The sequence below is a fragment of the Anolis sagrei genome, chromosome 4 (assembly GCF_037176765.1).
Source record: "Anolis sagrei isolate rAnoSag1 chromosome 4, rAnoSag1.mat, whole genome shotgun sequence".
NCBI lineage: Eukaryota > Metazoa > Chordata > Lepidosauria > Squamata > Dactyloidae > Anolis > Anolis sagrei.
Window position 1 is genome coordinate 101,196,931 of NC_090024.1, and position 60,948 is coordinate 101,257,878.

The 60,948-nt window shown below is 40.9% G+C and overlaps 1 protein-coding gene across 1 annotated transcript; it reads left to right on the plus strand.

The window, feature by feature from the left end:
- Nucleotides 1-30,216: 30,216 nt before the first annotated feature.
- OTULIN (OTU deubiquitinase with linear linkage specificity) lies at nt 30,217-60,383 on the plus strand. Its single transcript, XM_060774669.2, has 9 exons — nt 30,217-30,331; nt 35,030-35,237; nt 39,984-40,313; nt 43,657-43,733; nt 46,403-46,506; nt 48,917-49,060; nt 52,647-52,772; nt 53,303-53,572; nt 60,133-60,383. Exons 2-9 carry the CDS (start codon nt 35,032-35,034, stop codon nt 60,325-60,327), a joined length of 1,452 nt encoding a protein of 483 aa, XP_060630652.2. The 5' UTR covers nt 30,217-30,331; nt 35,030-35,031; the 3' UTR covers nt 60,328-60,383.
- Nucleotides 60,384-60,948: the final 565 nt, after the last annotated feature.

A 60,948-nucleotide genomic window follows, 5' to 3' on the forward strand; every position in this document is an offset into this window, starting at 1 on the left:
GGATAGCTCCAGGTCGATTGCTCTTCCTTCTCTGGGAAGTGGAGAAGCCTCCTTAAAATGCCTTGGAATGTTGTGTGCTGCAGGGAGAGAGCACCATGTACATGCCTGTCTCCTCTAGAGTAGAAACAGCATTAAACCCAGTCTCCTCTACAGACAGAAGAGAAAGGATCGCAAACTCTGATGCTTTTAATTCAGGTGTTAATGAAGGATATAAAGACAAACAATGCCTAAAATGACAGGAAGAGGATCCTGGGAAGTCCTTTATAATTTTTTTAAGATTTGAAAGGTATAACTATTATATAAATAAAAATGTAGTGTTCATTTCTGGGATTAACATAACTCAAAAACCACTGGATGAACTGACACCAAATTTGGACAGAATACACCTATCTGGCCAATGAGTGACCATCACTCATAAAAACACTGAAAAACACAGCGGAAGAGAATTAAAAAGCAAAAAAAAAAAACCACATTACAACACATGCGCAAAACCATATATATACAAGTATATGTAAATATATATATACACACAAAACACATTTGCATAGACTGGGCCACAACAACGTGTGGCAGGGGATGGCTAGTATCTATATAAATAAAAATGTAATGTTTGTTTGTGGGATTAATATAACTCAAAAACCACTGGACAAATTGATCCCAAATTTGGCCATAAGACACTACTAACCCAAGGAGTGACTATTGCTAAAAAAAAAAAAAATGTGTTTGTCATTTGGGAGTTGTAGTTGCTGGGATTTATAATTCATCTACAATCAAAGAGCATTCTGAACTCCACCAATGATGGAATTGTACCAAACGTGGCACACAGGACTCCCTTGACCAACAGAAAATACTAGAAGGGTTTGGTTAGCATTGACCTTGAGTTTTGGAGTTGTAGTTCACCTACATCCAGAGAGCACTATGGACTCAAACAATGATGGATCTGGACCAAACTTGGCATGAATATTCCATATGCTCAACTAGGAACACAGAGGGAGTTTGGGAGAAATAGACCTTGACATTTGGGAGTTGTAGTTACTGAGATTTATAGTTCGCCTACAATCAAAGAGCATTCTGAACCCCACGAACAATAGAATTGGGGCAAACTTCTCACACAGAACCCCTATGACTGATAGAAAATGATAGGTCATCCACTCCAACTCCCTTCACCAGGACTAGAAAATGTAATCGAATGCTGTTTACCCACAAGCATAAAGAAATTACATATATTAGTAACTAATACTTTTTCATTACTTTATTTTCCAGATCACCAGACTGGGCCACAGCAACGCATGGCAGGGGACGGCTAGTCACAGCATAGAGACTGAACAACACATTCTAAAACCTGATGCTCTGAAATGTATTTATATCTTTCCTTTTTCACTTCAAGCAAGGAAGAGAGAGCAAGCTGTGCCTTAACATCTGGATTATGAACTCTTACAACAAGATCCATAATTAATGCCATTTTAGTGGGAAACTGAAAAATCTTAATAATAAGTGAAGTGGAGCAGTTGGGTGTTCTCAGTACTTGACATATGAAATGGCTTTTCAGTGATAAGGCTTTTTTTCCTTCTAGAGGAAATACCTGAATAGTCCAGCTGAACTGACAGACACGCACAACAGAGCTGGAAAGAATTCAGTTACAAGAAACATTGCTACCTGTAATGCAAGGGTGAACAGAAACTGCAACTCCCTTTGTCCACATTGGCTAGGAATGCTAAGAACTGCAGTCTAACACCTAACACTTTGGCCCCATCTACACTGCCATATACCATAATCCAATTTATGAATCCAATGTATCTTCTTTGAACTGGATTATATTGCAGTCTAGACTCATATAACCCACTTTGAAATAGATTAGATGGATCCAGTAAATAGATTGTATGGCGGTGTAGATCCAGCCTTGGTCAACACTTGCTCTAACCAGTTAGAGGAGAGATGCACATATAAAAGGATGCATCTAGATTAGTATAATCAACTTATTTACCATATATACTTGAGTATAAGCTGGCCCAAATATAAGCCAAGGCACATCATTTTACCACAAAAAACTGTGAAAACATATTAACTCGAGTATAAGTTGAGGATTAGTGTAGCGAATTTGTTGATCTATGTTAAATTTTTGATGTATAGCTCTATGTTGCAATATGGCAGAATTGGCAGAAATAGGGTAGCAACAGTAGAGGCAAGATTAATTTGTATACGTGCAGCCGATTGGTCGTATGCAGATGAGTGTAGGCCAGGATTTGAAAGGGCCACTGAGCCAGAATGGCAGTTGGGGAGAAGAGAGCTGAACATTCCAAAGGGGCGGAGTTAAGTTTAAAAATAGGCAGTTAGAGAGTCAAAGAGTTTCAGTTAGGGATTCCTGTTTGTGAAGGACAGTTAGGAACTTCTGAGAGAGAAAAGCAGTTAGGAAAATGGAGCTTAAGTTTTAAGGAAAATAAAGAAGTGCCAATGTGGTTTAATGCGGAAAATAGTCCTGTCAAGAGTGTATGAAAAAGTAACATATTTGTTGATGTGAAACAGTTGAAGTTGGATAAGAAAAGTTAACTAAGTGAAAGATATTGAATGTAAGACTCAAGATTGTAACAGAACACACAAATGTAACCATAAGCGCTGGAGCTAGAAGCTATAAATAAACTTTGTTACTTTGCTTACTACAAGAGTGTCTCAAGCCTGTAATATAAAAGCTTCAAGGAAAAATCTCACAAGAAAGCTCCAGCCAATTTAAAAAGGGGGAAATACATCAATACAAGGCAGTAAAAAGATTTAAAAGAAAATATCCCCCCCCCCCCCCACATCGTTACACATAAAAAGATACCTGTAAAAGGACATGAAGTAGTGAAATGTCGGCCCAGTTAGAAAAGCAGCAGCTACTGGTAAATTTCAAAATAAAAATAGATACCAATACAATTACATTAGTTGAGGCATCAGAAGGTTAAATATTTTTGAATATTTACATAAAACTGTAATTTAAGATAAGACTGTCCAACTCTGATTAAACCATTATTCTAACCTTCAGTGTAAATGTGCTTACGTATCCTTCCAATAATAAAAAAGAGAGTAAAATAATCAGTGTAATAAAATAATAATAGAGTAAAATAATGGAAATGTAATAACAACAATACTAATAGAGTAAAACAATAAATGCAATAATTATAATAATTATGGAGTAAAATAATATATGGAATAATAACAATAATAAATAGAGAAAAATAATAAATGTAACAATAATAAATAGAGCAAAATTATAAATGTAATAATAGCAATAATAAAGAAAGAAAAATAATACATGTAATAATAAGAATCAATAGAGTAAAATTATAAATGCAATAAAAATAATAATTATAACAGAGAAAAATAATAAATAACTTTGACTCGAGTATAAGCCAAGGGGGGCTTTTCCAGCCTAAAAAAGGGTTGAAAAACTTAGATTATACTCGAGTATCTACGGTAAGAGGAAATCACATACAATTATGGGCTCAAATACTAATTTAGGCCCCATCTACATTGATCATTTAATGCAGTTTTGCTGTACTGATTATTACTAGGGAAATCCTGGAATCAGTAGGGGATTTCTTTTCCATGCTCTTGTAGGTGTTTCTTGTTTGGCTAGCTTGCATTAAATGGTCAGTGTAGATGGGGCCTCAGCCCTACATTCAATAATATGCTGATTACACTCAGGTTGCCCACTACATGCCCAGTGTGGAACACATCTCACCACGCTAAAACAGTGGATGTAGCTCTTAATGAGACATGCCGCATTATCACGGGGTGTCTGCATCCTACACCACTGGAGAAATTACACTATCTAGCCGGTATTGCACCACCTGACATCCGCCAGGAAGTAGCAGCCAATAGTGAAAGGGCCAAGGCAGTGACATCTCCAGCTCATCCCTTGTTTGGATATCAGCCAGCATGTCAACGATTTAAATCAAGAAATAGTTTTCTAAGATCTACAGAGACACTTGCTGGAACACCCCAGCAAGCGAGAGTCCAAAAGTGGCAGGCTCAAACCCAGAACCTCAATCAATGGCTGATACCAAATGAAAGACTCCCCCCTGGGCACACAGAAAACTGGGTGACTTGGAAGGCGCTGAACAGACTGTGCTCTGGCACCACGAGATGCAGAGCCAATCTTAAGAAATGGGGCTACAAAGTGGAATCCACGACATGCAAGTGTGGAGAAGAGCAAACCACGGTCCACCTGCTGCAATGCAACCTGAGCCCTGCCACATACACAATGGAGGACCTCCTTGTGGCAACACCAGAGGCACTCCAAGTGGCCAGATAATGGTCAAAGGACATTTAATCAACTACCAAGCTTGCAAACTTTGTGTTTTGTCGGTTTGTTTGTTTTGTTAAAATGTAATACAAATGTCTGGTTGCTCCTGACACAATAAATAAATAAATAAATAAACACTCAGGTTTTTGCTGTCGCTTCCTTGATTAAGGGAATTTCAGAATGTTTCCTTTGATGCTTTAACAGCTCTTCAGCCAGAGGCTTTATTAGATTTTGTTTCATGTTTCAAGAAAGTCAAGGCAGAATCTGAAGTATAGATTCCTATGTGTCATAAGCACATGAAAGGCCATCAGTGAACTAAGGAATGGAAAGAAATGAAGATATATATACCTGTTTGTAAATATTTATAGTTAATACTGTACAACATTTACAGAATAAATGTGATGGGTATGAAGTGTGTAAAAGCCAATGTCCACACTCAATTTCACAGACATTTTTCCCGTACACATTTTGTTTAAATTAACGACATCTGGAAGACATCTGCAATTAAAATCTTCCCCCTTTCGATGAATATAAGAGGCCAAGCATGTAGTCTATAGTTCCTAACAAAATAGCTAATACTTCTTTAAGAGGAGGGCCCTGCCCAAGGGATATGTTCATACAATGGAGCAATTTTCCAAAATAAAGGTCAAGTGTAATTTTGGAATAAATCCAATGCTGCCTGATTTTAGCAATGAGAATAGCAGAAGGCTGAAACTAAAACACATTGCTTAGAGAAGGATTGCACTTTACAACAAGAGCTCAAACAAGGATGCCATTTAGAAGTACCAGATTTCAGGGCCAGGACTGGAGTTTTCAGAGCCAAATCTTCTTATCCAATCCTCAGGTCAAAGGGAAGCGAGTCTCAGGGCAAGATCAGTCTCTTTAAATGTGTTGACATATATCCACTAGGCCTGTTTGATCAAGAAAAAATTTGTTTCTAAAATCGATTTGTAATTGGGGTGTTTTTTTGTTTCGATATTTAAAATATTTACAAAACTTTCCAAAAAAATGTTTTGTTATTTACGAAATTTCGTAAATATTTACAAAACATTTTGTAAGTGTGAATGTTGCAGTAATGGTCACCTTGATTAGCATTGAATGGCTTTCATTTCTCCCACCCTGGACATTCCATAGATAAACTGAAACTCCATTTGCCTAGTTTCCAACAGACCTCTGAGGATGCCTGCCATAGATGTGGGCAAAATGTCAGGAGAGAATGCTTCTGGAACATGGTCATACATACAGCCCTGAAAACTCACAGCAAAAGAGCCTGAAAACTCACAGCAAGAGCGCCATCCAATCGGCTCCGGCTCCTGCGCCCTCCTCCTCCTCCTCCTCCTCCCAGCTGTGTTGCAGGAAGTGCCAGGAGGAGGAGGAGGGCGCAGGAGCCGCGCCATCCAATCGGCTCCGGCTCCTGCGCCCTCCTCCTCCTCCTCCTCCTCCCAGCTGTGTTGCTCGCGCCGCCCCTTCGCCCCGCCCGCCCCATTTACTGCTGGGGTGCTTGGGAGCGCCGGATTGGCTCCCAGGCACCAGCAGCACTCAGCAGCCTCCATCCCATTAACGACACGAGCTGAAGCTCGTAAAATATATGGGGCTGCTGTTTCGATATTTTTAAACCCTTCCGGGTTTAAAAAAGTGTTTTGATATCGCGTCGGATATGGTAAAAATAACGAATTAATAACGAAATAACGAAATAACGAACGAAACCGCACAGGCCTAATATCCACATATCAAATATCCATATTATTCAGAGTTATTGAAACTGATATGGACTACCTTGGAGTGACTGCTATAGATTCTACAAAAGGGCCAGGTTTATGCCCCGAAATTTCAGGGCCTGTGATACTTCTGACCTGGCAGCCCTTTGGAGATTGATTGCATAAAAAGAGCTTTTCTTTGTGTATTTATGACTTCTATTCTTTATTTGTAAATCGATGTTTTAAATAGTTTTAATTCTGTTTTAATTGTATATTTACTTTATGCATGTTCTTTCTGTATTGTAAGCTATCTTGAGTTCTAGCTTTGGGAAGTAGACAAGGTATAAATAAAGTAATAGATAGAGGGTATATTCATCGAAATTAAAGAAGATATAACCGACTATCTTGACCTGGTTGCAGGCCCGTAGCCAGAATTTTGTTTCGGGGGGAGCTGAGTTCGATTTTGGGGGGGGGGGCTGGGTCTGAGTGAAAGAGGGTCTACCCTAGCAAACCTTTTGTATCGTTACCCCAATACCCCCGTGTATATGGGATATATTGAACATGGTGATCAGATCATGATATGAATAAACATAACAGTTTAAATAATGTACCAGTAAGGCCTTCTCGCGGACCACCATGAGGATTTCGTGGGGGGCGGGGGGGGGGTGTTTGGTTTTTCAAAAATTATGATTTCAAATGTCATCCTTTCCCCAAAAAAACTATCTCTGAAAATTCTTACTGAAGAAAACCCTATGAAATTGTTGAAGGCTTTCATGGCTGGAATCACTGGGTTGCTGTAGGTTTTTTTTTACTATATGGTCATGTTCTAGAAGCATTTTCTACTGACGTTTCACCTGCACCTCTGAGGATGCTTGCCATAGATGCAGGCGAAACGTCAGGAGAGAATGCTTCTAGAATATGACCATTTCGCCCAAAAAACCTACAAGAACCTTATGAAATTATTGTGGCTGCCATAAGTGAACAGCATGCAAACACATAAAACTCCACCAGTAGATGAATGCATGTAGTAGGAGGGAGGGTGGAATAAAGTCTGCCTGCTGCATGTTTGTGAGAGAGTTGTAGAAAATAGCTCTAAGTATCTTTTTTTTTTTGCAATGTTTAGGTGAAATCTCCTTCCCTGTATTTTGAACCAGTTGATCCTTATCTCAGTCTCTAGAGCAGAATAAAACAAGCTAGCTCCCTACTCAATATGACATCCTTTCAAATATTTAAACATGCCTATAATTGTTAAATTGTTGTTGGCTTTTTGCTCTGTTCTAATGGATAAACTCACTTGTTTTTACAGAATGAATTTCAAATGCTCTGCTATGGACAAAGAAGGCAACTTTAGGAAAAACCCAGTTAATCATGGCCACTGGTTGCCTACTGAAGCAGAAAAGATTAGCCAATGTTAGCTTCCAAAGAAATGATCTCTGTGACCTCTCGATGACTTCAGGAAACGGGGCCATCCGTTCAGATTTGTCTCAAATTATAAAATGGATAGGATTATTGCCTTCTATTAACATTGTAAGGATATTAACTTTTAATTGTGGTAAGCTAGGAGTCTAGACTGACTGAGCAATGCACCCTTGGCCCTTGGAAATTGTCTTATAAACAGCAATTTCCTTCAGCAAATCAGTGCTACTGATTATAATGCAGGTGTTTTTCCTACACATTATAACTGAAAATATAGGAGCAGAAATAAATAGTAATGTGTCAGAATGCTAAGCAGCAGTCTTGCGGCACATGATTAATGAACGGGAAAGAACTGCCAGGTTGGTTGTTTTCTGAAACAGAAAACAAATTGATCTACATACATTATTAAAAACTATAATGCTGAAAAGCCAAAACACCTAACTGGTCTGAATTGTTGCTATTGTATCTCCTGAAATGTTGTATGAATTTCTGATTTATGGCAACCCTATGGCAAACTGATCGTAGCAGTTTCTCGACAAGATTTTTTCAAAGAGCGCTTGTCATTGTCTGAGTGTGAGAAAGATTGTCCAAGGTCACTGAGTATTTGAACCCTGTTGTCCCAGTGTCCTATTCCAAAATTCGTATCACTACACGGACAATCTAACAATCAAGATACAATTTACAGTATTATTCAAGCAATCAAAGTCACCGTGCAATGTAGCAAACTAGTAATTTCATGCATATTGTCCACAGATGATGATGATGATGATGACTTGGCACACTGGGTGCAGTACCTAAAGACCTTGGCCTGCACTTAAACACAATTGGTGCTGACAAAATTACCATCTGACAGCTGCAGAAGGCCACCTTACTGGGATCTGTACCCATTATTCACCGATATATAACATAGTCCTAGACCCTTGGGAAGTGTCCGACATGTGATCCAATACAACAACCAGCAGAGTGGTCTTGTTTACTATGGACTCATCTTGTTTGCTGTGTACTCATCTTCTTGTGTTTCAAATAATAGTAATAATAATAATAATAATAATAATAATAATAATAATAATATACTTTATATTCCGCTGTACCTCCTCGAGGAGACTCAGGGCAGACAGAGGTGGCCCTAGGTAATTTTCAATGGTAAGCAAACAGTATTTTGCCCCCCCCCCCCCAACCATATCACTGATATATATTTTCTGTTCGTCGTGGGAGTTCTGTGTGCCATATTTGGTTCAATTCCATCATTGGTGGAGTTCAGAATGCTCTTTGATTGTAAGTGGACTATACATCCCAGTAACTACAACTCACATATGTCAAGGTCTATTTTCCCCCCAGAGCACCTCAAGAGCGCCCCTGGGCAAAATCAACTATATTGCAATCGCTTACTTTGCGTAATGGTTGAGCCGCCCCTGAGGGCAGATTACATATACAACGAACATGCAATGCCGTTATACAATTAACAAGGACAGACAATACATAAACAGAGGTATATAGGCTTTCCCATCTTTTTTCATCTCCAGCATCTGGAGGCTATGCTCAACTCTGGCCATGGGGGAGGGGGGGTGTTGTTGTTCCATCTTCCATGCCGAAGAGCTTTGTTGTTTCGTAGATGTCCTACCAATCAAAGCGCTGGCATGTCCTTATGGGTGTCTTTTATTACCTCCCCGCTTAAAGCGGTACCTATTTATCTGTCCAAATTGCTGTTTTCAATCTTCTAGGTGAGCAGAAACTGGGCTGACAGTGGGAGCTCACCCCGACCCGGGTTTGAACTGGTAACCTTTCAATCGGCAAGATTTTCTACAGCTGTGCTAAAGCCCGGCCCAGATGGATTTGTGATCATCAGAGTCTAGTCTTAACATCTACAAATAGCTTCCAAATCATGTCTTACAAATGAATACATTGAAATGCCACCATTCTGACAGTTTGTAATTAAAAAAAAATCAATATTCTTGAGTGACTTCAAAGACATGAATCCAGTCGTGCTGCATATGTCTGGGGACAAAATGAAGTTTCATCAAGTGATGGGGAAAATATGCAGAATTCTTGTCGTCACAGTTCTTCCAATGAGATAAAAGTTTTTGTGTGTTTAAAAAGTCATCAAGAGACTTTTGAATTGCCTTTGCTGATTTGAAATGCAGGCCCCATTTATTTATTTATTTATTTACGCCTTTCTCAACTATATGATGACTCAAGGTGGGTTACAGATTGGCATAATTTGATGTCAGGTATTCATAAAAGTGCCATTAAAAACAATCAACATTACAATATAAAACATAAATAAAAACCGTTAAAGCATATAATCATTGGTGTCATCTTGTTAAAAACGTTATCCAGAAACATCTTCTGGTCATTCCATGGCAAACATTCATAGCGCTGTGTTATCTATTCCGCTACATTCTCAAAAGCTTGCTCAATGAGCCAGGTCTTTACTTTTTTCAGAAAGTCAGGAGGGAGGGCGCCGATCTAATATCCCTGGGAAGGGAATTCCATAGCTGGCTGCCACCACTGAGAAGGCCCTATCCTTTGTCTCTATATTGAGCATTTAATGCAGTTCGAAGATAGCTTCTAACTTCAGTGACCAGACAACAAATGCTCACAAAAGCTCTTAAAAGAAAGCCCTTAATGCACATCAATGCTCCATGGTTTGTGTATTCACCATCTAGGCCTCAAACTGGTTTCAAGATTTCCTATGTAATTATCCGCATGGTGAAATCACTGGCTTAAAATTGCATTAAGCAGTGCAGATGTGAGAAAATAATTTTTCCTGACAATAGTTTCCAGAATTTCATGTTGGATTTTTTTTGGGGGGGGGGGTGGTCAGGTATTTAGTCCCCAAAGTAATTTTTCCATGTTGTGCTTGAATGTTACATTTAGCTAAACCAGATTGTTTCAGAACAAAAGAGTTATTTCATTAGCTATAGTATGCTATTGTTTTTGTTATACCATTCCTCACTTTAATTTCTGTTTAACATGGACTGCTCTTTTGCTGCTTTCAAAAATGGGGATTGAATGGTCCTTGGGTAGCTCATTGCCATAATTCTACACCATATAAATTCATTTGAAGAGAAACTCAAGTGCAAATAAAGGCATGTGATTAAATATGTGGTTCCAGGCTGGGTGTTTATTGGCACGTGGAGTGTGTTTATAACCTCATACAGTCTCTGCTAATTATCACAAAAATATTGCTCTGGGTCTAAGTATCATGGAAGTGATCACACAGTTCCTTGATAGCAATAGCCTGGCAAGTCCTCTTTTTCCACCCAGATGGAAACAAAACTAAAAACTAGCTTTCAACAAAAAACATTTGTTCCAGTTTAGTACTAACCATTGATTAAAATGCCTTGTTTCTTGGCAAGCGGTGGAACAATTAATCTCCCTTGTTCATCATCTTAGGGCCAGGTCACAAAATCCAATTTCCCCTTGGTTCATGCAAGGATTTCCCATCATTGTGCAATGAATGTGAGACTGGGTGACCTTTCGTTAGTGGATGAAGACAATGCTCAGTTCCCGTTGAGCTGCTCAACCAGCAGCTGTGCTCTTTTATTTCAAGTTAGTTCAGCAAATTCTTAAAATCCATCACATTCTTTTCACATCTGATTATTATGCCTAAGGTACACACTACCTCTTTTGAATGCTGAAAGTCACTTCTGCGATTCTGGTCATTTCTGGAGTGAGAGAATCAGCTGTCTATGAAGACGTTGCCCAGAGGATGCCCGGATGTCTTCGAAATAGTTTTCTAAGATCTACAGAGACACTCGCTGGAACACCCCAGCAAGCAAGAGTCCAAAAGTGGCAGGCTCAAACCCAGAACCTGAATCAATGGCTGATACCAAATGAGAGACTCCCCCCTGGGCACACAGGAAATTGGGTGACTTGGAAGGCGCTGAACAGACTGCGCACTGGCACCACGAGATGCAGAGCCAGTCTTAAGAAATGGGGCTACAAAGTGGAATCTACGACATGCAAGTGTGGAGAAGAGCAAACCACTGACCACCTGCTGCAATGCAACCTGAGCCCTGTTACATGCACAATGGGGGACCTCCTTGCGGCAACACCAGAGGCACTCCAAGTGGCCAGATACTGGTCAAAGGACATTTAATCAACTACCAAGCTTGCAAACTGTGTTTTGTCTGTTTGTGTTTTGCAACCCCGAAGGGGACTCAGGACGGAACACAACATATAGACGGCAAACATTCAATGCCAAAACATATTAGACCATGCATATACAAAAGCATTAAAATCACATATCTCGACCTTAAAATCCACTAGTTAAAACTGTCTCAACAACCATATTGAATTTGGTTGGCATACTAAGGGTTCCTATCACTACCTCATTGCACAGTCCCAAAGGCTCAGTCCCACAGCCATGTTTTTATCATCCTTCTAAAGACAAGAGGGTGGGGGCTGACCTAATCTTATTAAGAAGGGAGTTCCATAACTGAGGTGCAATTACTGAGAAGGCTCGGTCTCTCATCCATGCCAAACGCACCTGTGATGGTGGTGGGATCAAGAGCAGGGCCTCCCCAGAAGATCTTAATCTCCACGGTGGTTCATAAGGGTAGATGCGTTTGGACAGGTAAATTGGGCCGGGGCCGTTTAGGGCTTTATAGGCCAAAGCCAGCACTTTGAATTGTGCCCGGTAGCAAACTGGCAGCCAATGGAGCTGGCGTAACATGGGAGTTGTGTGCTCCCTGTACACTGCTCCCTGTACACTAACCTGGCTGCCTCTCGCTGGACTATTTGATGCTTCCGAGCAGTCTTCAAAGGCAACCCCATGTAGAGGGTGTTACAGTAATCTAACCTAGATGTATATGCCTTCCAATTGCCTGTCAACTTATGGTGATCCCATAAATTTCAGAGTTAAGGGAAGAGAAAGGAAGCACAGAATCCTGTCCTTCCCTGTAGACCATTGGTTCCCAACCTTTGGTCGCCCAGGTGTTTTGGACTTCAACGCCCAGAAATACCAGCCATTTTACCAGCTGCTAGGAATTGTGGGAGCTGAAGTCCAAAACACCTGGAGGACAAAAGGTTGGGAACCACTGCCGTTGACTCTGACAAAAGAATACTGTTACAGCTTCTCTTAACTTTTCTGTTCTTTTTCATTAATCATTTTTCCCATCTTGACCATACACTGATGTTGCCTAACTATACATGTCCCACTTTTCACCCATGAAATGTTGGAGGGTATGGTGTCATGGTTATTAAACAAAACAGTTTTATGAGTCTTCACCTCCCTAGAACTTCACAGATGGAGATAAATGCATGTATGTTTTTGAGAATAAAGGAACAAGTCTGTCCAAATAAATACCCTACAGCAGTTGTTCTCAACATGTGGGTCCTCAAGTGTTTTGGCCCACAACTCCCAGAAATCCCAGTAGGATTTCTAGGAGTTGAAGGCCAAAACATCTGTGGACACACAGGTTGAGAACCACAGATACCAGATCCCACTTGATCTTGGAAGCTAATCAGGTTCAGCCCTGGTTGTGCTTGGATGGGAGACCAAGAAATATGACATGCAGGCTTTATTTCAGAGGAAAGAAATGGCAAAACCACCTCTGAGTACTCCTTGGATAAGAAAACACTATGAAGCGTATAGGGGGCAGCATAAATCTGCATGGTGAGTATTCTGTCATAGCTCAATAGTGGCCCCTAGAGGGTTTGGTACATTTAACAACTGGCCTGTGTGATGAATAGGTCAGTTCTTTAGGTCAGCTCTTTTCTTTTCTTCGCCAATACATATCCAAAATGTAATTTCTTTTGCATTAGGCAGAAAGGAACAGGTCAGCTCTAATTCAAATGTAGGGTATTTATGACGATGACTCCAATGGCTTAGTGTTGAAATCGGAAAGTGAAGATAATGTACTTGGACAAGGCAATAGTCAGTCTTTGAAAATGGGCCAGAATTTCCTGAACTCTCTCCCATGAGAGATCTTTGAAGGTCTTCCTATTTAATTCAAGAACAGGATGTTCGTTCTGTCTTTTAGATCATTCTTTGTGCAAGTAAATTGTCATATGCTGCGGAGCCCAAATGTCTACTGAAACATGTAACATGTAATTTGCTAGGTTAGAGTGAGTATACTTATTTTATTTGGAACTAGCCATCCCCTGCTATGCATTGTTGTGGCCCAATCTGTGTATATGTGTTTTGTGTATGTATATGTATGTGTATATGTGTATACATGTGGTTATGTGCATGCATTGTAATGTTTTTTTGCTTTTTAAGTCTCTTCTGTTGTGTTTTCCAGTGTTTTTATGAGTGGTGGTCGCTCGTTGGCCTGATAGGTGTATTGTGTCCAAATTTGGTGTCAATTCGCCCAGTGGTTTTTGAGTTATGTTAATCCCACAAACGAACATTACATTTTTATTTATATAGATTTGGTTTGTGTGGCTGTTACCATACCGGATTTTCTCCCATCCGAACTCTCCAAATTAGCTCCAGTTTTGATTTTAGGACCTTTGCTTGCATTCTTTCAAAACAAATTCCAGTACTGAAAAATTGTGTGCATGAGCACACGCCTTCAAGTTGCCTGTCGACTCATAGTGACTCCATGAGTTATATAAATTATATTGCATTTTCATGGAAATACTCAGATATTTTTGACAGTTTCTTCCTCTGAAGTATAACTCACAGCACTGGTATTCCTTAGCAGCCATCTACTTGGAGTACTAACTAAGGCTGACACTGCTTAGCTTTCAAGCTCAGATCTCCCTTTTATCTTCTGTGGGATGAAACACTTTTGTCCTTGAACAACACTTTGAAACATCCTTGCATTTTCCTATTATCTTAGTCTGTGTGTTCTTTCTCTGTCTGACTGTTAATTTACTTAGAAGCCATATTCCACAAGGTTTCCAGAATTGCTTCAAATCCCAATATCCATTGGCACCAGTCTATAGAAATCCCCTCCATTTTCAATCCTAAACCTCTATTACTTATCTTTTTCAGTGATTAAATATTTAATAACTTAGCTCTTGCCCTCTGGCAACTTCTTACCTGGCAGTGAGCATACTGGCCAGCTCTATCTTCCACATCATGACTGCAGATACCTTGGTAGACTTCTGTAAACCATGCCACAAATGACCAAGTCCTGTTTCAACTGAGCCCAGAGGAAGTTGTAGCCTCCTATAAATCTCCATCCCCATGGAGACTAGATTCCCATTGTGACATAACAGGCAGCATCTTCAGGAGCTCTATGGAGATGTGGCATCATCATCTCAGTCAAAAGGGAAGGAAGAAATGAGAAGAGAGAATCTGTGTGGCCATGGAGAACTCTGAGTTTTTGAGATCTCATGGTTGCCTAGTTACACCCATTATGGATTTCCATGCCTTGACTTGATAGTGGCACAAAGAAAAACAGAGTGAAACATAAATAGAGACATGCAGAAAGCACTCTCATTGGTCTAATTCCTCAAAGGAAGCAGGGGTGTGAAGATACACTCAGGTCATCATATCCATGGGTTCTGTATTCCAAAAGGCGACCCTTGATTTTACTATAACATTGTATGGGACTTGAACATCCACCGATTTTGGTATCTTGGGGTTGCTACCAAGGACTCACTGCAATGCTTGAGTAGGGGCCTCCAGCACTGGCCTGTTGCATAAAGATATGATCAAATTGAGAGAGAAAGGGAAATTTTCTGAGGCAATAGATAGCATTTTGAGATGGGCCTTAGAAGCCTACTTTAGGATCTAAATGACTATATACACTCATGTACAAATCAATCCCGTGTATAAGTCAAGGGCAGGTATTGGGGCCAAAAGTATGGATGACCCATGGATAAGCTGAGGGTCATTCCATGAAGAGGCCATAGATGCAGGTGAAATGTCAGGATAGAATACTACTAGAACATGGCCATACAGCCCAAAAAACTCTCAGCAACCAAATTTGCTGCTTCTTCTAGCACTTTAAAAATAATAATAATAAGAATATTGTCTTTACGAAACTGAGGTTGAAAAGCCTGAGCAGGGCTATCAATGGCTGATGAACTTGGAGATCTCTCATTCATAGTTTTACTGTAACTTGACATTGAATTGATTACAAATAGCAGTCAAAGCCATGGTATTCCCTGTAGTAACCTACAGATGTGAGAGCTGGACCTTAGGGAAAGCTGAGCGAAGGAAGATCGATGCTTTTGAGCTGTGGTGTTGGAGGAAAGTTCTGAGAGTGCCTTGGACTGCAAGAAGATCCAACCAGTCCATCCTCCAGGAAATAAAGCCCGACTGCTCACTGGAGGGAAGGATACTAGAGATAAAGTTGAAATACTTTGGCCACATCATGAGGAGACAGCAAAGCCTAGAGAAGTCAATTATGCTGGGGAAAGTGGAAGGTAAAAGGAAGAGGGGCCGACTAAGGGCAAGATGGATGGATGGCATCCTTGAAGTGACTGGACTGACCTTGAAGGAGCTGGGGGTGGTGACTGCCGACAGGGAGCTCTGGTGTGGGCTGGTCCATGAGGTCACGAAGAGTCGGAGACGACTGAACGAATGAACAACAAAGCAGCAGTTACTCATTACTTAAAAAGGGACTTGTTAATAATTGTGAGAATGGGCTTTCTAATTATCTGGTCAACACAGCTGAAGAGGTATAGTCTCATACAGGATTAAGGATGTGCTGCTTTGCAGGTTACAATTATTATTATTATTATTATTATTATTAATAATAATAATAATAATAATAATGTGACCTTCTCCCCTTGGGGACTCAGAGCGGATTACAATATAAACAGATACCGGCAAATATTCAATGCCTTGTTACAATACGATGAGACACACAAACAAAGGCAAAGGCTTCTCCTTTCATTTCTGGCTTTGGAGGCGGTGCTCATCTCTGGCTCTGGGGGAGGTGCTGTTCTCAATTTCCAAGCTGAGGAGCCTGCATTGTCACCTCCTGCTCATGTGACTGGGATGACTGCTTAGAGTACCTTATGACTTTCCCACCAAAGTGGTATCTATTTATCTACTCACATTTACATGTTTTTGAACTGCTAGTTTGGCAGGAGGTCAGCATCAATTAGTAGCAAGAAAGATCAGGAGACACAACTGCCCAGGATATTTCAAGAAACAGACTGTATGCAAACCCATGAATGTGCAGGTAGAAATAATAATAATAATAATAATAATAATAATAATAATAATGGAAAAGTCTCAATACTTCTTGAAATTCTTTTAATGGCTATCTGAAAGTATCCTTAATGTCCCATTTAAAGCAAAAAGCAACAATCATAATGTTATTTTCTAAAGATGTCTTTTTATAGCCTTATTATCCCAAAAGTTAATTGGTTAACAAGTTAGGGTGTTACACATAATGCAACTTCCAAGTCAAAGAATATAGTATTTGTTGTAGCCACACCTGAAATACCCAGTAATGTCTATAATCATATTCTGGAGCATAAATCCATTATATTTTTTGTAAGCAATGGGATCGGTATGTTTGGCATCCATCTAGTTATTTATACCTATTCTTTATTGTGCTGATATGTAATAGTTCCCTGTGAATAATTGCTTGTGATTGGAAACATGCACAGGGGAGTTGAGAGCTCCAAGCCTGGATCATTGTTTCTCTCTCTTGGGATTGTTGGAAGGATTCTTTGGATAGGGATATTCTACTACTTGCCTGTGGTTTTAGGTGGTCAATAAGCAATAAATGCATCATATTATGACTAATCTATAGCATTTGTGCCATTGCTTTCTGAACCAAACTACCCTAATGGTTATTGCTGTTGCTGCTGCTGCTAGATAAACCAGTCAATCTCTCAGCTTCTCATACAGAACAATGAATAGGAAGTTAACCATAGCAATAATTTCTTTCAGATGTTATTTAACAAAATTGGCTTTTTGTCCTGACAGATGTTAACATCCCTGGAATGACTGAAATAGTAAATCTATCTGTAAACTCAATTTGGTGCATTTTGCCAAATGCCCCCCACCCAACGTACATATAGTAATTGCTGGGTTTACTAAAAGGGGGAGGACAGGGGAAGAGAAAAATAGCTAAATAGTAACTGGATCCCAGACTCAACAACTAACAAGTTTTTTTTTATAAATGGAAAAATTACATCCACTAATGTATGTACGAAAAACAAAAGACTAAAATGAAAGCATACAACATAAACACCAAAAAGAGAGAGAGAGGAGGAGGAGGAGAAGGAAAAACCAAAATTGCTGAGATTCCTGCCAAGTTGATCAAGATGTTGTAAACAATGTAAGCACCAACACCAGTTAATATGCGGGTTTGCCACGGTGAGCAAACCATGTGCCTAAAAACAGGAATCCAGACCACAAGGGGGATAAAGTACAGCTCCATGATATTGCATACAAATATTACGCACTGAGCTTTGGGCCACAAGATTCTCAAACAATGCATTTCCATTGTCCTCCAAGTGGAAGGTAGTCTGAACATTTTTGGTCATCTTAGGACAAGGCTCCTAAGGCAAATGCATTCCAAAATCTTCATGGCCAAATGATTCCTTTTTTTAGACGTCTTGAGCCAACAAAATGGAATCTAGTAGTCGTGGACTACTTACTCTATCATATACTTCTCCGTTTTCTCCCCACAATTTTGTATTGTTTTCCTCACAGTCCCCCGTCCCCCCCCGCCCCACTTCCTTGAGTCGAATTTCATGTTAGTGGAGTAATGAATCTATTTTGACTTTTAGCCTGAACTTTAAAGGAACTGAGCACATAATGCATTTGGAGGTAGGGTTCAGGACCTTGAATAGCCTCTTTAGAGTCTGAACCAAAACCTCAAATGAATTCATTGCCAACTGTTGTGAAAAGCTATGACTATCTCCCTTTCTTTGAAGCTCAGACAGAGACATTAATTCATTTATCAGCCGGTATTACACACCTGATATCCGTCGGGAATTAGCAGCCATCAATTAAAGGACCAAGACTTTGACATCTCCAGCCCATCCTCTGTTAGGATATCAGCGAGCATGCCAATGACTTAAATCAAGAAGCAGCCTCCTAAGATCTACAGAGATACTCGCAGGAACACCTCGGCAAGCAAGAGTCCAAAGTGGCAGGTAAAAACCCATAACAGCAATCAGTGGCTGAGAACAGATGAGAATCTCCCTCCTGGGCACACAGAAGGCTGGGCGACTTGGAAGGCGCTGAACAGACCGTGCTCCGGCACCAGGAGATACAGAGCCAATCTTAAGAAGTGGGGCTATAAAGTGGAGTCCGTAACATGCGAGTTTGGAGAAAAGCAAATCACAGACCACTTACTACAATGCAGTCTGAGCCCTGCACAATGGAGGACCTTCTCACAGCGACACCAGAGGCACTCAAAGTGGCCAGCATCTGGTCAAAGGACATTTAGCATACTGCCAAGTTTTTAACTTTGTGGCTTTTTAAATACATTATAACTGTATTCTCAATTTGCTTCTTACGTGATAAATAAAGAAATAAATTTGTCCCATTGTGTTCGAAATATCAATACAAGCATAAATGACCATATCCGAGGCTTGGTGCAAGATGAAATATCCCAGATAGATAAAACAACAAGTTTGAGGTACTATCTATTAAACACATATAGGGTCAGTGTAAACATCCAAAATCATGCATTGTTCTCCAGGAAGCTTTCCCATCCTTATGGTATGTCATCTAAAACCCCAAAATGTGTTGTTTTGTTGTGTTTTTTTTTGGGGGGGGGGGAGCAGAATTAGAACCACAGAATGCTAAAATGTGGTGGAACTGGAAAAAAGCCATAGCTGCAGATCCAGAAGTATCTAGTGGAAATAATAAATATGATAACCTATAATAAAAAAAATTAAAACTTTATTTATCTACCTCTCTATCTCCCTGAGGGGGACTTACAGCCGTTTCCAAGCAACATCACCAAAACATACAGAGTCAACAAGATAACATAAAATTAACAAAACAACATAAGCATAAAAGTATCACAATAACAACCATATATTAAAAATAATACTGCTTGTTCAGACCAATTAAAAGGCCGGGCCGAGGCTAGTGCATACTCAAAAGGGGGACTGGGAATTAAGTACAGTACTATAACAGGCTGGAGCCCCCATTGGCACAGTGGGTTAGACCCCTGTGCAGGCAGGACTGAAGACCGACAGGTCGCAGGTTCGAATCCGAGGAGAGGCAGATGAGCGCCCTCTATCAGCTCCAGCCCCTCATGCGGGGACATGAGAGAAGCCTCCCACAAGGATGATAAAAACATCAAAAAAAATCATCCGGGCGTCCCCTGGGCAACGTCTTTGCAGACGGCCAATTCTCTCACACCAGAAGCGACTTGTAGCTTCTCAAGTTGCTCCTGACACGACAAAAAAATAGTAACAGGCTAACAGCAATAGCACTAATATTAGCCTATTTTGCTAACTTGTTTGACATTATTGATATGAATTAAGCTAGGAGTGAGGTTTATGTGTGACCCTAATGTTGGTTTGGGCTGATGGAAGCTACAGTTCTATAGTACCTGGAAGGTCACAAATTCTCCACTTTGATCCAAGAGAACAACTATGATCACAGTTATTTAAAGACTGAAGGTTGGAATTATGGGAGTTGTAGTTTGTGATACACCAGCACTGTTTAGCAAAGATGGGTAAAGACTTCATAAAACTGCAACTCCCCTGATTCTATAGCATTGACCCATGACAATTAAAGTGGTGTCAAACTGCATCAATTCTACAGCAAAAATGCAGCCTACATCGTTGTCCAAACCGATGCGTTCTGAAATTGAACACAGTCACTTTAAAAAAATGCATCTATTTGATGGGCATTATCATGAAATGTTAAAGAAACAAAACTATGTGTGAACAAGGTAAAGTGAAATGTGTTACATTGGGGGAGGCCTCTCATAGGAAACATAGGGTCATAGCCAGAATTTTTTGGCAACAAAACTAAGGAGACTATTAATTATAACTTGCTTTTCCTGGAGGAAATTGCTAAAAAATTAAGATAGATGTTTGCTTTGAAAGGCTCTGAGGAATGGAGCTGACTACACATAAGGCCGATCTAAATATAGGCTTCAAAAGAGCAAAAAAGAACAGAAAACTATTTTCAATCGCAGTGAGACAAGGCTGTTAAATATTAGAAGATTAGACCATGAAACGGGAAATAAGTGTAAGATGCTAACTCATGGCATACATTCAAATAACAAGCAGAAATGATATGCCTGCGTAGATGGGCACTCTGCCCATGTAACTACAGCACAATGGTGCACATCATTACAGCACCACAACTCCACATGAGATGCTTTGCAATGCCTTCACCGCCTACAAAGCTCCAAGAACAATGAGTATGACGTGAATATTTTCTGTGAATCGTGCCTATCTTGCATCATGCTACCTCTTACCTTAACGAAAGAATATTATAGGTGTTGTTGTTGTTCATTCGTTCAGTTGTTTTTTACTCTTTGTGACCTCATGGACCAGCCCAAGCCAGAGCTCCCTGTCAACCGTCACCACCTCCAGCTCCTTCAAGATCAGTCCAGTCACTTCAAGGATGCCTGCCATCCATCTTGCCCTTGGTCGGCCCCTCTTCCTTTTTCCTTCCATTTTCACCAGTACCATTGTCTTCTCTAAGCTTTCCTTTCTTCACATGATGTGGCCAAAGTATTTCAACTTGGTCTCTACTATCCTTCCCTCCAATGAGCAGTCGGGCTTTATTTCCTGGAGGATGGACTGGTTGGGTCTTCTTGCAGTCCAAGGCACTCTCAGAACTTTCCTCCAGCACCACAGTTCAAAAGCATATATCTTGCTCAGCCTTCCCTATGGTCCAGCTCTCACATCCGTAGGTGACTACGGGGAATACCACTGTTTTGACTATGCAGATCTTTGTTGCCAGTGTGATGTCTCTTCACTATTTTAACAAGATTGGACATTGCTCTCCTACCAAGAAGTAAGTGGTTAGTTACATTCACAGACTATTCAAAGAGCAAATGGAATAGCTGCACAATGTCTAGATTGGTAGACCTGGGATTTCTTCAACTGAAACTAGCCCCCATGAATGTTACCGTCTGGTTCTCTAAAGGGCTTTTTAAGATACATCTTACTAAGACCAGAATTGAGTTGAAAACACTTTCTGTTTAACAGAAGCCCTGTTTTGGGTGTAAAATTGTTGTTGTTGTTGTTGTTGTTATTGTTGTTGTTGTTGTATGCCTTCATGTCGTTATCAACCTATGGTGACCATAAGGCAAATCTATCACAGGGTTTTCTTAGGCTGAGAGAATCTGAGTTGCACAAGTTAACCCAGTGGGTTTCCATGGCTGAGTGGGGGAATTAGACCTTCAACTCCAGAACCATATTCCAATGCTCAAACTACTACACCATGGTGGCTCTCAATATGGTTGAAGGAGAGCAGAAAATGTAATTGAATTGCCGACATGCATCCCTTAGGAGTCATCTAGAAAACCAAAAGAAAATGTATTTTTTAAGGTGGGAGTTGGGGTGGTATTTAAGATGGGGGAGCTTCATTTTACATATTATATAGTGTTATTGAAATACCAGAATCCCCAAACAAGCTCTTGTCATCTGCAAGCCAAATCAACAATTGGGCCACACAGTTTACAGAAAACCTACGGACACAGATAGATACCTACATAAAAACTCCAACCATCATCCAGGTCAAAAAAAGAAGCATAATTAAAGCCTTGGCAGACTGTGCAAACAGGATCTGCAAAACCCACCTCCTCCAAGGTGAACTGGACGATCTAAATGTGCTCTAAAGGCTAACAGTATTCTACGACAGTTGTTGTATGTCAGCCTATTTAGCCTGTGATTGTGTCTAATGATCAGGTTGCTTTGAATGATGGGAATGACAATGTTGTTCATGTTCAAGTTGACTCCTCTGATGGGAATGGGGATGCTTCCATGAAGATGTTCCTCAAGGGAATGGAGATGGTGGTATGTTTCTTAAGCTTGGTTTTAGAGATGTGGGGCCTGAATGCAGTTCAGATGATGGGTCAGAGAGGCCTGCATTGCTGTAAGAGGATTCTCAAGGTCTTGAGCCTGGGAAAGTCTCTGCGCCACAGCCCCCTGGCCAGTTATTTCCAGGTGCAGATTTTAATGAAGCCTTGAACAGAAGAAGTGCTTTTTAGCCCGCAAAGACAAACAAAGTAGCAATTATGGAGCTCAGCCACATTACAGCAGAAGTTAGAAGTGAAACCTAAGTTAAGGAAAAATCAATTTCTAGCTGTTTGGGAAATAGGGCAGGGATATAAGTGCCAAGTACAGAATATAGCTTCAGATGAAGCAATGTTGGATTCATGTTAAGTTCTTTATGCAAAGTTATCAGATTCTTGTTTTTGTTTGATTCCTGGTTTAAGTTCCTTTGCTGTTATTTGCCTTTGAATTAAGTATCTAGTCTCATGGACTTGGGACTATTTCTCTTTGGACTAATTGCTCCTTTTCCCCCCTAATCATTTGGATTTACCTTTTTACTGTGGATTACTTTTTATTCCTTTGGCTTTTATTATCTTCAATAAACTGCTTGCTATTTTAACCCAACCGTGTGGTTTTTAAAGTCTTGCTCTGGAGTGCAACAACAGACATTAGGACAGCTGCAAGACCAAGAAGCAGCCATGAGAGTAAAGATAAAGATCCACCTAGAGAAGTGGTTCCCAACCTTTTTTTCAGCAGGGGCCACTTGAGCAGGGACCACTTTAATCAAGGACTGCTCTCCGACATTAGAACCAAAAGGGTTACAAATCAGTTTTTGGTCAACTTTAGATTCGATTTGGTTATTTAAGGTGCTGATTCAGAAAATTGCATAGGACAGACCACATCAGCTTTAGTTTCTGATACAGAACATATGTCACCCAGTAGTCACCATCTGCTTGCCCACAGAAAACCATATTTAATCAGTTTCAGCACTATAAGAGGGTCTCCCGGGACCAGTTGCTCTCGTTGCAATGGTGTAGTAATGGTGAGGCCGTGGACCATATTTTTGTTCTTGGGACCACTGTGGTCCACGGACCACAGGTTGGGAATCACTGACCTAGAGGAAAAGTTATCAGATGCAGGCAAAACATTAGGAGATAATGCTGCTGGAACATAGCCATACAGCCCAAAAAACTCACAGCAATTCAGTGATTCCGACCATGAAAGCCTTTGAGAAGATTTCTGACTCCCTAACAATCATAATTGACATGAATTTGCTTTACATTTTTTAGATATACACTTAAAACACAGTATGCAATGAAGCCCTCAAAATGTATCAGTAAATTATAATTTCCTCAAGACTGTTTGTCTTGAAGTCTGGCTTAAAATATTAATTCTGCAGTCCCAAGAGATCCCTATAATACTGAACCCGTATAGATAAGGATTTTGTCCAACAGTGAGACCACACTTGCAAAACTGATCTTAGTTATGTGACGACGTTTTCCTTCATTTTCATTCCTTTCTTCCCCAGAGATCTATTGGGTATGACTCTAGATTAGCCTATGTGTTTCAAATAGCTTACAATGAAAAAAAGAAAAGAAAGGAATATAAGGACTTTTGTTTGGAATTTTCCCAAAAGAAATAGCTCAGCCTATTAAAATTTTATTTCTAATATTCCCTGCAGGAATGTACGGTGCCTGCACAAACATTTGGCAAAATGACACTGGAGTGAAGTTTTTACTTTCAAGCAATCAGCATCCTGGAGTTTGGACTTTCAAAAACATTTTTTAAACATTCTGTTTTGAACAGTTTTAATGCAGGTCATGAACTGATATTATTAGGAGAACATTCCAAGATGATAGATAACATGGGAAAATATTACGTGTGAGAGAAAGACAAAAAAAACTATTCTGGTGTCCGAACAAAGAAACGTATAGAAGGTCTATTGTCCTTCTTCGGCTCCAACTTTTTTTCTGTCATGTGCAAAATGGGAATTCATACTAGTGGTTTAATTACCGTATCCTCCTATGTTTAGAGATGCAAACAGGGACACATCAAGAATGTGGTCAAGGTGACAAAATTATTAATGAGGTGAGACACGCAGAGTAGGAAACACTGCAGCAGTTTACTTTTGTCTAAATCTTCAGGGAAAGCAGAATCTTTTCTCTTTTCTTCTTCCCATGGCTGAATTAACTGAGTGTCGACTTTTTTTTTGTAATTTGAACTCAGGGTGCATCTACTCTGTTGAATTAATGCAGTTTGACACCACTTTAACTGCCACGGCTCCATGCTGTTTGTAGTTTGGCGAGGCACCAGCATTCCATGTCAGAGACGGCTACAGACCATATAAAACTACCAGTCCTAGGATTCCATAGCAGTTAAAGTGGTGTCAAACTGCATTAAATCTACAGTGTGGATCCACTCTTATAACCAAAGCAACCTTATAGGTGCATCACAAACAGGCTTAAATTCAAAAGCAGAGCTTGGGAATCACTTTTGATCCAGAGTGCAGAAGGCAGAACAGAAAAAAGAACACATATTTCCTTAAGCAATTCAATTTTAGCTAATCTTTCCTTTATAACATGAACACTCTTTCTACATTTCATAAATCAACTCCAGTTAAAACATTTTTTTGAAAATGGTCAGTGACATCTTGTGGTAAACTCTGGGAATTAAACTTCTTTTGGTGTTTCATTTCCTTCTGTTAAATAAGAGTAGATTTTTCATGTATTGCATGTGTGCCTTCAGGTCCTTGCTTATTTGTGGCAACTCCATTAATGTCATAGGGTTTTCTTAGTCAAAGAATCCTTGGAGATGATTTTCTTCTGAAATAAAGCCTAGAACACCCGGTAAGATTGGTGGTTTCCCATCCAAGGATTGACCCTGCTTAGCTTCCAGGTTCAGAGAGGATGTAGTCCCCTAAGGATGTTTAGGCCCCTTCCTGTGGCTAGTGTTTACTAGACAACTTCTGCCAATTTAGGCTAAAAATTAAAAAAAAATGTATACAAGGGGCTGCTGATAAGTCTTTGGCTTTACCCAGAAAGACATGAGATAGGAGGATGAAACTTTACATTTATTCCTCATGTTCTCCACTTTTTTTTTGTCATGTCAGGAGCAACCGCTCCTGTTGTGAGAGAATTGGCCATCTGCAAGGACGTTGCCCAGGGGACGCCCGGATGATTTCTGATGTTTTATCATCCTTGTGGGAGGCTTCTCTCATGTCCCCGCATGAGGAGCTGGAGCCGATAGAGGGAGCTCATCCACCTCTCCCGGGATTCGAACCTGCGACCTGTCGGTCTTCAGTCCTGCCAGCACAGGCTTTAACCCACTGTGCCACCGGGGGCTCTCCACTGATATCAACACACTTCTTACATCGGTATTCCAAGTTCCGTAAGCCTTGCAAAAAGAAGGATCTTAGTTGTGCCTCAAACCGGTCATCTATAACAGCTATGGCATCAGAAATTATGTGAAATTTGGTACCCTTGAGGTATTTCTTCAGGTTTGGAAACAGATGATGTTGGAGAGAACTAGATCTGGTGAATAAGGTGGGTGGTCAACCAGTTGGAAGCCTAGCTCTGCCAGTTTTGGCATTGTTTGCATGTGCAGTGTATGTGGAGGCATTGTCTTGCAGGAACAAGATTCCTTTGGACAGCTTGCAGTGCCTTTTGGCCTTCAGAGTTGCCTTCAATTGGTCCAAAAGTTCAATGTAATACCTTGCATTGATGGTGGAACCATTTTGAAGGTAGTCCACTAGCAACACACCCTCCTTATCCCAGAACACAGACACCATCACTTTAGTGGCTGATTTTGGTACCCTGAGCTTCTTTGGACCCACTTTGCAGATAGCTTCTTCACATTCAAATGTTTGTGGATAATGACACAAAAAATGTTCACAAGAAATCCCCATGATGTCTGCTATTCCTTTAGCTGAAATTCACCAATTTTCCTGTATGAGGTTGTGCACAGCATCGACAATCTCTGGAACAAGAACCACTTTCGGTCGTCCAGGATGTTCCTCATCATTGGTGCTGAAGTGGCCCATTTTAAACTTGGCAACCCAGTTCTTAACTGTAGAATATGAAGGGCATTGATCCCCCAATGTTTGCGACATGAATATCCTTTGTGGACTTTCCTTGCAGAAACATTAATTTCATCACTCCTCTGCTCTCATTTGCTGTCAATATCACCTTAGACTTCACCATTTTTCCCCGCATGCCTAGATCACTGTTGCCATAAGCTAGAAACACAAAATTTTGAAAACATATATTGGACACATAAGGCTTTCATGTGATGTAACATTCGTTATCACAGAAACAAAAAAAGAACACAAAGCCAAAGACTTATCAGCAGCACCTCATACTCTGACAAACTGTATTTGCCCATAAATATAATAATCATTCCCAGATTAGTTATATATTTCCATATATTTAGTGTTCTATGTACAAAGATGTAGCACTGTCCCAAATATATCTATGGAGGAGCAATATATTAAGCAAATTAGTGAAATAGTACAGTGGAAGTATTGCCATGACAGATGGCTGAAACACCATGACAGATGGTGCTAAATACATTATATGAAACTTAGCACACGCCACTGAAATCTAGGACTCATCTCCATGGCTAACCTGTTCATTTAATAATACCGGTGGAATATATTTTATCCAGAAACCAAAAAAGCCCTGAAAGGGTGATTATGGCCTCTTCTACACTTCCATACAAAATCCAAATTATCTGCTTTGAACTGGATTATATGGCAGTGTAGACTCATATAATCTAGGAAAAAGGGTTTATATATCTGTGGAATGACCAGGGTGAGACAAAGGATTCTTGTCTGCTGGAGCTAGGTGTGAATGTTTCAACTGACCACCTTGATTAGCATAACATGTCCTGATTGTGCCTGGAGCAAACTTTTGTTGAGAGGTAATTAGATGTCCCTGCCTGCTCCCTCTCTGTTGTTGTGCTGCTGCAATTTTAGAGTTTTTTTAATACTGGTAGCCAGATTTTGTTCATTTTCATGGTTTCCTCCTTTCTGTTGAAATTGTCCACATGCTTGTGTATTTTAATGGCTTCTCTGTGTAGTCTGACATGGTGGTTGTGAGAGTGGTCCAGCATTTCTGTGTTCTCAAATAAAATGCTGTGTCCAGGTTGGTTCATCAGGTGCTCTGCTATGGCTGATTTCTCTGGTTGAAGTAGTCTGCAGTGCCTTTCATGTTCCTTGATTCCTTTTTCCTAGTTCCAACAGACCTCACTACCTCTGAGGATGCTTGCCATAGATGCAGCTGAAACGTCAGGAGAGAATGCCTCTAGACCATGGCCATACAGCCCGAAAAAAACCTACAACAACCCAGTGTTTAGAATGGCTTGTAGGTCTTCTTCTTCGGGACATGGTACTGAGACAGCCTTGGTTGCCTTAGTGGATGATCTTCGCCGGGAACTGGACAGGGGGAGTGTGTCCCTGTTGGTTCTGCTGGACCTCTCTTCGGCCTTCGATACCGTCGACCATGGTATCCTTCTGGGATGCCTCGCGAGAATGGGTCTTGGAGGTACTGCTTTGCAGTGGCTCCGGTCCTTCCTCGAGGGTCGCTCCCAGAAGGTGTCACTAGGGGACTCCTGCTCGACTCCTCGGCCATTGTACTGTGGAGTCCCGCAGGGTTCAGCACTGTCCCCTATGTTGTTTAACATATACATGAAGCCGTTGGGAGAGATCTTCCGGAGTTTCGGGGTACAGTGTCATCTGTACGCAGATGATGTCCAACTCTGTCACGCCTTTCCACCTGCTACTAAGGAGGCTGTCCAAGTCCTGAACCGGTGCTTGGCTGCTGTGACGGACTGGATGAGGGACAACAGATTGAAACTAAATCCAGACAAGACAGAGGTACTCCTGGTCAGTCGAAAGGCCGAACAGGGTATAGGGTTACAGCCTGTGCTGTACGGGGTTACACTCCCCCTGAAGGCGCAGGTTCGCAGTTTGGGAGTTCTCCTAGACTCATTGCTGAGCCTGGAGCCCCAGGTTTCAGCGGTGGTCAGGGGAGCTTTTGCACAATTAAAACTTGTGCACCAGCTGCCCCCGTACCTTGGGAAGTCTGACTTGGCCACGGTGGTCCACGCTTTGGTTACATCCCGTTTAGACTACTGCAACGCTCTCTACGTGGGGTTGCCTCTGAAGACTGCCCCGAAGCGGCAGCTAGTCCAACGCTCGGCAGCCAGACTACTAACGGGTGCTGGGTACAGGGAGCACACCACTCCGCTGTTACGCCAGCTCCACTGGCTGCCAATTAGCTTCCGAGCACAATTCAAAGTGCTGGTGTTAACCTATAAAGCCCTAAACGACTCCGGCCCTGTTTACCTCTCCGAACGTATTCTCCCCTATGAACCATCAAGATTATTAAGATCATCTGGAGAGGCCCTGCTCTCGGTCCCACCAGCCTCGCAAGCGCGTCTGGTGGGGACGAGGGACAGGGCCTTCTCGGTGGTGGCCCCTCAACTCTGGAACTCTCTCCCACTGGAGATCAGAACCATCCCGTCTATCCTGACATTTAGGAAACAGGTGAAAACCTGGTTATGGAGACAGGCATTCGACGAGTGAGCCAACACCCTGAGATATGGATGGAGGATGATGAGCAACGATTTTAGTGTGACGACTGACCATTATAGTTATTAATGTATTGTCGAAGGCTTTCATGGTTGGAATCACCAGGTTCTTGTGGGTTTTTTCGAGCTATAGGGCCATGTTCTAGAGGCATTTCTCCTGACATTTCGCCTGCATCTATGGCAAGCATCCTCAGAGGTAGTGAGGTCTGTTGGAATTAGGACAATGAGTTTATATATCTGTGGAATGGCTGGGGTGGGGTAAAGAGCTCTTCTCTGCTGGAGCTAGGTGTGAATGTTTCAACTGACCACCTTCATTAGCATTTGAAGGCCTGGCTGAGCCTGGGAAAATCTTTTGTTGAGAGGTGTTTAGATGTGCCTGGTTGTTTCCTCTCTGCTGTTTTGATGTTGTAATTTTAGTTTTTTAATACTGGTAGCCAGATTTTGTTCATTTTCATGGTCTCTTCCTTTCTGTTGAAATTTCATAATACATATAGATGCAGGCAAAACGTCAGGAGAAATGCCTCTAGAACATGGCCCTATAGCCCGAAAAAACCCACAAAAACTTATTATAGTTATTGATTGTAATTGCTGTTTTAATGTTTTACTGTAATATGTATTATGATGTTTTATGGATTGTATGTGGTATTATGGTTGGAAACCGGTCTGAGTCCCTTAAGAGAGGTGAGAAGGCCAGTATACAAAACTTTTAAATAAGTAAATAATAAATAAATTCTTCTGAATGTGCACAGACGATGTTGTCATCAGCATACTGGAGTTCTATAATAGATGTTGTTGTAACCTTGTTTTCTGCTACCAGGACTCGAAGCAATGGGTTCAAATTACAGGAAAGAAGATTAGGAAGAACTTCCTGACTGTAAGAGCTGTTCAGCAGTGGAACTCTCTGCCTCGGAGTGTGGTGGAAGCGCCTTCTTTGGAAACTTTTAAACAGAGGCTGGATGGCCATCTGTCGGGGATGATTTGAATGCAATATTCCTGCTTCTTGGCAGGGGGTTGGACTAGATGCTCCATGTGGTCTCTTCCAACTCTCTGATAGTATGTAAACAAGCAACAGTTCCTTCTTTGGCAATGCATGGTTTTAATAGGGAGCCCCGCCCCAGATCCAGGAAGCCTCTCTGCCCAGCAAGGCATCTTGGGTGGGAAGGAGGAGGCTTAGCCATAAGGAGCTTATAGAGCTAGGACATTGCCCTTGAACCCTTTTTGCCCTCCCTCCCTTTCCTTAAGGAGGAAGAGAGGGGCTGCCTTGAGCCCAAGGAAGGCACAGAAAGCAAGGGTTTTAAAGGAGCGGCGCCCAAAGAGGCGGTGCAAAGCAGCCCAAGCGAAGCCTCACACTCAACCCGGAAGTGAGTTCCTCCTGCGTGAGTCTATCCTTATCGGAGTCTATGGGCACCACGCGGAAGCACAGGCAAGTGACACTCCCCAGGAAAAAGAAGACAGGCTTTCCGCTTCCTCTCCCTCTGACTCTTCTCTCCAGAACCACAAGGTGAGTTTCAGCCTTTGTTGTTCATAGGCACTCCTAGCTGCCCGGGTCAGATCTTTTTGTAATTATAAACACTAAAAGTAGTCATTGTCTTTTGTTTTGGGGTTTCATGAATGGTACCATGAAGATATAGGTGAACTATAACTCCCAACAGCGTGCCACTATTTAAAGTTGGTCATGTTGGGTCTGTGTACCAAGTTTGATCCAGATCCATCGTCCCTGGGGTTCACAGGGCTTTCTGAATTTGGGTGAACTATAACTCCCAGCATCCAAGCTCAGTTCCCGCCAAACCCCACCAGTACATAAAGGTGGCCATTCTATGTCTGTGTGCCAAGTATGGTACAGATCCATCTTTGGTGGGGTTCACAATGCTCTCTGGATGCGAACTATAACTCCCAACATTCAAGCTCAGTTCAAACCCCGCCAGTACTTAAAGCTGGTTGTGTTGGGTCTGTGTGCCAAGTTCGATTCAGATCCATCATCCCTGGGGTTCACAGGACTTACTGAATTTGGATGAACTATAACTTCTAGCATCCAAGCTCAGTTCCCTCCAAACCCTGCCAGTACTTAAAGCTGGTTGTGTTGGGTCTGTGTACCAAGATTGATCCAGATCCATCGTCCCTGGGGTTCACAGGGCTTACTGAATTTGGGTGAACTATAACTCAGCATCCAAGCTCAGTTCCCTCCAAACCCCACCAGTACATAAAGGTAGTCATGTTAGGTCTGTATGCCAAGTATGGTCCGGATCCATTGTCCCTGGGGTTCACAATGCTCTCTGGATGCAAACTATAACTCCCAACATCCAAGCTCAGTTCCCTCCAAACCCTGCCAGTACTTAAAGCTGGTTGTGTTGGGTCTGTGTACCAAGATTGATCCAGATCCATCGTCCCTGGGGTTCACAGGGTTTACTGAATTTGGGTGAACTATAACTCCCAGCATCCAAGCTCAGTTCCCTCCAAACCCTGCCAGTACTTAAAGCTGGTTGTGTTGGGTCTGTGTACCAAGATTGATCCAGATCCATCGTCCCTGGGGTTCACAGGGCTTACTGAATTTGAGTGAACTATAACTCCCAGCATCCAAGCTCAGTTCCCTCCAAACCCCACCAGTACATAAAGGTGGTCATTCTATGTCTGTGTGCCAAGTATGGTCCGGATCCATCTCTGGTGGGGTTCACAATGCTCTCTGGATGCAAACTATAACTCCCAACATCCAAACTCAGTTCCCTCCAAACCCCGCCAATACTTAAACCTGGTTGTGTTGGGTCTGTGTGCCAAGTTTAATCCAGATCCATCGTCCCTGGGGTTCACAGGGCTTACTGAATTTGGGTGAACTATAACTCCCAGCATCCAAGCTCAGTTCCCTCCAAACCCCACCAGTACATAAAGGTGGTCATTCTATGTCTGTGTGCCAAGTATGGTCCGGATGCATCCTTGGTGGGGTTCACAAGACTCTCTGGATGCGAACTATAACTCCCAACATCTAAGCTCATTCCTCTCCAAATGCGACCAGTGCTTAAAGCTGGTCATGTTGGGTCTATGTGCCAAGTTTGGTCAAGATCTCTTGTTAGGAGTCACACAGCTCTCTGTATGCAGGGTGAACTATAACTCCCATTGTCCAATGTCCGTTTCCCTCCTCCAGTATTTTTTGTTTGTCATGAAGTGTCTGTGTGTCAAGTGTGGTCCAGATCTGTCATTGGTGGAGTCCACAGTGCTCTTTGGTTGTGAGAGAACTATAACTTCCATCATGCTGGGTCAATCCCCATGCCCAAACCCTGCCAGCACTTAAAGTTGGTTATTTTGGGTCTGTGTGCCAAATTTGGTCCAAATCCGTCACTAGTGGACTTAACAATGCTCTCTGGGTTCAAGGAGAACTATAATTCCCATCATGCTGGTTCAACCCCCCCCCCCCCCAAACCGCTCCAGTATGTTCTGTTTGCCATGGAGGGTTTCTGAGGACCCTTCTGCACAGCCCTATTTCCCAGAATATCAAAGCAGAAAATCCCACAATATCTGCTTTGAACTGGAATATAGGGCAGTGTGTATTCAGATATCCCAGTTCAAAGCAGATATTGTGGGATTGTATGCCTTGATATTCTGGGTTGTATGACTGTGTGGAAGGGCCCAGAGCCCAACTTGATCCTATACATCTCTGTGTTGGCTCAGTCATGACTTGGGATGCATCCACACTGTGGACTAAATGCAGTTTGAAATTACTATAACAGCTATGGTTCATTGCTATGAAATAACAGGTTTGTAACCTTGAGGTGGCACCAACACTCTTTGCTAGAGAGGGCTAAAGACTTTGTTAAGTGGCTACTTCCCATTATTCCATATCACTGAGTCCTGGCAGTCAAAGTGGTGTCAAACTGCATTGATTTAAAAGCGCGTAGATGCTCCCTAAGTAAGTAGTTAGGTGACAGCCCAGCATCAGATGTTGGTCCTGTTGTTGTTTTTAATTGCCAGATCTTCATGGATTTTTTTTTGTACAGGCAGTCCCCAAGTTACAAACAAGATAGGTTCTGTTCATTGTTCTTAGTTGGGTTGGTATGTAAGTCAGGACAGGTACATTTTTAAGTGTAACTCTAGTCATATATGCCTGCTTGGATAGCATAGGGAATGGTTGACATACTTATGGTCTTTACATTGCTGTCTGTGCCCCTGTCCAGAAGATTATACCTCACTTTCCATCCCTGTGATCATTTGGTTTTGAAAAATGTGTCTTGTGTAAACAAGGATTGGTGATAAAGCTTTAGCTGAGACACCTTTTCCCCATGATAAATCTTTCAGGAGTGAATTTCTCTTCTGATGGGGTAGATGTCTACCACTTCCTGTTGTCTCACCCCCATTCTTAACTATGAGTAATTTCTAAGTCAGGTGTTTGTAACTTGGGGACTACATGTATTCACAACTTTTTTTGTCATGTCAGGAGCGACTTGAGAAACTGCAAGTCGCTTCTGGTGTGAGAGAATTGGCCGTCTGCAAGGACGTTGCCCAGGGGACGCCTGGATGATTTGATGTTTTTATCATCCTTATGGGAGGCTTCTCTCATGTCCCCGCATGAGGAGCTGGAGCTGATAGAGGGAGCTCATCTGCCTCTCCCCGGATTTGAACCTGTGACCTGTCGGTCTTCAGTCCTGCTGGCACAGGGGTTTAACCCACTGCGCCACCAGGTCTCCCTGTATTCACAACTAAGCTTATATATGTATAATTATCTGTCTAGTTGTGTATAATATTTGCCACATATGTATATGTTCTATGATCCACCCTGAGTCCCTTTCGGGGTAAGAAGGGCAGAATATAAATACTGTAAATCTATATAAATAAAAATGTAATGTTCGTTTGTGGGATTAACATAACTCAAAAACCACTGGACGAATTGACTCAAAATTTGGACACAATGCACATATCAGGCCAACAAGTGACCATCACTCATGAAAACATCAAAGAACACAGAGACTTTAAAAGCCAAAAATTATATATATATATATATATATATATATATATATATATATTACAATGCATGTGCAAAACCACACACACATATACACACACACACACAAACACACATATATACACACAAATCACATATACACAGACTGGGCCACAGCAACGCATGGCAGGGGATGGCTAGTAAATCTATATAAAGAAAAATGTAATGTTAGTTTGTGGGATTAACATAACTCAAAAACCACTGGATGAATTGACACCAAATTTGGACACAATAAACAAGTGACCAACACTCATAAAACACTGAAAAACACAGCAGAAGAGACTTAAAAAGTAAAAAAAGTACATTACAACAATGCGCAAAACCACATATATACACATACATACATACACACACAAAACACATACACAGACTGGACCACAGCAACACATGGCAGGGGACAGCTAGTAAATAAATAAATATGTGTCTTCAAGTCACCCATTAACTTATGGCAACCCCATGAATTTCACAGGGTTTCCCTAGGCAAAGAATACTCAGGAGCAATTTTGCCAGTTCCTTTCTCCGAAATATAGTCGACAGCCCCTGGTGTTCCTTGTACTTCCATCCAAGTACTCACCTGGGCTGACCCAGTTGAGTTTCCAAGATTAGTAGGATATGCTGCCCTTAGACCCAAGCAAAAGCATGCTAAGGTAGCCATGAAAGGGTCTCAAACTCTATGGCAACCTGCTTCTAGATGTTTATCTGAGTACCAAAAATTGCCTCATGTTTAAATGCTCAATTTGAAATATATTCAGTATTTAAAATGCAAAGATGCTTTGTCATTCCGTAGCATAACCTGCAATTACTTTATCATCACGTGCGGGGCAAGATCCTCGACACATGACATCTCGAACAGTGACTCTTCCAAGAACAATTTCAGAAAGCGAGGCTGATGATACCTTTGAGATTCATAACCACAAGCCTGTTGAAGTGCTGATAAGAATAGCTGGTCTCTGTGTGTGGTAGAATTGCCCATTCTGAGTTCATCAGGAATCCTGGTGGAACTGGCTTGATTTAGTCATATGTATAATAGATCCGCTGAAATCAGTGGGATGCATGAATGGTGATTAATTCAAATCCCATTGATTTCACTGGGTCCACTTTAAGTGTGACTGAGGGAAAAGGAACAGAAAAAAACTTTGTAGTTGTAGTTTTGTACTGTTCCATTAAAAAAAAGCTACTTGGGTTTGAAACTATGACTTTTCTGTCCCATAGAAATGAGTGGAGATAAAGAGGAACTGTCTTGCATGCCGACTGATGATGGAACAGCAGCTCTTGCTCCTGCAGAAGAGAACAAGCGAGCCCAGCAAAAAGTAGGTCCGGAAAGACAAGTTTGCACTAGCCCTGGCATGAAAACCCTCACCGACAATACCAAGCGGGTTAAGCTAAGCAGCGTTGGCCAGCAAGAAGACAGGCAAGAAAAGTAAGCCACGTGTTACATAGTCTCAAGACTCAAGTTTGGCTGTATTTTAGTCTAGTGAGTTAGATGAGCAGCTGGGGAGAAATTTTATTTTAACTTGCATTTTTCTTGTGTGTTTTGTTGCATGTCTTTCAGTACTGTTGTATCTCCATTTTAATGTTGTTGCATCCTGTCTCAAGTTGCAGGGAGAGGCAGGTAAGATGGGAATAAGTTTAAAAAGGGCTAGGTGGCATGTAATTTGTACCTTCCACCTTCCTTTTGCTACTGCATTTCCCCAAAAATAAGACCTGAGTCCCCCCCCGGGGGTGAGAAGGGCGGGGTATAAGTAGCAGAAATAAATAAATAAAAATAAATAAATATTAATTGTTGCTCCAAAAGACACACTTGGGATTATTTTCAGGGGTGTCTTTATTCATTCATGTACAGCAATCTATATTTATTCAAATGCAGTCATGTCATCTTCTCATATAACATTGTCATAATATTATGCCAATAATAATAATAATAATAATATACTTTATTTATATTCAGCTCTATCTCCCTGAGGGAACTCAGTGTAGATTACAGAATACATATGTGGCAAATACTCAGTGCTGTTATACAATTAACAACAAAGACAGACAGTACATATATAGAGGCAAAGGCTTTCCCATTTTCATCTCTGACATCGGAGCCCCCAGTGGCGCAGTGGGTTAAACCCCTGTGCCGGCAGGACTGAAGACCGACAGGTCGCAGGTTTGAATCCGGGGAGAGGCAGATGAGCTCCCTCTATCAGCTCCAGCTCTTCATGCGGGGCCATGAGAGAAGCCTCCCACAAGGATGATAAAAACATCAAATCATCCAGGCGTCCCCTGGGCAATGTCCTTGCAGACGGCCAATTCTCTCACACCAGAAGCGACTTGCTCCTGACACGACAAAAAAAAAAAATCTCTGACATCTGGAGGCTGTGCTCAACTCCAGCCTTGGGGAGGTCCTCTTGTTCCATTTTTCATGCCAAGGAGTCTGTTGTCTGTGGACGCCTTCCTGATCAACTTGCCAACATGTCTGCATGGGTACCTTTTACCTCCCTGCCAAAGCAGTACCTATTGATCTACTCACATTGTTTTTGAACTGCTTTATAAGCAGAAGCTAGGGCTGACGGTGGGAGCTCATCCCGACCCACAGCTTTGAACTGCCAATCTTCCAGTTGGCAAGATTTTCTGTAGCTGATGGTTTTAACCCACTGTGCTAATTTATATTTAATTGTATATTAATTAGTATTATTATTTTCGAATTTTTTAAAAATATATATTTTTATTGAGAATAAAACTCGCTCCTCAAGAGTAGGAGCTTAACGAGAAAAACTGATACACGGCTTATTTTTCCATTGTTTTACATAAAAAGAGTGGGAACAATCCATTAAGGAAAGTCAGAAAAAAAGAAAAAGGAAAAAGACAAATAGAGAAAAAAAAAGAAAAAGGAAAATTAAAGCAAGAAATAAACTTCCATGTCTCCCCAAGTTGAAAGTCTTCTCACTTAATAATGATCTGGTTATTATTATTTTTTGTCTCCAGTTTCGTATTGATATTTCCTTTGAGTATTTTTTATAATTCACCAATATAGATCTCTTTATTTTCTTTCTTAATGAAGTCTAAAAATTTTGTCCAATCCGTTTTTTGGTCCCCTCCATTGTTTTGTGTGATTCTTTGAGTAAGTGTATCCATGTTCAAAATATCCAGAACTTTCAGAGTCCATTGTTCCATTGTGGGTATTTCTTTGGTCTTCCATACTCTGGCTAAAATAATCCTTGCTGCAGTTGTCAAGTAGAAGAAAAGCTTATCTGTGTTTTTATCCATTTTAAAGTCTGTGATTCCTAACAGGAAGAACTCAGGTTTTAATTCAGTTTTTATCTGTAAAATTGTCCCCATCTTTTTCCCTATTTGGTACCAAAAATTCTTAACCTTATTATTATTATTTTCTAATTTAACACATTTGTCTTGTGTTGCAACGGATGTACTACTGGTAAATGCATCCGTCTAGTTGACAATCTTAACTGGGACGTATTTTTGGGGTAGGGCTTATATTACAGGCATCCTGAAAAATCATGCTAGGGCTTATTTTCCAGTAAGATCTTCTTTTTGTGGTCTCCACTTTTGTGTAACTAATTCACAAATATTGTAACTTCATTTCCTCCTGCTTCTCTGTGTAATCTAGCTGGAGAGAGTTAGAGGGAGGGAGAGATTATTGTTTGACAAACTAACTCCCTGCAAACATACTTGCACTTAAAGTTCAGCCACAACTTAACAATGTCAATAATCCTGTGGTTTGATTTTAGGTGAATACAGCTTCCTGTGAAATTATTTTTACAAATATATCACTTGTGTACACTTGATAAATGTAGACTTTGTTTTCCTTGGTGTATATGAGGTGGGAATATTGTTGGATGGTGGACTTCAATCATTAAATTGAAACAAATGCCAAATCCATTATAAAAACACTCAGCTTGCCACAGCAGTATTTCATCGTATTAAGGCCCCGTTAATAAAGAGCTGTATATCTGTGACAGCTTATTCGTGAATCTCTCCTTCACATATATTGAGTATCGCCTAGTTTTAGTCCACTCATTTTTTCTTCCCTCTATTCTAAAGTTATGCTAGCAAGGGATTCTTGAACTGCAACCCGACATTTGCAGAGGAATACAAGTTACTTTAGAAATACAGTGCAATCTTAGGCAATTCTACTTAAAAATAATTATTGTATTGATCGTGTCAGAAGCGAATTAACAATACAGTTAAAATGTATAGAAAAATCACAAAGTCAAAGACTTGGCACTATACTAAATTTCCTTTGACCAGAAGCTGGCCACTTTGAGTGTCTCTGGTGTCACTGTGAGAAGGTCCTCCATTGTGCATGTGGCAGGGCTCAGACTGCATTGTAGTCAGAGGTCTGTGATTTGCTCTTCTCCACACTCACATGTCATGGGCTCCACTTTGTAGCCCCATTTCTTAAGTTTCCGGGTTTTAACCTGCCACATTTGGACTCTTGCTTGCTGAGGTGTCTTGTGAGTATCTCTGTAGATCTTAGGAAGCCAGGCATGTAGCCGGGGGGTGGGGGGTGGGGGCTTCAGCCCCCCCCCGAAATTCTCATGGTGGTCTTCGAAAGGTCTTACTGCTACATTATTTAAACTGTTATGCTTATTATTATCATGATCTGATCACCATGCTCAATATATCTCATATGCATGGGGGTATTGGGGTAACGATACAAAAGGTTTGCTAGGGTAGACCCTCTTTCACTCAGACTCAGCCCCCCCCCCCCCCCGAATCAAACTCAGCCCCCCTCCCCCTCCCGAATCAAAATCCTGGCTACGGGCCTGTAGGAAGCTATTTCTTGATTTAAGGCATTGGCTTGCTGGCTGATATCAGAACAAAGGATGGTCCGTAGATGTCAATGCCTTGGTTCTTTCATTACTGGGTGCTACTTCCTGACGAATATCAGGTGGTACGGCTAAACAGTATAATTTCTCCAGTGGTGTAGGGTGTTGATATCCTGTGATAATACATCATGTAACTACAAGAAAGGAGATTCCATCTGAACATTAGGAAGAACTTCCTGACTGTGAGAGCCGTTCAGCAGTGGAACTCTCTGCCCCGGAGTGTGGTAGAGGCTCCTTCTTTGGAAGCTTTTAAACAGAATCTGGATGGCCATCTGTCAGGGGTGCTTTGAATGCAATTTTCCTGCTTCTTGACAGAGGGTTGGACTGGATGGCCCATGAGGTCTCTTCCAACTCTATGATTCTATGATTCTATGTCTCATTAAGAGATGTATGAGATGTGAGATGTATTCCACACTGGGCATGCGTACTCGGCAGTAGAGTAGCAAAGCGCAAGGGCAGATGTCTTCACTGTGTCTGGTTGTGATCCCCAGGTTGTACGAGTCAGTTTTCATATGATGTTACTTCTAGAACCCACTTTTTGCTTAATATTCAAGCAGTGATTCTTATAATTCAGAGCATGATCCAGAGTAACTCCCGGGTATTTGGGTGTGCTGCAGTTCTCCAGTGGGATTCCTTCCCAGGTAATCCTCAGAAATACTGATACGCAATATTCAGATGCTCTAAAGAAAATCTTCAGAATTTATTCTCTGAGGTATTAAGTAGCATTTTATGCCTCTTGTTTGTCCTCTGTTAGACTGTTACAGTAAGTCGTAGCAGAATCAAGTATGTGTTAAAGGAAAACCTTATGATGTTAATTATTATATGCAGCTGGTAATGTAGGTCAGCCAGCATGTTTGGGCCACACCTGATGGGGTGTAACTGTATGGATTTTAGAATACAGTTTGGAGAAGCAATATGCTACGCTGAGGAGGAGAAGCAATATGCTGTAATGCTGCTATGCTCTAACAGCGATGCTCTTTGCTATGGTGGAATAGCTATTTACTCAAGGTTTATGTTTTGCTGTCTCATTTGAATGAAGATGAAGAAGCCTTATTCTGTGTTACTGACAAGGACTATGTAAGTTTGTTGCACTGTTTGATTTTGTATGCAACACTGCAAGTTTATGCCTCTGCTGATAAGAGTAAAGTTTTTTTTCTGTTCCTTTTTCCTCTTGCCTGTGTGTCTTTTGCATGGGAACTGCCTAAAATCCACTTCTGCGCATACCATCTCAAATGGTTTCATATCCATATTGGACTAGCTTAACTATGTGAAAGCTAAGAAGCTTTAAATCTTGACCCAGATTGCTTTTCTCTCCCCATATATTTTCCTTTTAGCCCCAAGATGTCACAGCAAAAGTCAAGGAACATGACAGGTCCATCTGTTACCACAGAAGAGAGAAGGAAAAAAAGTTTTTTTAGCATACAGTTTCCTAAGAATAAGAAGGAAAAATGCACTCCACACGATAAAACGGCACCAACATTTACAAGCATCAGCCACAAAGGGAAAGTGCCATTGGCTGACAAGGAAGATAGCGCACTTCAGACAAAGAGAGTTCAAACAAAGAGCTCAAAAATGTCTCAACCCCTTCAAGATAATTGCAACAACAGTAGAGGAAAGCTGTCTACGTCGGCCATCTCTTCCCCAATGGAATCCTCTGTGGACTTGTGAGTTTGTGTCATCAAAATTTGATTGAGGAAACCAATGTCAAATCTTGTGATTTGATTAATTGCATTTTTTTTTGGTAGTGTGTGGTAGATAATGCGATTAGGACGTCTTTTGTTGGAAAGGTTAGCAAGTTCTTATGTGCTTATTTTTCAACTAAGCAAGATATTAGGGCAGGGGTCCTCAAACTTTTAAAACAGCGGTCCATGTCACAGTCCCTCAAATTGTTGGAGGTCCGGATTATAATTTGAAAAAAAAACAACCATGCATAAATTCCTAGGCACATTGCACATATCTTATTTGTAGTGCAAAAACACTTAAAAACAATACAATAATTAAAATGAAGAACAATTTTAACAAATATAAACTTATTAGTATTTCGATGGTAAGTGTGGGCCTGCTTTTGGCTGATGAGATAGGATTGTTGTTGTTGTGTTCTTTCAAGTTGTTTCAGACTTAGGTTGACCCTGAGCAAGGGCCATGTAAATGACCTTGGGGGCTATATTCAGCCCCCGGGCCTTAGTTTGAGGACCCCTGCATTAGGGACTTCATCATATGGAGGTGGTGAACCAGCACAGTAGCAGGACCATGATCCTCCATGTCACACAATGTCATTGCTGGTCTACCACGAACTTGCCATGAAGCTGTCTGGGGCTATTGATGAGCCTGCCAATAACGTTTAATCACATTACAGTGCCTTAACTTATCTCATGTGATGAGGTCCCCTAGCTTCTGTAATGGCATTTCTTCCACTAAAAAAAATAGATAGCTAGGGGGAAAGGGCACAGCTTTACACAATCAAAGCATCACAATTGTGTGGTTCCAATGACTGTGTGAAGTCATCATCATCATGTTGGTGCTGTTTTGCATCATGGAAATGGCATGCATGCGGTAATGTCCTATAGTCCATTGGGGATACAGTATTGGCGCCCTGCAAAATGCATTGTATAAAAAGGGTTTATGAGATCTTTCTTCATGACTATTAACTCATTATTCTCTTCCATTGTCTGCTCTTACCATTTCTAATATTGCCTCTGCAGCAACACTAACCTTGGCTCAGGCTAAATAGTTGATCCTCACATTGTAACTTCCTCCTAAAAAGAACAGTTAACTTTTATCAGTATCATCATTTACTATGAGCAGATTTTGAAAAGTTAAAAAAAGTCCAAAATAAAACACACAAACGATTTTCTCATATATATATATATATATACACACACACACACACACACACTATATTATTTATTTATTTATTTACAGTATTTATATTCCACCCTTCTCACCCGCAAGGGACTCAGGGCGGATTACAATGTACATATACATGGCAAACATTCAATGCCATAGACACACAACATATATAGACAGACACAGAGGTAATTTAACATTCCAGCTTTTCTTGAGGGTATTTTGACCACCAGGGGAGCTGCCCCTTCAGCGACAATTTGTGACACTGATGAAGTACTTCCTCATTCTTTGCATGCTTGCTGGAGATTTTTATGGCCCCATAAATTAGTTAAATTTGCCTCCCCACATAAGCAGTACCTAAATTTCCTACTTGACAGATGCAACTGTCTTTCAGGCTGCAGAGGTCGACAGCAAGCTATATACAACTGCACAACTACATTTTATCTAGTACTACAAGGCTACAACTAAACAACTATTAAAAGCAAAATAATTGCACAAAAGATAACTGTACACTCTTTATGTGATCATTTTTATTCCTTATTAGTCTACTCCCATTAAGTAATATAGAACTACGGTTCTACTTTAGGTAAGACGGGATTAATGTATTTATAGTATTTGACGTAACTGTTAAAAACTCTTTGATATTCAATATTAATGTTAATAATAATATTATAATAATAAAACTTTATTTATAGACCACCCAGTCTCCCTGAAGGGTCTCAGGGCAGTTTCCAACCATATAGCAAACATTCAGTGCCTGCAAAGAACATATAAACAAATTACATCAAAAAATATATCAAACAGAGGCAGAGGCTCTTTAGAGAAGTACATAAAATGCCAGTTCCTAAAAACTTCATTTGTTTTTCCAAGTCCTTTTCCATCATGGGTTGCTGTCCTCACCAGCCCAATAGGATGGCTTAGCATGCATTTTGATGGTGGTGAAGTGCCTGTGGTTCACCTCTTCAGCTTCCTTCCAGTTTGATCATCACGCTACAGTAAGTCTTTCTTCAGTTTCATTTTTGGTATGCATTTGACTTGACAACATATTTGTTTTGACACCACGTTTCCCTTTTTAGGGCTTCCCTTTCTTAAAAGAAAAACAACCCCAATTAGCCAAATTATTTGGAGCACATACAGAAGAAATTTCAGATTTGGATACATTTTCCAAGTAACACAGGTGTGGCATGGGCATATACCCAAAGCTATTGTATAACTGAGTATCAATGCTTTGAAAGAATCAAAGCACATTTCTAGATTGCAGTTATATATTCATGTATTCTTTAAAAAGGTAAAGGTTTCCCCTTGACATTAAGTCTAGTCGTGTCCGACTCTGGGGGGTGGTGCTCATCTCCATTTCTAAGCCGAAGAGCCGGCATTGTCCATAGACACCTCCTAGGTCATGTGGCCGGCATGACTGCATGGAGTGCTGTTACCTTACTACAGAAGTGATTCCTATTTATCTACTCACATTTGTATGTTTTCAAACTGCTAGGTTGGCAGAAGATGGGGCTAACAGTTGGAGCTCAGCCTGCTCCCCGGATTCGAACCGCTGAACCGTCAGCAAGTTCGGCAGCTCAATAGTTTAACCCACTGTACCACTAGGCAAGCAAGGTTTACTGTTCAAAACAGTTGTAGGAATTATGTGGCCCTTGTCTCAAGTAATTAATTGTGAACAAAATGATTCACTTCGAGGGGAGCACAACTTCCAACCTTTCTATCTTGGCTCTGCCATCAGAAGATATCAAATAGGCACTACCATTAGCTATTTTGTGAGCATCATAACATTTGCTAGACTGCTTTTGAATGCAACATTATTTTTGTTTCCCTTTCTTATTATTCCAAAGGTTCTGCCATCACCAACAAAATGCATTCTAATCTGGGAGGCAACAATCTCTTAGATATTTAGTAATCCGGTCAAAAAGAAAAGGTGTGTCTTCCTGTTACTTACTTTGACTTTTTGTTCGAAGTGTTTGCAAATAATACTTTTCTTTCTCTTTGGCTGTTGCTTGAATAAGGTGCGGTTAACTTCCATAGGTCATTTGTTGTTTTTTTTTCTTTGTAATTTGTCTACTTTGTTAAAACTGAGTTTTGCTCAAACAGAGATCTCTATGAGAATTAGACCTTCTCTGTTATGTGAAGTGTGTATTGATGTTGTTGCAGCGAAGAGGACATGTATCGTGACGCAGAAGACATAGAGAGAGAGAAAGTGTTACTTGTGTGTGGGACAGGCTCTTCAGGTACATTTCAATACTATTCATGTATGGCACAAAGTATTAGCTGTGTAATAAGTAACACCCACTTCCTTCTCAACAGGTCCTTTCAGCAAAAGCAGTTGCTGATGGAGGGGAGAAATCTCACTCAAAACATGATGCCATTCGCAGAGAAATAGTATTCCCTTCAGCTTCCCGTGTTCTCCCAAAAAATTACTATTGCTAGAGCCCTCTGTGTGCCATATTCTAGATCATAGTACACAGTTCTCTATGTAGAGTAAAAATGGGAGACCAGAGTACCATTGGCATTTGAGCAAGTGTAAATCTTTATGTTGCATTTGTTCATATACCGTATATACGCGAGTATAAGCTCACCCGAATATAAACAGAGGCACCTAATTTTTCCACAAAAAATGAGAAAACTTATTGACTTGAGTATAAGCCGAGGGTGGGAAATGCAGCAATTATTGGTAAATTTCAAAATACAAATAGATACCAATAAAATTACATTAATTGAGGCATCTGTAGGTTAAATGTTTTTGGAAAATTTACCGTATTTCAAAGATAAACAGTAACTAGTTCTGTAAGTGTAAAAGTAGGGTCAACAAAAACAGTATGGTATCAACAATAACATAATAATAATAATAATAATAATAATAATAATAATAATAATAAGGCTCTGGCCTAAACCAGTACAGGTGGTCCCAGTGGCCATCAGCACACTGGGTGCCATGCCAAAAGATCTCAGCCAGCATTTGGAAACAATAAACATTGACAAAATCATGATCTGACAACTGCAAAAGGCCACCTTACTTGGATCTGCACGCATCATTTGAAAATACATCACACAGTCCTAGGCGCTTGGGAAGTGTTCGACTTGTGATTCTGTGATACAAAATCTACCATATATATCTCATTTGCTGTGACATACTGTGTTTGTGTGTCAGTAAAATAATAATAATAATAATAAACAACTTCATTTGTATCCCACCCTATCTCCACATGGGGACTCAGGCCGGCTTCCAACATAGTAACAGGCAAACATTCAATGCCTATATAAACAGTGCAGAACTAGATATATACTTATATATAATTAATAATATAATAATTATTACTAATAATATAATAATTATTAATATATAATTATAATATATAGATATATAATTGTGTGTGTGTCCTGTATAGCCATATCTATTTAGACATGTCTATATATATTTGTGTGTGCATTCCCCCTGTAAAATTTGCAAGCCGTATATATCTATATTCATATATATCTATCTAGACATCTCTATATAAAGATGATTATATAAGATTTGCAAAGACTAGCAAACATGTGAGGGGAAAATTCATATATAAAATTATTTATATATATACAGATTGACAGATAGATAGATACTGCTATATATTTGTCCATATCTATATAGGATTTTCAGAAACTTGCAGACATGTGAGGGGAAAATTCATATATAAAAATAATATATACATATAGATACAGATATAAAAGTACATGGAAATCTCTAGATATCTATATGTATATAGGATTCGCAAAAATCTGCAAACATATGAGGGGAAATTTCATATATAAAATTAATGTAGATAGATAGATAGATAGATAAAGATATATAGGTATATAGGGATAGCAAAGGCTTGCAGGGGGAAATGCCTATATATCTGTAGGAGATATTAAAAAATATTTCAGAGGGAAAACGCTTTTATAAGATTAATAGATATTCCAGATTTGCAAGGGCTTCTTCCACTCTCCAGCAAGCAAGTGAGGATTTGGAAAAGAAAACGCACTGTTAAAGGAGGGGAAGAGGAGAGAGAAATAAATCATATTGCAAGCAATGGCCTCCAGGCTCCGCTGCCCGGCTTGACCACATTGTAATCCAACAGAAGCTTTTTCAGCCCAAAAAAGGGGTGAAAAACTCATCTTATATTTGCGTATATACAGGAATAACTTTTTATGTAGTCAGTCAGTGTTGTCTGTGGCGAACCTCTATAAACGTCCTTGTATATGCCATGTTTGTTTCAAAGACTTTCCCATCCCTGGACAAATTGACACTTCTTCCTACAATCTGTTTTGGCTTTTTTGAAAGGAGAGTTCAGTTTCCAAGTTTAAAGAGTTTAGGGGGAAGGAAGAAATGGAATTAGCTTTAAATGGTGTGCCTAGAGATACAGTTTGATATGGTTTCCCTGAAGTCAGTTTTTCCTTCTCACTCAGGCTTCAGTTGGCTGGGAGGAAAATAACAGGTCACTGGCTTTGCTTTGTTATACTTTTAGGCAATGCTTTTTCTGCCCAGGTTTCAAGAATGAGGGCACCATGTAGTCCTTAGATCCCATCAATCTGTGTGTCTAGCAGCCTTGCCATATCTCCCACCCTAAACTTGGAAAACATCCTTTTACCTATACAGAATAAGAGCATAGTCTTTAAAAAAACACCCACATTGAACATGTCATTTTAATAAATAAGAGGATTTTACCTGAACGTTTTGTAGAATAAATAGTGTTCTTGCCAAATATCTTCCACACAGGCTTAAACAAATCTCTGGTTTTGAAATCATAGTGCAGGCAAGAAATGTGTTGGGACTTCAATCTATGTACATACCATTACTGTTGTCTAAATCAGAAGAACTGTGCTCCCTGACTTGTGTTTTTTTAAATCAAAATGTAATTATCTTATCTTAATTGCGATTCAGATTTTCTAGAAAATAAGTTAAGTGTTGAATCTGAAGTAGACATCATGGATTACTGCCACAAAGAATGGAGAGGAAACACTGCCCAAGCCAAATGTATACGAAAGGTGTGACCTTCTTTTGCTTTGTAATGATACATTATAAAAAGGCTGTTTTTATCAGGATTTAAGAGGTGTGTGTGTGTGTGTTCCTTGTTTTTGTACCATTTTTCTAGATTTAAATGAGATATTACACACATAAACATATGTAAACTCATACTATGTTTTAAGGCACCAGAAACCTTCCCATAGGACTAGTAATGATAGATACCAGTATTTACAATACTGTTCATTCTGTGTGTCAAAAGCAATTGTTTCCCAAATTTTTGACAGTAAAGGCATTTTTTTCTGAATTGAAATTGAAGGTCTTACTAGAGATACAGCTCAAAAGCTAACTCCCTTAGTAGAATCCATCCCCTATAATTTATCATGAAATGTTCATACAGTAAGAGACCTGTGGATCAGAATGAGCCACCATATCGTGCAATATCTTGTTTCTAAGAGCAAACAGCTAGTTCTGTTTTGAGGTGACAGTTCTGTTTTGTGGTGAGCTCTAGACTTGTGCATGGATTCGTTTTAGCTGTTTTACTTTAGCTTTTTTTGGCTTCTTTGGCTTTTCCAGACAGTTGTAACGGCAAGGGCTCTGCTGCTATGTTTTTTTAAGCCTAAAATGGCCCATGTGGCTCTCAGGCACGGCTTCTTCTCTTCTGTACGGGAGTATGCGGCACATGCTTTCTTAACCCCGTTCTTCAAGCCCAGGCACCCTTGAAAGGAGAAAAGAAAAGGAGCCCAGAAAGGGTACTTCCTTAACCCCATTCATCAAACCCAGGCTTCCTTGAAAGGAATAAAAAGGGTCCCAGGAAGGGTCCTTCCTTAACCAAGTTCCTCAGACTGAGATTTCCTTGAAAGGAAGATAGGAAAAGGTACCAGGAGGGGTGCTTCCTTAACACCATTTCTCAAACCCAGGCTTCCTTGAAAGGAAGATAAAAAAGGTCCCAGGAGGGGTGCTTCCTTAACCCCGTTCCTCAAACACAGACTCCCTTGAAAGGAAGATAGGAAAGGGTCCCAGGAGGGGTGCTTCCTTAACCCCATTCCTCACATCCAGGCTTCCTTGAAAGGAAGATAAGAGAGGTCCCAGGAGGGATGGTTCCTTGACCCAGTTCCTCAAACACAGGCTCCCTTGAAAGGAGGAAAGAAAAGGAGCCCGGGAAGGGTGCTTCCTTAACCCCATTCCTCAAACCCAGGCTTCCTTGAATGGAAGAAAAAGGGTCCCAGGAAGGGTCCTTCCTTAACCCAGTTCCTCAAACTGAGACTCCCTTGAAAGGAAGATAAGAAAGGGTCCCAGGTGGGGTGTTACCTTAACACCAGTCCTCAAACCCAGGCTTCCTTGAAAGGAAGATAATAAAGGGTCTCAGGAAGGGTCCTTCCTTAACCCTGTTCCTCAAACAGAGACTTCCTTGAAAGGAAGATAGGAAAGGGTCCCAGGAGGGGTGCTTCCTTAAACCCATTCCTCAAACACAGGCTCCCTTGAAAAGAAGAAATAAAAGGAACCCAGGAATGGAAAGGGGACCCTTGTAAGTTTCCAATTTCTGACAATTGGCTGGATCTTCCTGAATCTTTTGGCTACCTAGCTGAAAACAGATTTTTCTATTGGCCAATTTTTAGGAGGCTCCCCAAAACGGATCTGGGTACCCAATGACATTTGGGTACCAAAAACAGATAGCCTTTCGGACAAATTGCACAAGCCTAGTGAGCTCTACCAACTTTGCAGAAGGTAAACAAGAGGAAGTTGTGACTGAGTTAGTCAATCTTTCAGTCACATTATAAGCCATAGATGGCTAACTTTTAGTTCTTCAGATGTTCAGGACTCTCTCTTATTACCTTCAGTGATTAACCAAGAGCCTATAGGGAATTCAATCATAGGGCTTGAAAGCAGTAGCATCTCTTGTTTGTCATTAGTATATGGAATCAAGAGGAATGCAATCACCACAAATGTGTGTTATAGCAAGACCTCCACATTGCAGTTCTTTTAAAGAAACTGTTAACTTCAATAAAATGTTAAATCACTGTTTGGTCCTGGTGTCTTCTTCACCTTACTAGAGCTGGCATGAACCCTAAGATGGAATATGTTCATATGGCCTTTAAAAAAAAAATGCTGACACTTTCACTCTGTTTTTGCTGGACAAAAAGGCAGGACAGGAAGGTGGATCCGTGTAACCAAAAACCTGGTGTGGCTTGCTCCATGGGTGTTTATATTCTGATTTGAATTTTGCATTGTTTTAAATTATGGGTTTTTTAATTTTAATTTTAATTTTTGTTTGAAGATTGTACTGTATTGGCCTATATCCAAATGCTAGACACAACAACAGTACATTATTGGGATCAGTGGGAATGGCATGGATCTATTTACTGTCCAGCAATTGTTTTGTTGACTTGTGGTCTATTGTGCATTTAATTACAATTTCTGCTCTTGATACAGGGCTATGAAGCTGTTTCACAGAGATTTATTTCAATAAGAAGAGTACGAGGGGACAACTATTGTGCTGTCAGAGCGACGTTGTTTCAAGCACTTAGCCAAGCCACTCAGCTTCCAGACTGGCTCCAGAGAGAAGAGACCATGGTGGTAAGCCTCACAATCCCAGTGTATCTCTTGTCAAAGCAAAGTGATTGTGACTTTGATTAAGAAGGTATTTGTCTGTGCTTTGAGTCTTGTAGTATAACTTTGGAGGCCGGGATTCAAATCCTTACTCAAGCATGGAAACCTGCTTAAATAAGCTATACTCTCTCAGTCTCAGTGGAAGGCAAAAGCATCCAAATTGTCCAAGCAAACCTTATGATATGGTTGCCTTAGGGTTGCCATTACAAGCGGTCCTGAGTTGTAAACATCAGATTTATAAATGACTCATCATTAAGAATGGGGGTGGGACAACAGGAATTCACTCCTGAAAGAGTCATCATGGGGAAAAGATGTCTCCACTGAAGCGTTATTGCCAGTCCTTGTTGCCACAAGCCATTTTTTTTTCAAAATCCAGTTATCACAGGGACAGAAAGTGCTGTCTGAATAGGGACACAGACAGCAAAAGGAACACTACACTATAGGGCTGCCATATGTCAAAGTCAGCTTGATGTCAGTTAACACTGCAGGAGGAAGATTAATACTGATTCATTTGCTTATGTTTGTATCACAGGGTTGGTTAGATTGGCCAAAGGCTATATAGATTGAGGATTCAAGTGGTTATATTCTAGAAAGTAAGTTTTTAAGCCTCTGGGAAGCATGTTTTCTTTGTATTTGTATAGGGAAATCCATAGGGCCTCTCAGCCGAGGCACCCTGGGCGTCCCACTGGGCATAAAGAGGCCGTGTCCTGTTAATAGACAATTGCTACAAGCCCTGACTGTGAGAGTCGTTCAGCAGTGGAACTCTCTGCCCCGGAGCGTGGTGGAGGCTCCTTCTTTGGAAGTTTTTAAACAGAGGCTGGATAGTATAGGAACCCTATACTATCCAAAGCTAGCAAGTTAGCAAGCTAGCACTAAGCTGCTGAACTTGCTGGCCAGAAAGTCAGCAATTCGAATCTGGGGCCGGGGTGAGCTCCCACTGTTAGCTCCAGCTTCTGCCAACCTTAGCAATTCAAAAACTTGCAAATATGAGTAGATAAATAGGTACCGCCCGGCAGGAAGATAATGGCACTCCATAGCAGTCATGCCATCCACATGACCTAGGAGGTGTCTATGGACAATGCCAGCTTTTTGGCTTAAAAATGGAGATGAGCACCACCCCCTAGAAAAGGACACAATTAGACTTAATGTCAAGGGTAAATCTTTACCTTTCATATATTTGGCTAGTTACGCATAAAAATGTGTCTGTTCTAACTTACATACAAATTCAACTTAAGAACAAATCTACCAAACCTATATTGTTCGTAACTTGGGGACTTCCTGTAGTTGGAAATGACTTGAAGCCATCCAACACAATTCACAACCCAATCTCTTATGGAAAAAAGGCAAAAATACCTGGGTGAAATTCTGTCCCTCACTGTGCGGTTTTTAAGGATATGCGGTGTAGGTTTCATGTCATCTTGAGCAATGCTCTAAGACAGGGGTCCTCAAACTTTTTAAACCGGGGGCCAGTTCACTGTCCCTCAGACCATTGGAGGGCCGGACTATAGTTCTTTAAAAAAAATCAATAAAAAAATTCCTATGCACATTGCACATATCTTATTTTGCTGCGTGGAAGGGCCCTTAGAGGGGGTTCTTTCTAGCCCCCTTTAGGCAGTAATTCCAGGAGCAGAGAATGGGAAATCTTCCTATTTCTAGTCTGAACAAAATCTGGCTACCAGTATTTAAAAAAAACTCTAAAATTATAACTGTAAATAAAGAACAATGCTCAAACATAGGGGAACTCCAGACAAGAAACAATCAGGGCCAGCTAATCACCTCTCAACAAAGGATTCTCCCTGAAAAGATTCAGGCTGTGAAATGGTAATCAAGGTGGCCAATTGAAACATTCATACCTACCTCCAACAGACAAGAGTTCTTTCTCCCACCCTGGATCTTCCACAATTTTCTTAGTTAAAGGTTTTCCTCTGACATGAAGTCCAGTCGTGTCTGACTCTGGGGTGTGGTGTATAAAGGCTCGTATATGTCACCACTAATATATCTTGACAGGGGGGCAAACAGATCCCACCAACTGTCACAGCAATATAAAGAATTCACTGGCACCAATATAAATGTGATGAGGGGATGCCTCTCTAGTTAACGTCCGCTGCCACCAACACTGAAAAGGTACAGGAACACCCTGGCTGTTCAAATATTAAAAAGGCTTTTGAGACCACCAATCACTGTATTTTATTATTTGTTTCTTTAAAGGAAAACTAGTTGAGGTTGACTGAAAAAGGGACTATAGCCACAAAGGCACACTGGACTCAGGCTTCTTAAGTTTTAAAATATCAAGGAAAGTTTATTGATAACATATAAGAGAAAGTAAGTGCTGTTGAGAATCTTGCTGTTACAGAGAAATGTTAGTTCTTGTCTTTAAAGCGTAATGGTTACATGTAAATGGCTCTTTCTTTGTTACAAAAAACAGAGATTTTCTTCTCTTTAAAACCAAGCACACTTGACATGAACTGAATCTCTGTCAAGATACAACTGTAGCCTAGCTACCCTGAACTGTGGCCTAGCTAACTACAAACCAGCTATCTTTCCCTGATAGCTGTCCCAGTTTGCTACAGTTTCTTTTGCTGGCAAACCTAAGGTAAACTGCCTTCTCTTAACTAATCTTAAACACGAACTCCTAAACTACCTTCCTACTCTAATCTCTAACAACAACAGACTGACTCAAAAAGCCCTCTTTCTTTCCCTCCAAACCTTGCTAAACTCCGCCCCCTTTCTGAACCAATCCTGGCTGTTCTAATGCTAACTCAGGCCTAGGACACTCCCCTTCTCTAAAATGGTGTTTTCCCTGAACTAAAATGGCTACTGCTGCCCTCTGCCAGGCCTACTAAAGCTGAAACTAACTGGCCTGCTGTTCCTAGGCCCTGCCATCCAGGCTGGAAAGGTAAGGGATCTTTACATGGTGCTCATCTGCATTTCTAAGTTAAAGAGCCGGTGTTGTCCGTAGACACCTCCAAGGTCATGTGGCCGGCATGACTGCATGGAGCGCCAGGGCAGCCTCCCTTGGCTGGCTCACGCTGCCCATCGGGCCCAATGAGCAGCGTGAGCCTGCCAAGGGAGGAGCAGCCCCGTCCAGCCTACTCGTGTGTAAAGCACCTCGCGGGGTGCTTTACGCACGAGTAGGCCACTCGGAGCAGCTGCCCTTGGCTGGCTCACGCTGCCCATCGGGCCTGACGGATAGCGTGAGCCAACCAAGGGAGGGGCACTGTGTGTTGGGGGGCGCTCCTCCTCCACGGGCCGGATAAGTGCCCTTGGCGGGCTGGAAGTGGCCCGCGGGCCGTAGTTTGGGGACCCCTGCTCTAAGACAAAAACAAAAATCCTTTGGAGTTTCAGATGCTTAGATATATAGTTACCACAATCTCTTGACCATGTGAGAAATAGTAAGCCAAAGCATCATCAAGACATGAAATTCCTCCATTCCGGTTCTAAAGATCCAATACTATTGCACAGCTGAAGAAAACAAGCATCAAATACCTTGAATCGGTTAAAGCATCTAGAGTTCGTTGCAAATATTAACTTTTTTATTTCTTTAAAACTTTAGCTACCACAGAAGCTGATCATAAAATACGACTGGATTGGACAGTGGCAACTCAGACAAAAAGGGATCAATAATGTCGAAAACTTGGTGGTTGAACTAGAAGAATGCTTAATGCTCCTAAAAAGAAAGGTTTGATAAATTCATGTTTTTTATATACAGTAAATTCTGGCGTATAAGACTACTTTTTAACCCAAGAAAATCTTCTCAAAAGTCAGGGGTCGTCTTATATGCAGGTGTAGTCTTATGCATGGGAGTCATCTTAACTCTATATTTTAACTGGAAAAGTTGGGGGTCGTCTTATACGCCCAGTCGTCTTATATGCCGGAATATACGGTATATTCGTTGTTTGCTGGCTGTCCTATTAGTTCACTATAATCTCTAAATATTTAAGAAACAGCTACCAGAAATTGGAGAAGGACTGGCAGTTTTAAACACACAAATTTGGCATAAATAATTCATGCATTCCCATGAGCAATGAAGAAATGAAAGGGTGGCGTGGGGTCATGAGATCTGCAGTCAACACATATATTGTATTTGCATTCCATTTGGGTCTTTGGATCATAATGAAATGTTGTTGCTGTTATAGAGACATGTATCCGAATGGGTTCTGGGCTGTTTGACACCCCATTTGCCTAATCTTTGAATGTTTGCCTCTACAGTGGAAAAATATGACTGAAATGAAAACCCTCGCAGAGAGGCAAGCTGCTTGTGATGAGCTTTTTCGAAGCGAAGATGATGAGTACAAACTCTACGAAGCTGTGAAATTTCTTATGCTGAATACAGCTATCAGGTTGTATGACGATAATGAGAAAGGAAAGGAGGTTCCTGTGTTCGCTTGGCTGCTGTTTGCTCGGGATACATCCAGCAATCCTTCCCAGTTAATGGAAAACCACTTGAATCAGCTGGGTCACACTGGGGGCCTTGAACAAGTAAGCTCATTTTTTCTTTGCATCTGTAGAACTTAAGAGTAATTCTCTCTTGTACGCTAGGAACAAGGAAAGCAGATGTTGGTGCACTGCAATCCAAAACGTAGCTGAGCTTTATACCCCAAGGCAGGGTTTGATGATTTCCAGAAGTCCACCTGTCACAATGAGGTGCAGGGAGTTTAAAGAAATGTTAAACATCACATGTACCTTTATCCGTTCAACGGTGTGTCTGAAAATAAACGTTCTTTGATGGTGCTTTAGAGAGGATAGGGAATTTGACTTTTGGTTTGGTAAATTTGGGATCTGAATTTCCTGGCTTAGGGTTAACATTTGAAAAAATCACAACATCAGAGTCTGAAAGATCACAACACAGAATATGGCAGTGCTAGTAACACAACATAACACCATTTGAAAAACATTCTGTTCCTGATTTAAAAATGTTATTTCCTGTTTAATTTTGCACTACTGTAAATACTGTAAATAAATAAATAAATACTACCCTCAACCACAAAAACAAAGTTTCTGGAGTACAAGAATTACTTTCAAAGTAATTCTTGTACTCCAGAAACTTTGTTTTTGTGGTTGAGGGTAGTATTTATTTATTTATTTACTGTGCTGTCGCACGCTGGGCCTGTGCATAAGACTGTAGACAGGACATAAATTCTGTGTGCCCAACGGGGACGCCGGGGCTGCCTCAGATTAAAGGTCTTTGGATTTCCTTAAAACAGAGCCTTTAGATTGCTTAAAGGTTCAAAGTTCTTTATTGATGAAAACAAACAGGTACTTTAAAGCTTTCTTAACAGTCTATTGGCTCTCTCTCAGTCTTGTCCACAGGGAACAGGCACTATCTTCATAAACTGTATTTTAGCTAATAGGGAAATCCTTAACTTCTAATCTGGGCAGTCTGTCTTTGCCTCTGATGGCGTGGAGCCCCTGCACCCGGTAACAACTGCTTCTGCCTTCCGCGAGTGACCCTTACCAAGCAGAGCTTTGTAGACTTCCAGGGAAAAAGGAGTTCAGGTTTCAGTGATGGCTGACTGAAGTCCCTCAGCGAAGGAGCTGTAAGGCTGTATATCTTCCGGCCAAGCTGTGGGGCTGTATCTCCCCGGCCAAGCCATAGAAGACGAAGCTTTCTACATGAGCTCTTGGTATTATGTCCTGCATGAAAAACTTCTCTGTGTGGACTGACTCAAAAAGGCTCCTATTCCCTCAAAAAACCCAAAAAGGGGGCGGGGCCATGGGATCTAACTATAATTGGCAGGTGGCCTGCCCCATGATTGCAGCCAAAAGGAGCCACCTATCTGCAGAGTCCCTGAAACTTAGGACTACAACAAACATTCAATGCAAAGCAAACAAAATTGGAGCTCCTGGTACAGCTGTATATGCACATTTACAGTATTTATATTCCATCCTTCTCATCCCGCAAGGGACTCAGGGCAGATTACAATGTACATATACATGGCAAACATTCAATGCCATAGACACACAACATATATAGACAGACACAGAGGCAATTTAACATTCCAACTTTTCATGAGGGTATTCTGGCCACCAGGGGAGCTGTTGCTTCACCGTCCATTGGTGACATTAATGAAGTACTTCCTCATTCTTTGCAGGCTTGCTGGAGATTTTTATGGCATCATAAATTAGTTAAATTAGCCTCCCCGTGTAGGCAGTACCTAAATTTCCTACTTGACAGATGCAACTGTCTTTCGGGTTGCAAAGGTCGACAGCAATCTACACAAATTGGTCGGACACTCACGCTGACCTGGGCTGGCTTCGAACTCATGACCTTTCGGTCAGTAGTGATCTTAATGCAGCTGACTCCCAGCTAGCTGCGCCGCAGTGCTATTATTTCCTTCAGTCTCAGCACTTAGTTTGTAGTTTTCCTTAATGAAAATATGCCATTTTTAACCTTTCAGTCTGCAGATTGCAACAAAATTTTTTGCAGTTTAATAAACATTTTCCATGTTTTAATAATAGAAACAATTAGGAAATGACATTTATAACCCAGGGACAAAAATTGTGTTACATAGTGTAATTTGACTTGCATAGATTTTTTAAAATGCTGATTTATTGTGGCGGAAGCTCGTTCCTTGGAGGGTTTTAAGCAGAGGCTGGATGAGAATCCATCAGAGGTCCTCTGATTATGCTTTTCCGGCATGGCAGGGTAGGACTAGATGGCCCTTGTGGTCCCTTCCAACTCTTATTATTCTATGATTCCAAGTCAGTCCTGCTTTGGTAAGATACAATAATATTGTCTAGTGCAGAGATTTTAAAACTTTCCCCGCGCTGGCTATATAGATAGATAAAATAGGTATAAATATTGGCTGATAATAAATCAGCATTTGCAAGGTATGCTAAACAGGCTTATTTATTCTTATATATGAAATACAGCTAAAGCATACTCTGCGGAGTCTAATGTAAATACTGCACAACAGATTCATGTAAATGTCTAAAACTACTAGCTCTAGTTTTCAATATATTGAATATCTGCCATATACCAGTCACCATCTGCTCGCCCATCAAAAATAATCATAACCATATCTAGGAAATGGTGGAGCCATTGTGGTGCAATGACCTACCACCAGCATTTCTAATATTGGGGGTCGGGACCCCTGGTGGGGTCATGAGGGGGGTTTAGAGGGGTTGCCAAAAATTATCAGAAAACATATATTTCTGATGGTCTTAGGAACCCCTTTGGCAGCAAAGGCTGAAGATCTCCCCATCTCTCCTTCTCTTCCTTTTTGGAAACAGTCAGTGAATTGTCCCACCAAAAGCCCTCCTCCTGCTGTGATTGGCTGGCCTCTCAGCTGCCCTCTCAGCCAAGGGGAGGGCTATTTCTGAGACTCAAAGCGAGGAGGGGAGAGCAAGTGTGCTTGGCGCGTGGCAGTGTTGTGCATATTTGCGGGTGAGGAAAAGCATGCAAGGGTGGAGGGAGTCCCTTCAAGATATGGGGGTTCTGTGTGTGAAGTTTGGCCCAATTCTATTGTTGGTGGTGTTCAAGGGGCTCTTTGATTGTAAGTGAACTATAAATCCTAGCAATTACCACTCCCAAATGTCAAGGTCTAGTTTCCCCAAACTCCACCAATGTTGGCATTGGGGCAGATTGGGTATTTGTGCCAAGTTTGGTCCAGATCCATCATTGTTTGAATCCACAGTGCTCTCTGGATGTAGGTGAACTACAACACCAAAACTCAAAGTCAGTGCCCACCAAACCCAGTCTTTTCTGTTGGCCATGGGAGTTCTGTGTGCCAAGATTGGTTCAATCCCATCATTGGTGGAATTCAGAATGCTCTTTGAGTGTTGGTTAATTATAAATCACAACAACTGCAACTCTCAAATGACAAAAACAATCCTTCCCCAACCCCACCAGTATTCAAATTTGGGCGTATCTGGTATTTGTGTCAAATTTGGTCCAGTGAATGAAACTACATCCTGCATATCAGATATCTACATTACGATTCATAACAGTAGCAAAATTAGAGTTATGAAGTAGCAACAAAATAATTTTATGGCTGGGGGTCACCACAACATGAGGAACTGTATTAAGTGGTCGTAGCATTAGGAAGGTTGAGAAACACTTGGTTTTTCTCTTGTACTGGATGGACTGCTAACCTGAAGGTTGGCAGTTCAAATCCACAAGACTGGGTGAGCTCCCATCTGTCAGCTCCAGCTTCCCTTGCAGGGACATGAGAGAAGCCTCCCACAGGATGGTAACACATCCAGGCAACCCCTGGGCAATGTCTCTGTAGATGGTCAGTTTTCTCACACCAGAAGTGACTTGCAGTTTCTCAAGTCACTTCTAACACAATTAAAAAAACTAGGAAACCAGAGCTGATGTTGTTTATCCAATGTAATTTTCAGAATCAGTGCCCCAAATAAACCAAGGAACAGGCCTAAAAACCAAGATAGCAAGAAAAAAATGATTTAGGAGTGTTAGAAACTAAAATACCTTTGGAATACCTGCTGTGCGTCATGTTTCTAGTAGGAAAATGCCAAACTTGTTAAGAATTATGCTTGACGTTGCCCATGTTGTTTTGACCTCTCCCTGTGTCCTTACCTCTCCCTTTTGCTTGAATGTAACTTTGATGCCTTTCCCAAGATAGAATTTGGTAAATAATTAATTATCTTTTAATTATAGGGTAGATCTTTCTGGTGGCACAGGTCTTGTGTGCAACCGAATGCGTGTGGGTGGAAGGTGGAATAGTAATTACTATTACAATAATTGCTGCATTCAACCTTAGATAAATTAGCAAATGAACGTATCAAAACTAAATGGAAATTCTTTAAAGAGGCAAAGAATGACTAAGCATGAAATGGTCTTTACATTACTAGTTTGAAAAGGTTAGTTGTTCCGGAAGGAAGTTTTGACGGAATGATGGTCTGAAGCCAGCAATTAAGACACTAAACAGTTTTGTGATCACATGAAGGGTAGCTTTGGTTCTCCAGAGTATTTGTGTGTGAGGAAAGTGTAAATTTGAGCTAGCTCTTTAGATGATGTGCTTGCTAATAACTGTACTGATAACTATGAATAAGACTAGTTGGAGTTATAATTAATATTATTTTCTCAGGTTGTGTCAAAAGGTTATCTAAAGGTTGCATTAATTAAATAATAATGATGGATATATTATAAATTTCATGCTTTGAATATCTAAGTCTATACGTGCAAAGGTTAGCCATTTATCTAAAATATAAGTTGCACGTGTGGCCTACAACTGGTAGCGAAGCAGGAAAAAGACCTGTTCCTATTATATTTATGTGTCTTAGGAGATTTAATATTACTGGACAATTGGATTGTGATAGGCCCATAATGAAATACAGTCTTGAATTCTGTTGTTGTCTCTAATTAGACTAAACTCATTGAATCAATGGGATCTACATGAATGTTGATCCACCATTTGAAAATGGATTCAGTGAGGTTTACTCTAGTTGGGACTTTCAGTAGGATTGTTGTAGGTTTTTTCAGGCTATATGGCCATGTTCTAGAGGCATTCTCTCCTGATGTTTCGCCTGCATCTATGGCAAGCATCGTCAGAGGTAGTGAGGATGCTTGCCATAGATGCAGGCAAAATGTCAGGAGAGAATGCCTCTAGAACATGGCCATATAGCCCGAAAAAACCTACAACAACCCAGTGATTCCAGCCATGAAAGCCTTCAACAATACATCCAGGTCATTGTAGACAGGATAATTCAATTTAGTCTTTATGCTGATGGGGAAAGCCCATCAGCAGAACTTTGAAATTGAATTGCTCGTCACGGATGACCCATGTGCACAACCAAGATTTGTCTTGGAGGACTGGGATACATTTCCAAGCATTTTTTTTTTTTTGGTAATGTGGAGTGTTAGGGTGAAGAAGGGAAAATGTTCAGCTGGTATGTGGTCGTCATGATGAAATCACCTCATCAGATGGGGGAAAGAATCGGTGGCATGCTCCACTTCATTGCCCCTTTAAGCACGGAGTCTGCTGGCTCCCATTACACCAGTGGTTCTCAACCTGTGGGTCGCCAGTTGTTTTGGCCTACAACTCCCAGGAATCCCAGCCAGTTTACCAGCTGTTAGGATTTCTGGGAGTTGAAGGCCAAAACATCTGGGGACCCACAGGTTGAGAACCACTGCATTATACAATGTACTACTACTTCTGGTGGGGCTCTGTGCTTAAAGGCACGATGAAGTGGAGCATGCTGGCTTGGCAACAACACGGAAGGTCGATGGGGGGGGGGGAGCTGGATGGTTGTGTGTCGTCCCCCCCCCCCCCGGAATCACGTAAGCCGGGCGATGTGGGGCATCGGGTGACGGGTGAGAGGAAAGCAAGGGGAATTAGAGAGAGCAGATACATTCATCATGCAGTATCAAATTGTCTTTTGTACGATCATCTGGAAGAGGAATTCACATAGATCAAAAAGGGGAATTCAGTCAAAGCACACACAGGAATCCCTAACTCCTACCACCCCTAGGAATCTCAGCTTTTAAATTACCCCAAAAAATAGTTCTGTAGCTTATCACCTATTTTCATTTGTGATCTACACTGGCCTATATCCCAGGATCTGATCCCAGGTTACTTGCTTTGACCTGGATTATATAATGGAGCCCCCAGTGGTGCAGTGGGTTAAACCTCTGTGCCAGCAGTACTGAAGACCGACAGGTCGCAGGTTCGAATCCGGAGAGAGCATGGATGAGTTCCCTCTATCAGCTCCAGCTCCTCATGCGGAGACATGAGAGAAGCCTCCAAAAAGGATTGTAAAAACATCAAAACATCCTGGCGTTCCCTGGGCAACATCCTTGCAGACGGCCAATTCTCTCACACCAGGACCGACATGCAGTTTCTCAAGTCACACCCGACACGACAAAAACAGCCTGGATTATATGAGTCCACACTACCAGATAATGTAAGATAAGAAGATAATCTGGAATCAGATCCTGGGATATCCAGCCTAAATCAGAATGTATGTGTATGTGTGCATGTGCATTCTGTTTCCAAGCACACAATATCTAATTGTATCCAGGTTTTTGTTTATTTTAAATAATGCATTACAAATTGTCGGGTTTTTTTTCCTTCTAGGTGGAGATGTTTCTCCTGGCCTACGCTTTGCAGCATACCATCCAGGTGTATCGTCTGTATAAATACAGTACAGATGAATTCATCACCTTTTACCCCAATGAGCCAGAAGAAGGTTGGCCAATAGTAACTCTTATAACTGAAGATGACAGACATTATAATATTCCTGCTCGAATGTGTAAAGAGACCAGTTTGTAAAAAGAAAATCAGTGTGTTTCTCCAGATGTAAAAATTGAATAAATCTTGTAAATGCATCTCTCTTTGATTCTTTTAATATATGTAAATTGCCGTAATGAAGTTTTTTAGAAAAGAGGCAAAAATATGCAGTCTTCTGTTTTTATGGGATGATTTTTCCTGAAACAAGATTTTATATAATGAAGATGAACTCTTTATTCTTTCAAAGAAGGGAGATATCTGCATCTGATACCAGGTTTTTATTTTTTTTGAAATATAATCTTTATTCAATTTTCCACATACAATTAAAAAGAGGGGGGAAAAAAGACTACCAAAGACGTGTGAAATGTGTGTATAGAGATATACTCCCGAAACAGACAAGAAATAGTGCATACGATAGGACAGCCAAGAAGAGAGAAAAAGAGAAGAAAAGAGAAAGAAGAAAGAAAAAAAAGAAAAAAAAGTTAGATTTATAGCCCCAAGCCAAGTTTTTTAAAAGATTTAAGTAAAATAGTAAAATGATACCAGGTTTTTAGATGTAACACACCATGAAAGTCTATATCCTCAAAACACTGACAATTCTCGCACGACTAGTTTTTGTATCACTTTTTCTGATTTCAGTGAGGTCTATTCTACACATGACCC

Coding starts and splice junctions, on each gene's coding strand:
- OTULIN (XM_060774669.2), top strand. CDS start 35,032: ATGAGTGGAGATAAAGAGGAACTGTCTTGCATGCCGACTGATGATGGA. Junction 40,314..43,656: donor ATGGAATCCTCTGTGGACTT/GTGAGTTTGTGT, acceptor ATGTTGTTGCAG/CGAAGAGGACATGTATCGTG. Junction 46,507..48,916: donor AAGCCAAATGTATACGAAAG/GTGTGACCTTCT, acceptor CTCTTGATACAG/GGCTATGAAGCTGTTTCACA.